The sequence below is a fragment of the Pyrus communis genome, chromosome 14, assembly GCF_041283825.1.
Source record: "Pyrus communis isolate YQ-2024b chromosome 14, ASM4128382v1, whole genome shotgun sequence".
In the NCBI taxonomy this organism is placed as follows: Eukaryota; Viridiplantae; Streptophyta; class Magnoliopsida; order Rosales; family Rosaceae; genus Pyrus; species Pyrus communis.
In genome coordinates, this window is record NC_142578.1 from 2,674,762 (window position 1) to 2,734,335 (window position 59,574).

Genomic DNA, 59,574 nt, shown 5'->3' on the forward strand with positions numbered 1-59,574 from the left:
TACAATTACAACTTGTAAGCTTTGCATCAATTGGACGAAAACAAATAGAAAACAACGTAAGATGAAAAACTAAAGCATGAGTGAAGGGCTCTGCAACCTCCATTATTGTTAAGGGGAACATGAAAGGGAACCAATGGCCCAAATCTGTCACTGCCATAGATAAAAAAGGGGTCTATCTGGTTTTCCTCCACTCAAACCCTTCAAGTCACACTCATTGTCAGAGCTAGTCTATTATTCAAGATAAATTTGCGTCCGTAACAATATTTTAAGTTAATCATGCATTATTATGTGTTTTGACTTTTTCAAATACAGTGCATGATTGGTCACTTACACCCACACCTAACGGGCACTAATAAGATCGCATTCCGCATGAGAAACTGCTGAGCATTGTTAACAGCTTAATTTGAAGAAAGTACAATTCATAACGTACAATTGTTTAAGCTAGTTAGAGAAATGTACCTGCATCTTTTTGTCTCTATAACAATATTTCAAGCCAAATACGTATTGTTGTACGTTAAACTCATCACATAAAAGTGATTGACTTAAGATATTATCACCATGATATTCTTGTCGCATGAAAGTTTTTCTTCTATGTGTGGTCGTTAACAGTGCACATCAGGTGCGAGGCTTATCAATCAACACTCACACCCTCGCTTTGCTCAACACCAAAATAGTCCTTATTACAAACACCGTTCTGTTACTTAATAATTAGTACTAGCACTCGTTTAAAAGTATCTTTAAAATGATTAAAAATATTTTTGATAAAAGTATTTTTAGAACCAAACCCTTAATAAAAATGCAAGTGAATTCTCGAAAAATACTCGAAGCGCTGATGCTTATTTCAGGAAACACTTCAAGTACTTTTAGAATCTAAAAATATTTTCTCTAAAATCGTTTTCAAACAAATCCCTAATCAGTACCATCGAATTAATTAAAGTAAGTGGTTATCAAAAATAGTTATTGAAGCAATTGGGATTACTGTTACCATAATAATTACCTTAAGACAAACACATGATGGTGAAGGTTTTAGAAGGTGAGGTCTCGCTTTCACGAATCATCTCCCCAATTGATAAATATTCTCTCAGAATATGCTAGGGTGCACATGGCACGCACGGAGTGGCTGTAATCATTTCGTGGGGCCCTTTTAAGATGATCACAGTAATCTCACCGTTCATGCTTCTGACGTTTTGACAAAATAACCAGATTGTCTGCTCTCATGTTTAGTGTCCTTTTCATTCATTTCTATTTTACGTGGTCATAGTTAAGTTATGTCAATATTTTATATTAATTATTTTTATAGAAATAATAAAACAAAAAGTAATAAGAATATAAAATATTGATGTGACTTAATCGTGACCGTACAAATAAAAAGGGATAAGAAGGGTACCCATACAGGGCAGACAATCTACCTCCTTTGATAAATCAGTTGCATTGCATGTACGCCACGTGGATCTGGATCTGGATCTCATTGCCTTAGTGGTCCTAGCTTTTCACCCCAACATGTGCCTCTGATTTCTGTAATGACAATGTTTCTTTGGTTACAAGGAAATTTAAAGTGATTAACATACTAATTAACAACTTAAGTAAATAATGTGGTCAAAAATCCCAAACAAAACTAAGAAACAACATCCGAACAAACAAAACAAGCCTTGGAGATCCCTAAGCAATCATCCATCAACACCAGTCAATGATTTGTGGTAAAAAATCACAAATCAAAATAACGTGCGAGCTTCATCTTGCCCAGCAAGAGAAATTGTTTCTCTTGCGCATATAAATTGGAGAGTAGGCTACTAACAACCAGTCAATGATTTTGATTTAATTTTTTATGACATGATGTGTCTTAGATTATTACTATATAACAAAAGTTGCTTGACCACCACCCTATATTTCATTGTCACCGTCCATTGGTTGAATTGGATGAAAGTAAAAGATTGGACGGCGGTGATTGGACCGCGAATGAAAACAAATTAGACGGTCCAAACGAATACACGTGAGAGAGCAATCACGTGGTGGTTCCGGCTCCAAGTGCTAAACGACATCCCTCGGGACTCAACAGCTGTCGTACAGTCGATAACGAGCAAAAGGCATTTCGGGAAACGGAAACGTACAATTAGAAGAAGGAAAAAGAAGGACCCAGCTACTCTGCTCTTTCATTTTTCATACATTTTTATTTTCTTTTATTTGTACGATCACAGATCACAGTTAAATTATGTTAATATTTTATATTAATATTATTTTTTATCTTATTATCTTTATAAAAAAATCAATATAAAATATTAACGTGGCTTAACCATAACCACACAAAATAATAAGAAAAGATGAGAGCGTATGGGAAGTGGAAGGAGAGAGAAGCCGGAGAGCAGAGAGAGTCAGCGCACTGCGCGCGCATGGGGATTGGCTAATCGACGACATGACGTTTTTTTGGCACGTTATGCGGTGTGATTGTATAATTTCTTTACTCCACTATCCTCAAAAGATGAACATTTGAGACTTAAGACTTTTGAAAATAATTATGTACCAGAATTTAGAAATTTCATAGTAAATCGTCCCATTCTGAAAATAACTTCGTAGTTGGAATACATAAAAAAATAAAAAAAATAAAAACTCGGATCGCACAAATTAATTATGTAATTCTTGATTTATCTTTAGAATGATTGTTTTGAAATAAACTTGAGTCATTGCTTTGCAGCACTTTTAAGTTTCCGACACAACTAATCCAGTCGATCTTTATGAGGATTCCGAGAATTTGTTAATCTTGTTAGTTCATCATATATTGTAAGGTCAGAAATTATTTTTAATCTTTTTATTTAAAATTAAAAATAAACAATCTTGACAAAAATTGATCACATAATATATGATAAACGAACACAATTCACGAATTTTTAAGATCTTCACGATTCGAAAAGGATCATGTTGGCACAAAGAAAGTCACCCAGATAGCGGAGAGAGTCAGCGCACTGCGCGCACATAGGGATTGGCTATTCGACGACATGACCTTTTTTTGGAACGTTATGTGGTATGATTATATAATTTCTTTACTCCACTATCCTCAAAAGATGAACATTTGGGACTTAAGACTTTGGAAAATTCTTGGATGGTAAATCAAAGCAAATTAAAATAATTATGTACCTTAGAAATTTCGAAGTAAATCGTCCCACTCTGAAACAACTTCAGAGTTGGAATACATAAAAGAAGACAAAACTCGAATCACGCAAATCAAATATGTGATTCTTAATTTATCTTGAGAATGATTGTTTCGAAATAATCTTGAGTCGTTGCTTTGCAACACTTTTAAGTTTCCGACCCAACAAATCTGTTGCAATAAAAGGAGAAAAATTTTAAGCAGATTCTTTAAAAAATAAATTTTCATAGACACTTTGTTATCTCATATTTTCAGCACATTATTTTATAAGATTGCTAGAAAAATTAATATTAAATTGTAAGATAACAGAGAGTCTATAAAGAATTCAAAACTTTAGGAGAGTCTCTTTGACATTTCTCTTAAAAGGAAGTAAACTTTCTCAATGCTTGTCAATCATGAATAATTTCTATGTTTATTTATTTATTGAACAAATGATATTATTTACATTAAGAGGGAGTGGGTGAACTTAACCTCACAATGGCTAGCAATAATATGGTTTAAACTTGCCTTTAGTAAGAATCGAACATAATACCTCTCACTTATAAGTGAAAATGAATATCATTAGATCGTAGTGCTACATGACGAATAATAATTTCTATGTTGAAAGCATAAGTTTGACTAAACCGTAAATACCAAAAAAAAAAAAAAAAAAGGTTTAACCTTAGACCTAAGAAACGGAAATTTGATCTAACAGCTACAAACATGGATCCTTTTAAAAGTTATAATAATTTTAACCGTTTGATCAAATTTTAAAGATCCGAATTAAGTAATTAAGTGGATTTGATGAATTTGATGAAAGAGATCCGAAGAAAATCTTTTTCCGACGCAAAGTAATCTTTTCCCTTTTCAGACAGTGACAGTGGTCTTAATTATCTCATAACGAATTTTATTCATCAATTAATTAATTTACCACTATCGTATTTGGCACAGCTGCCGGCCGATCCCTCCGCCGCGCTGCCCCACCCGAAAGACGGAAAAACAAAAAAAGAAGAAAATTAAATTAAACAAAAAATAAAAAAAGAAAGCGAGAGTTGCAGAAGACACACAGAGGTGCCCCCACGGAGACAAGGAGAAGAAGACGGGTCGGGTCTTGTAGCTGCTTTCTCCTTCTCAGTCCACTTATCTTCTCTCTCTCTTCTTTCTCTCTCTAGAATTCCCTTTGCTTTCCCTTCCCAAAACCCCCACTCCCTCACTTCGTCTCGGGAATTCAATTCCCCCCTTTGATTTTTTCTCAATTGGCGATTTTTTTCGGGATTTTCTTTTCGCCGGAAGGGTTTGGCTCGTTCGGGTCGGGTTTTGGACCGTTGAAGAATCGGCGAGATCTGGCTGCGTATATTGCTAGGGATCGGAATTGTGATCCAATTGGAGCTGGTTTCGATTACCGTTTTGGATCCGATCGGGGGAGAAACAGCGCCATCAGATGGCGCTGTTCAGACGATTCTTCTATCGGAAGCCGCCGGATCGGCTTCTTGAGATCTCTGAGCGGGTGTACGGTACGTCGCCGTTTCGTCTTTCTTGAGAATTTTGCCAAATTCTGGTCTTTTTGTGCTCAACCTGTTGATGTTTGGGCCAATGCGGTTGAATTTGATGGAAATTCAGAGTCTTTTTTTGGGGTTCTTGTTGAAATGCGATTGAATTTGCTTAGAATTCGATCAAATTTTGTTTTTTCGCGCATTATATATGTTTGTGGATTGCTTTAGCTCAAAATTGTGAACCTTTTAGTGTAATGTGGATTGATTTTAACTAGTTTTGGCTCCGAATTTTGCAGTTTTCGACTGCTGCTTCTCGACCGATGTGTTGGAAGAAGATGAGTACAAAGTATACTTGGGTGGCATTGTAGCACAGCTGCAAGACTACTTCCCAGATGCTTCTTTCATGGTGTTTAACTTCAGAGAAGGGGATAAGCGGAGCCAAATTTCCGACGTGCTTACGCAGTATGACATGACAGTAATGGATTACCCTCGGCAATATGAGGGGTGCCCGCTGTTGCCACTAGAGATGATTCATCACTTCCTTCGTTCGAGTGAGAGTTGGTTGTCATTGGAGGGGCAACAGAATGTGTTGTTGATGCACTGCGAAAGAGGAGGATGGCCTGTTCTCGCGTTTATGCTTGCGGGTCTTCTGTTGTACCGTAAACAATACAGTGGGGAGCAGAAGACTCTTGAAATGGTTTACAAGCAGGCTCCTAGGGAACTTCTCAATATTTTATCTCCTTTAAACCCACAGCCTTCGCAGATGAGATATCTTCAGTACATTTCGCGACGAAATTTGGGTTCTGAATGGCCTCCATCAGATACACCTCTACTTTTGGATTGTCTGATACTTCGAAACCTACCGCTTTTTGATGACGGAAAAGGTTGCAGGCCTTTTATACGTGTTTTTGGTCAAGATCCTTCTACACCAGCTAACAGGAGCTCTAAGCTTCTCTTTCCAACTTTAAGGAATGAAAAGAATACCCACCTCTATGTACAGGTAATGTCTACTTCATGCAACAAAATCTGATGAATAAGATGATATATTTTTTAGCGTTCTTATGAATCCTAATCACAGGCAGAGTGTGTGCTGGTGAAAATTGATATTCGTTGCCGTGTTCGAGGGGATGTGGTTCTTGAATGCATCCACCTAGATGAAGATCTGGTTCGCGAGGAGATGATGCTCCGGGTTATGTTCCACACAGCATTTGTACGATCAAATATACTGATGCTGGGTCGTGATGATATTGATATTCTTTGGGATGCCAAGGATCAGTTTCCAAAGGACTTTAGAGCAGAGGTATGTCATTGTTTATTCTTATATGGGTGTCCTTTTCTGAAGCTATAGGAGTTAAATGCATACTCAAATCTGTATCAGGTACTTTTTCTGGACGCTGATGCTGTTGTGCCTAATATCACCACAGTTGTGGCAAGTGAAGAAAGTGAGGCAGGGAATGCATCACCCGAGGAATTTTTTGAGGTGGAAGAGATATTTAGCAATGCATTGGATTCACACGAAGTGAAGGCGGATTTAGACACTTCCATGGTTCACGACAATACTCCTAAAGATATAGATCAGAAAAAAATCTGGAAGGAGGATTTAGATCGTCAGGCATTTGTAGACTGTACTTCAGATGATGGGAAGCACAGAAAGGACAGAAAGGCAAATTCTAATATTGATGCGGTGAAGGACATTGCTGTTGACGATGTGAAGTACAAGCTCAATGAGGTGGATTCCAATGTCGATGCAGTGAAAGACATTGCTGTGGATGATGGAGATATGAAGTCAAATTTCATCCCTGTTGCTGCTGATGTGCGGAGTCATACTGGATCTAAGGAAGTGGTAGAAGAGGGGTGTCTGAAATTGGAAGAGATGGAAGATATAATTAATGAAGAAGACTGCTGTCCACGGAAGAGGTTAGAGACCAAGGTTGCACAATCAAAACCGAGTGCTGAGGTCTCTAGACTGAAATCTGAGAGATTGCAGCCACCTGCTTATAAGAGACAGCCTTCATTTAATGCAAAAGTAGGTGCAGAAACTACGGTAGCAAAACAGAAGACTAAACAACAAGAAACTCAGGGCACTCCAGCAAAAATAGCAAAACCAAATGCGGTATCTAGGTGGATTCCCCCTAACAAAGGCTCTTATACTAATTCAATGCATGTTTACTATCCACCATCAAGATATAATAGTGCACCAGCTGGTCTTGCCAGTACTGCTTCTTCAAAAGATACAAATGCAAATGCTAGATTGAAAGCTTCTTCTGGAACTGTGGTTTCAAAGGATGTGGAAACTGAACTGAAACATAGTAAGGTGGACCCTTTGAAGCATTCAAAGTCTGCACCAGAGACACTTACAGAGGCATCCACATCCTGCCTGCCATCGACACTACCACCAATCCAAGAGACACAGCCTTCCTCTATTAAAACAGAACATATTGATGCACCAGTAGTGGCCCCTCCGCCTCCACCTCCACCTCCACCTCCACCTCCACCTCCACCTCCTCCTCCTCCCCCTCCCCCGCCCCCTCCACCACCTATGTCTCAAATATCTTCATTGTACACTTCTCCTATGCTTTTGTCACCAGCTTCCCCATTGTCACAGGTAGCTGTACCTCCTCCACCACCACCACTGCCACCTCTGCTAGGTGCTAACTCTGTCTTCTCAAAGCCCTCTTCAGCCTCGTCCTTATTCCCGTCTCCTCCCCTGCCACCACCACCACCTCCACCTCCACCTCCACCTCCTTATGCCTCATCATCTAGCACGCAGAATATTGGTATAGCTTTGGTCCCTGCACCTCCCTCTCCCCCTTCGCGACAATCTGGTGGGCAGAATAGTGGCACCATAATGCCTCCACAGCCTTCTTCATCTCTTTGGAAGGTTGGGTACTCTTCAGCTGCTTGTGTTACGGTGGCAAGTTCTCAAACTTCACCACCGCCACCTCCCCCTCCACCTCCACCTCCTTTTGCTGCAAGTGCATCCAAGCCTTTTGGAGTTGGAGTACCTACTCCTCTGCCACCACCTACTTGTGGTGCACCACCCCCACCCCCACCCCCACCACCACCTCCAATGCAAGGAACTCCACGTCCACCAACCCCACCTCCATTACATGGAGCTTTACCGCCACCCCCGCCCCCACCACCTCCAATGCAAGGAGCTCCACCTCCACCACCGGCACCACCATTACGTGGAACTCCACCTCCACCACCCCCACCACCATTTTCAGTGCAAGGAGCACCTCCACCACCACCACCACCTCCAATGCAGGGGCCCCCCCCTCCGCCGCCACCTCCTATGTATGGTGCCCCACCTCCGCCACCACCTCCTATGTATGGTGCCCCACCTCCACCGCCCCCTCCAATGCATGGGGGGCCACCTCCACCACCTTCAGGACATGGTGCACCACCTCCTCCTCCACCTCCTAGTGGGGGTCGCGCTCCCTCACTGCCTGGAGCACCACCTCCACCACCACCTCCAGGAGGTCGTGTTCCTGGGCCTCCTGCTCCACCTGGACTTCCTGGTGGTGCTCCTCCACCGCCACCCACATTAGGTGCCAGAGGAGCTACTGCTGGTAGAGGGCGCGGACGTGGGATACCTGCCACAGCGCCCCGACGGTCCTCTTGTAAACCACTACATTGGAGCAAGGTGACAAGGGCGTTGCATGGAAGCCTGTGGGAGGAACTGCAAAGACATGGAGAGACTCAAAAGTATTCCATCTTATTTTTCAACTTATCATTCCATTAGCAGCATGTTTTCTGCCATAAAGTTATGTTGTTGATTTGATGGATCTTACATGTTTAACACATGCAACCTTGTATTTTGTTTCAGATTGTTCATTTCAAATCACTAATGTGCTTCTCTTTTAATCTAGTGAGCCAGAATTTGATGTGTCAGAGATAGAGAGCCTTTTCTCTGCTATAGTTCCAAAACCTGCAAACTCAGATAAATCTGGAGGGCGCCGCAAGTCTGCTGGTTCTAAACCTGAGAAAGTCCAACTGGTAATTTTGTACAATTGGTTATTTTACAGTAAAATCATATCTTCTTAAAGTTATGCTTGTTAAAGGGGATTCTTTTCCTGTTATACTTTCTGGGTCTTCCTACCAGTTATGGGATTTGATTATTCTGTTAGAATGTAACCATCTATCATCCATCCCTCCATGTCGCCAGAGTTTTTGTTGCATAGTTGCACTTATATTAATAAGTTGGGTGTGCACGATGCTGCATGTTGGCTATATTCGTTAAAGCAGAGATTTGTTCTGATGAATATTTTTTTTCTTCATTTTTCAATATAATGTCAGATGCTATTACTTCTCTACTTTCTTACTGTGATTCTCTTTGTACCACATTGTAGATTGACCTGAGAAGGGCAAACAACACAGAAATTATGCTCACAAAAGTTAAGATGCCACTTCCTGATATGATGGTAAGCTGATCCAGTTGAATTTCTTCTTACTCGTGGTTCGTGAATATAGATAATTTGCTTATCCGATGAGTCTTCTCAATTGGCTTTTACTTCCCTAATGTTTTTAATGCTGATGTTGTAAATGAATACTTTTCATACTTAGCTAATTATGTATTTATATGCACATTCTCAGGCTGCCGTTTTAGCAATGGATGATTCAGTATTAGATGTTGATCAGGTGGAAAATTTAATTAAATTTTGTCCTACTAAAGAAGAGATGGAACTTCTTAAGGTGTGGCCTTTATTCGTTTTTACAATTTGTGTTTTTTTTTTTTTTTTTTTTTTTTTTCGATTTTGTTGGTTATTTTTATAGTCCTTTTGCACAGTTATAGTCCCTTTTTACAATCTGAAATGACTTCATCTCCTCATCAATTATATATTTTCTTTCTTGTGATTTCTGTTGTTTAGAACTACACTGGTGACAAGGAGACCCTGGGGAAGTGTGAAAAGGTATAACCAGATCATAGTATATTCTCGAAGTATTTGTCTTAGTAGATTAATGACTATAAGAGCATCTCCAATGGTAAGATGGATATTTTGCATCTCCATTGGAGCTTTCCAGCCAACCAAAAATGTATATTACACATTCAAGGGATTGTGCATCTCCCATTGGAGATGCTCTAAGTCGCTGGCCTTTTCTGTGCCATATAAAAAAGCTTTGACCAGATTTTGAATGTTATAAATTATGATTTAAATCTTATTGTGTCCCCATGATCTTGTGCTTTATTAATTTATAATATTAAGGAGACAGAGATTAGTCCATTCACCACTTATTCAGTTTAATTTAAAAATATTCCTCCAATATTATTACACTTGTAAATGTGGCGGCAATGGAAGACTTGAAGATGGCTGATAATCGGTAAACATCAATAAATGATTTCCCGTGACTGTTGAAAAATAAAAGATTTTGAGATGGACCAAATTCTTTTTGCGTACAATATATGGAATTTTTCCATCTAATACCAAGAATTGATATGTTTTGCAATGTTTTAAGGGATATAATTTGCTTGTCCTTGTTTAAGATGCTAAATTACACTTCTATTGGTTTAATCGGTGTCTTAATTAGATATAGGAAAACCACAAATAAAATTAGCGAGGCACTACATAAACTTTATTGAATGGTCAGGTGGAATCATTTCAGATTAGTTTCTTGGAGATATTCCCAACTTTTGTGATAGTAGTGCTCTGCATTACATAAACTTAAGTTTTTGAATATTGTTATGTTTTATGTTGCTCGGAGAATTTCAATAATAGCAGTTATGTTTCAGATGTTTTGAGTGCTTATTGGATTGTAATTTCCCTTACATATTTACAGCTATAACTAATTGTCAGATATTTAAAGTCTCTGTATATTTGTAATGTTTCAGTATTTTTTGGAGTTGATGAAAGTGCCTCGGGTGGAGTCAAAGATGAGAGTTTTTTCTTTCAAGATTCAGTTCGGCACTCAGGTTTGGTAGTATGTGCTATTTTGTTCCTGATGTTAGTAAATGTGACCTCATGTTTTTCTCTTTGCATCATTATCTAATTTTTGACCTCTTTTGCAGGTCTCAGAATTTAAAAGAAGTTTGAACACAGTAAACTCTGCATGTGAGGAGGTATGTCAGTACTAATAATGAATCGCTTCCTGCAGTATATAGATACCGATATTAACTCAGCTACTCTTTTACTGATAAATTAGGTTCGGAACTCTGCTAAGTTGAAGGAGATTATGAAGAAGATTCTTTTTTTGGGGAACACATTGAACCAAGGAACTGCAAGGGGTATGTTATATTGGAATTTGTTATGTTTGTTGACTTTAGAGCACGTAGGAAGGTTGTTTTATGTGTTGCTTAAAGTAAGAACTTTAAGATAACGTATTATTGTAGACAGGGAAGTATTAAGATAAATTATGTGAAACATGCTGGAGAATTAAGAGTTACCGGCAGAAGCATCCTTTATTTGAAACCAGCTATTTCGTATTCCATTTTAAATTCCCATCTGCGCTTAGCTTTATTTTTTTGTAGCCCTTGTGAAATGATATGAGTTGTTAAATTATTTGTACAGGTGCTGCTGTTGGGTTTAAGTTAGACAGTCTACTGAAGCTCTATGATACACGTGCGTCTACTAGTAAGATGACACTCATGCATTATCTTTGTAAGGTATGTTTCATTTTTTTTTTTTTTTTTTTGGGTTATGAGTGAATATATTGACACTCATGCGTTATTGTCTGATGAGAACTAACAAATAAGAGATGATTGCGTGCAAAATTTCTTGTTCTTGCCAAATGTTTTTGGATACAAGTTTTCTCTCAGATGGATATGTTGTCTGTGTCTTTTGTGTAAGCGGAACTTACCATCAAATTTTGATTCTAAGGTTTGGCTTTCTTGTGTCTTAGATCCTTGCATCTAAATCACCGGGACTTCTTGATTTTCACCAGGACCTTGTCAGCCTGGAACCTGCAACAAAGGTGCCCATTTGTTTCCTTGCTGTTAATTTAATTGTAAGCATTGTAGTTAAATTTTGCATGTGACGAATCTTGTTTCCATGCAGATACAATTGAAGTCTTTAGCAGAAGAAATGCAAGCCATAATCAAGGGGTTGGAAAAGCTCAATCAGGAGCTGACGGCATCAGAAAATGATGGCCCTGTGTCAGAGGTTTTCCGTAAGGTATTAAATCTTTCCCTTTTAATGCTAAAAGGCCAGTCTTTTTCTTCTTCTGGTTTCTTTATGGGTTCCCTAACAATTTTTTTGGTATTTGTTTTTATTGTTGAATTTCTAGACATTGAAAGAGTTCATTACTGTTGCTGAGACCGAAGTGGTATCTGTGACGAACCTATATTCTGTGGTGGTAATACGCTAATTATCAACTGTGTCCTTGTGGCCGGTCTTATTTTGTATTTTATGATCTCAGCATTGTCATTTGCTTTTGGTGGACAGGGTAGAAATGCAGATGCACTTGCATTGTATTTTGGTGAGGATCCCGCCCGCTGTCCATTTGAGCAAGGTTAGTGGTGGATGGGGGTGAGGGTTTTTTAAGTTTTTAGATTTTGGATTTGGTAAGAGAGTTTATGTTTTCGGTGGAACCTTTATGTTTTTTATGGGACGGGGGTTTTTCTGGATGCGCACAATCTGTAATTAACTCTTTTCATGTAGACATTCTGAAACTAACTATCATCATATTAAAAACCCATTTTTGATGACTGCAGTTACTGTGACTCTCTTAAATTTCGTTAAGTTGTTTCGGAAAGCACACGAAGAGAATGTCAAACAGGCTGAATTGGAGAAGAAGAAAGTCGAAAAGGAAGCTGAAATGGAAAAGGCCAAGGGCATCAACCTCACAAAAAAACCACCAAAATAGGTGAAGATTATAGTCACTATATTGCTACATGGAAAGTTGAGCTCTCCTGCCATACTTGCTTTTAGGACCCAGTGTTCGGTCGCAGTGTTCCTAACTAGTTGCAAGGAGCATATTTGCTTTTAGGATCCTGGTTGGAATCCCTTTCTCAGAGCTTGTGCAACGGAAAGCCCTTCGAGATTTATTTGGGTGAGGGCAGAAAGGGCAACTGGTCGAGTCCTGCAGCATTCGAAGTTGTGAACTATGCATGAATCTTAACTATACATGCTTGACAAGATGTTCAATCGGATGATCACGGCCAACTGATCAATCATGCGGGATATCATACAAAGAGACCGGACCTTGGCTTTCACTCGACAGTTCTATCCATTAATTGAGAAGCAAGGGTTCCCCGAGGCAATCTGGTTTCGGCTGCCGTCATGATGTCGGATCTGGCCCCTCTGGCATCCTTGTGAGAGCAAAGTTCAGTCTCGGTTCAGCCTAGGCGATCAGGTTTCGGCTTTCACCATTCGTTTGGCATAAAATGTACAGCACACACCAAGGAAGATGCCATTGGGATCTGTAAAGCACCGGCATTCCTGCTGTACCGTTAAATACTGTACAAATCACGCTAACCCCTCTCTCTGTAGTTTAGAATTCAATTCATGTTCGTGTAACATATAATTTAGTTCCTCGTTACGTTGAAATTTTGGATAGGAGACCCCGTCGTGATAGGCGTTGTATAGGTGATCAGGTTCAGAAAGAAACTAGACGAACGACGGGGAATTTCTTTAATTTTTTAGGGTAATTGTAAAATAAGTATAGGCTGGTTTTAGAAACTGACTGTTGTTTCCTTATGGTTGTTAGTCGAAAAGTGTACTTCATTCATGAAATGTATTTTTTTGGTTAAATAAAGGGGCTAATAGCCCGAGAAAAGAGAAATTACAAAATAATGGTGCGAGGTCGAGAGACACCAGAAATTATAAAATATCAAACAATGATAAATGCTTACAAATTATGTTTTCGAATGATTTTTGTAGTTTTCGCAAAATCAATATGAAAAATCCTTGCGCTACATTTTTTGGAAAAATGCCATAAAAAATGCGATCGCGAGTTTTCACAAGATCTTTTGCAGACACAATTAGAGAACAATTTACGCAGGCCGAAACATCTATGAATTTTCATGCATGAATTGTAAGAATTTATAAACGGTTGCAAAATGTAAATTTCATATTGCTCAATCACTCCGGTACATTTACATTGGAATATGACCGATATTGTTCGTTTAATTCTAAGCCAACACAAAACTAATCAAGATTTATAAGCATCTGTCACCAGCTGGTCCACAATTTAAAAGAAAATATGACTTGAATAACAAAAAAGGAAAAAGAAACAAAGAGACCTAAATGTATCATCCACACTGCTAAAGTTGACAATCTAACTTAACAAAGCAACTAAATTAAATTGGAATAAAATAATAATAAGCTTTTTTTTTTTTTTTTTTTTTTTTTTGCAATGCCTTTTTTATATTCTTTCCTCTATAAACAAAGAAAGAACTAAAAATGGATTGGTTTGAACTTTGAAGTTTGAAGGGTCCTTTGAATTTCTGAACCAAAATTCATGGAAACACTTTCATGGAAGCACTTTTGACAGCCTTCAAATCTCCACGACTTTCTTCGTCGTCTCTGTGTTCGATCCGCCGAGAACTCGGCTTGCAGCTTTGCAAGAACATAAAGCTCACAGTAGTATCAAGAACAACAAGAATTGAGTACAAATAAGCAATGAAAACACCCTCCATAGCCATGGAAGATCCGAGCTTTCCTGCGAAATGATAAGCTCGTACGACTCGGTATTGGAACAATGCTTCAACTGCAGCTAGGGTTAAGCTGACAGGCAGAGCAAGACAGAGAGCCGTTGAAGTTCTTCCTCTGATCAAAAGACAAGCCTTGAGAAGTGCCAAGTAACCACCACTCTTTTGTGCACCTGATAGAACCAATGCAAGATTGCATATTATGAGTCCATTGGCAAGAACAATGGAGTACAGAACTGCCCCAGATACCGATAAGAAGAGGAGGGTGTTCGGAGAAGAGAAACCGAGTCCTTCGAGGACATTGAAGGCGATGAACAAGAGAGAAAACATTGTTGCATTGGCAGAGAGGATCAAAAACGAGTTGTAGACATGAGTGTGGAGGAGTGGGGTGTAGAGAGAAATTGTGGAAAGAAACGATGGGTGTGACGAGGTATTCGGTTTTTGGTGGTGGCTGAGAGATTGGATTACAAAAGCCTTGGTTATGAGGAGGAAGGTGAGGGAGAATGGGAATGTGAAGATTGAGGAGGTGATGGTTTGAGAGAGCTTGTTGTTGAGAATGGTGAAGAATTCCAAGGAGGGAGGGAAGCCGGCGGCGTCAAAAAGGCTGTGCAGGCGGTTGTAGACGGCGGGCAAGAGGGCGGAGCTATACGGAAGAAGTGCTTGTGAGATGAGAACTGAGGCTGAGAAGGGTAAGGCAATGACTGCTGCAATTGAGGTGAAGTATTGGTAGTTTAGAAGGAATGTGTGGACTGATTTTCTGATAATCCTGCCTGCCTTTTCCATTGCAAGAACTTTTTGAGCCTTCTTGCACTCCAAGGGAGAGGAAATTGGTATGAAACTGGGTGTGTGAATCACAGATTTGGGTGTGTATTAGAAGAGAAATGTCGGTTCTCTTCTGTTCCCAAATTTTTTATTTGGGTCTCTCTCTCTCTCTTTCTCTCTCTCGGTTGGTGTCTTGGATGCAAGGACTGGCCAACAACTAAAACTAACAAATTTGCAGAGGTGGAGTTGTTTGGGAAGGCTATTGTTTTCATCAAAGAAATATTTGGAGCCTTTTATGACTTTGTAATCTCCAAATTCCCAATAATGTAATTGGACAAAGGAGGATGTTGTGGCAATTTCTTGAGTAAAATTTTGAGTAGAAAGAAACCTTTGTTTTGGATTGCTTCAAGTATACTTTTTTTTGTTTTTTTTGTTTTTGTTTTTTTGTTTCATGATGATAGCATCATTTTTTTTTCCTTGACTTAACTTCAAAGAACTGTTTTTTGATTTGGATATAAAATCATATGAAAATGTAAACCCTACATATTTTTCTGGAAATTCTTATTGGGGAGGGATATGTGGCACCACTTTTTTACACTAATTTTTACGCACGTTTTTGTGGGGCCTACTTTGTAATATATTTCAACGATACTAAATGTCTATGTTTTAGGTCTGTCCTCAAATATCATATCTACCAAAAACTACCTAAATCTGAACCTATATAACTGTTGGAGTAAGGGTTTAGGGTTTCTTTGTAAAGCCGTATTCATCCATTTTCTTCGCTACAAATGAATGTCTTAATGGTTTTGGACTTATCTAATGTTTTGTAAGGATAATTCATTGATGATGTTCTAAAACATAAACAGTTTCGATTATTAAAACACATTATAAAGTAGGTTCCACAAAAATGTGAGTCAATAGTTATACAAAAAGTGGTGGCACAAATCCGCCCCATGTTTAATGGTATTTGAAAAAGTTATTCTGCATTCTTCCAGAATAAAAAGTAAAAGAAGAAAGAGGGTAGGATGACTATTAGAATACTAAATACTAATAACAATCTCCTAATTTATGAATTATCATATATATGAAAATTTGAGTTCAACTCTAAGAAGACAAAGGTAGATCTTGTTGTTTGCCAAACATATCTATACATGCATGAATTTTGTAAAAGATAAAAGGTAGAATACTTCTCTTTTTTTTTTTTTTAATTCAAAAGGGACCAGCTAGTCGCAAGTTATGACAATTAAACTTCTATAGGAAAAAAAATTATAAATATAGAGAATATTAAATAATTAGTTAATTAATAATTTATTAATTTATCAATTAACTAATACCTTATTAATTTTCAACTAATTAATAACTTATTAATTTATTAAGGTATTCTTTATTTTCTAAAATATTTTATATTGTAATCCATGTATTTTTTTTAACCAAGTAAAATTCATGAATTTACTTTCTTTTTTTTTCAAAAATAGATTGTGCATTGTTGAATATACTACATTATTTTATTTTATGAACATTTAAACAAACAAAAACTCTGTTTAAACAAACAAAACAGAAAATTTTGAATTTTGTCATAACCATTAAACAAAGTTATATGAGTAATTTTTTTGTTAAGGTTTAAATATTTGGGGCTTTTATCGTTAACTTTATTATTCTTGAAAGTAAATTCTAAGATAAATAGACAAACAGTTGACCTTCACGCGACCTGTAAAGTAGTCCTTAGTTTGTAATGTTTCACGTGGGAATAGTATAATTCTTAGCTTGCAATATAATTATAATAATAGCTACGTACGAAATAAAAAGGAAAATGAAATGTCGAAATAAATTAAATACAAATTGGTTTAGAATAAGATGTGTTACCTTCTTGTTCTGTCAACAATTATTTATGATAATAACAGGACCCTATCATTTTTTAACATAAATCCTCACCGTCGATTTTCATATTAAATCAGATCCACTGATAGATGCCTCCACCTCTTGAATTTCTGCGTAAATGCACATCATCCATTTTTTGGCCCATTATTTATTAAATTGAAGGTATTTTTTTTTTCATTTTGATCTTTATTTAACATAGATTTTCATGGAATGACAAAATGATTGATGTTGGACAAACGCATGGACCACTTCTATTGATTTCAAATCTCAATGACCAAATTGAGGAGTTAGGTCAATCTCAGCGACCATTTTGGCTAAAATGCCATTTTTTTCTCTAAGGCAGTTAGAGGGATAGAGCTAAGGGAGCGAAAAGGGTTTTCCATGAGATGAGAAATGAAAACTATTAGCCCCACATAGGGTTTGTGAATAAGTGATTGTTTGATAATGAGCAAGGAATATGTCTTTCTGCTAAACATGATGTATCGAACTCATAATTCATTAGATACTTTTTATGAATGTCAACTAAGTATCGTAAATAAATTACGCCCGGTTGTTCAATCATTTGATAACTATTATGTCGCATATGTTATTGATATTGTCAATAACTTGATTTTACAGTCCTATACGTGTTATAAGTATGTTGAACTTTTAAGAAAAGTGTTGTTAATGGAGAAATTGTGTTAGTATGAGAGGAAATGGTTTTTAAATTTTATTGACTTAAATAATTAAATGAAATAATATTAGTGAAATTCTGCTGAGTTAATCAACATCACTAGGTATGTTTAGGTGAGGAGACCTATTCCGATGGCCCAATATGTACAAAGATGATGAGGGATTATCGTCTTCATCATGCGGTTGAGCTTGGTGCGCAGACTTTTGACTTGGTTGGGTGCTTACTTCCCTGCTTTGGTGAAGTGTCTGTGTTTGTGGTGACCTTCTAACTTACACATAATTAAAACCAAAATGTGTTGTATAAGGATTATGAGTTCACCTCGCTACATTCCATGTCAACTTCACATAAATAAATAACAAAAATACTACTTTTATCATATTTTTCGTACCATATTTTTAATAGAGATGGAATCATGTGTATTGGTGTATTCTACCTCAATTAGAGAGGTTTTAACGAGACATCTATTATGGGTTGGTCATATCCTTGTATGCATTCTACTTGTATCTTGAAGACGTTTAGTTTTGACTTAATGCAGCGTCTGACCTTCTCCTTAGACTATGAGTTTTATTCTAGCTTGTGCATAACTAGGTTTTGTGAGTTTTACTACTTGTGCATTCTTCCATTTATTTTTTAGACTTGCATTCGCTCATTGTGACGACTTCATCATCTACAGCATCACATGAAGACATGATGTGCATTTACTTGAGTATTTACACACTCAAAGAGTCTTGCAATCCTAATCTCATTAAAAGTGTGATTATTTAAATCTTAGTAGATTAAGAGTGGGATTGCTCAATAAGCTTAATTACAGAGTTTATGCTAATATTCCAATCATTAGTTTTAGTTTCTATGGGATATAAAATGAGCTGGTTGCTTTGGTCAAGTGTCTGTGTTTGTGGTGACCTTCTAACTTAAAGATAATTTAAACAAAAATGTGTTGTACAAGGATTACGAGTTCACCCAGCTACATTCCATGTGAACTTCACATAAATAAACAACAAAAATGATACTTTTATTTCATTTTTCGTATAAATTTTTTTAATAGAGATGGAACCTACATGTATTAGTGGGCCCCCTCTCGATTAGAGAGGTTTTAATGAGATATCTATTATGGGTTGGCCATACCCTTGTGTGCGTTCTACTTGCGTCCTAAAAACGTTTAGTTTTGATTTAATGCAACTTCTCACTATTATCCATAGATTGTGAGATTTATCCTACCTTCTGTTTTACCATAGTCAGGTTTTGTGAGTTTTACTACTTATGTATTCTTTCGTTATTTATTAGGCTCGCATTCACTCATTGTGCCGACTTGACAAGACTACTTCATCAACTATTTCTACATCATCACATGAAAACCTAATGTGTAATTTACTTGAGTATTTACACACTCAAGGGGGTGTTGCAATCCAAATATCGTTAAAAGTGTGATTGTTTAAATCCTAGTAAATTATATGTAGGATTTTGCATTATCTTTTAGATAGTTTTCTTGTACAACATGTATTACTTAGAGAACAAATTTATTTCTTCCTTATTAGTATAAATAAAAGCATATAAATAAAGATATAATGCATGATGAATAACACTCACGAATCTCTCGAGCCCTTCTCTCTCTTCTCCTTGCTATTAACCTAAGAAACTATGATAAACTCAAAGCATAGAACAATAGTAGAAAGAATAACGAAGAAGAAGAAGAGAAAGCTCTGCATATTTCAAAGAGTATATGAAGTACAATACAATCTCAATGATTGCTATATCAGCTATTTATAGTGACTAAAAGTATCTTCAAAGGAGATGTCAAAATGTCCAAATCAGCAATAATGGTAACAAAAGACAATATTAATGTTTTCCAATCGAGAAACCAAATCTGATGTGGCATGACATGGATTGGCATCTCTCCCCCTTGCTATCAAATTTGACAGCACCTTCAAATTTTTTTAATTAATTATTAAATGCTTTTTATTAATTTTTTATTGGTTTAAACCATTACCTTTTTGTTTCTTTTCATTCCCAATGCAAAGAAAATACATATGAATTATTATTTTATGTTTAAAATTTGACATATTGGTTGGAGATCAAAAGTTCAAAAGATGTCAAAGTGTCATGTAAGCTTTCAAATTTAAATTTTAGGTTTAAAATTTGACATCTCCTTTAAAGATGGTCTAATATCTTATTACAAAATGACTCAATTACCCTCTCTAACAACTTCGTCTTAACTAACTCAATCCAATTGATTAACCAATGAATCAGTATTGCTATATGGTTATTACTTGCCGCTAGTTCTCCCCATTGCTTTTCCCTCAGTAAAATAGGGGTACAACAGAATTAGCTTTGTTGAATAAACTTTTTTATTTAATACAAATGACCAAATATAATAAATACACCCTAATTGCGATTAACGACCTTTTCCAACAAGTGAGATATATACATCTTTGCATAAAGTTGACAATAAATTAATCAAGAATACACATCAAGTGACTGTTTTTAATTATTTTGATTTTGAACTTTATTTGCCAAGAGTTGTTCGATCTACCAAATTAATTATTGGATCAATTGCTTTTTCATTTTCTTATTGTGAAAAATTAAAGACACACATGGGTTGTAATCTGTGTATAAACAGCAAGACAACCCCTATTATTCATATTTGGTTCTTCAATAATACAATGTATTAGTTTCATCATCTAATGATTATATATATATACAAGAGAAAAATGATTAAATAACAAAAGTTGCACACACCAAAAAAAAAAAAAAAGACGAAAAAATGCATACACTAAAAGATAAGAAGAAATTCGACTGGTAGGACCCTACATATTTGATACCCTCGCCTACGAAAAAAAAACCCGCAATACCGATTTCATTCGTATTTCCATCAATTACTAGCTCAGTCTATGAAAAAACTATCTAATTTTAAACTCAACTTGGGGACATTCTTGTGTGAGGGTTTCGATGTCATGTCATCTGTTCACCAAAGCCACACACACAAAAAGCAAGAATCTCTCCACATTTTGAGTGGAAACTTACCAAAACATCCATTGCTTTCTTGCCTGAAGTTATACTGCTACCATGAAATCAGGTTAGCAGGAAGATTATTTTGACTTAATCCTATTGTCTTTTGTTGTAACATTAATCCACCAAGAAACTGCACCACCTTTACTAATTATTTTTGCAGTTGATTACGTACGTTATTGTTTGGATCCCATCCACATACCTTGCCAAATCTCTCATAAGTGCCTAAAAATATTTGAAGAGGGTTTATTTATCTAAATAAACTTGGTGGTTAAGGCATGCTAATCTATATATTAGATCGAACTTATGTGTCAATGGATTAAGTCAACTGACTTATAGCACTCCGATGTGTGAGAATGTGAGAATGTGAGAATGAAGTCGCACATGACAGTGAGTGACCAAACTATGTAAGAGTTTATAATGAGTTGGGCTATTCCTTATTTTGCGAAGTGATTTGTTGTCAAGTGATTTTATGGTGGAACTCTAACTTTTTGCATGGTATCAAAGCAAATTGTCCCACATGTGAAGCCCAACGGTCACACGTGCTTCTCGTCACACAATTTGTGTTCTCCACGCTTATAAGGAGTTGTGTTGCTTCCTTTATTACCAAGTGGTTGACGTCTTTTACTTGAGATACACTTGAGTGTAGCCGGATATATGTTCAATGTTTTATATAAGAAACTCTCTTCATAATTTTAGCATGATATATATCGATCTATCTTTGACGAAACATTAGGATTACAGATCCAAATTAATTTGTCTTCACTTTTTTGTTGGCTTATTATATTAACACTCTACATATTGTTGAATAAAATTCACATATTTAATACACTCTACATTTGCCATTACAATTGAAATTTCATAATACACTCAACATACTTCTCCATGATACCCTCACATCCCACATTCTCAACGTACATCTTACATTTTCTATATACACCCACATTTTTCAAATCTTATAACACTCATTTTAATTTTCAGAGACTGAATCTAAATATGTGAACGTTTAGTTTGCCGAATGATTTCAAATTGAGTGATTTGAAAAAAAAAATATTTAGATTCATTTGAACGTGTTTTTAATAATAATAACAACGATTTCAAACTACCCTAAAAGATGAATAAGAACGGAGAAGCTTAAATGATTTGAGACTTCATTTGAATGTTCTTCATGTATTCCCTAAAAGATGAATAAGAGTGAAGAAGCTTAAATAACACAGCAAAAGCTAGATTTAATAATTATAGATGTCTCTGAAATCACTAAAACAATGAAAAATAAGAAGTCTCACCTCATGTGAAGCTTTCGCAACATCGATTTCATGTTCCATTCGTCAAAAATAATTTTTCCCAATCAACGTTTTTGTAGTTTCATTGGTTAGAATTTTGTTCAACAATGGAAAGTGGGATGAGTTTTGATAATTGAAGAAGATAAAAAATACGTTAAAAGTGATTTGGAGTGTATTTTGAAAATTTAATTTTTTTCAAAACCTATAAAGGCCAAAATTGTCATTGCATAATAGGGTACATGAGTCATATAATATTAAATTCTAATGTAGGGTATATTCAACATTACGTGGAGTGCTAATATAAAATCCCTTTTTGTTTTAATTATTTGTCCTATATTTTGCCCTTTTGGGTTTATTGATAAGTGCAAGAAGCTCTTAGGCCTTAAGTTGGAGTTGGAAAAAGAAATGGTGGATGATGATTTCAAGGCCTCTAGCTGAGGATTGGGCTGATAATGATAGGCCCAGGCTAGTTTTTGGGTTAGGCCCGAACTACTTTGTATTTGCATGGGAGACGGACGTGTCTTTATGGCATCCATGCATCCATGCATATTCCTCCTCTATATCACTTCACGTTGCGAAAGATGTATCCACACATTTTTAATTCCACACACTCTTGTTAATTTTTTATCATCGATCTTCTTTAATTCATTCTATTTTACAACAAAAAATTAAGAGAAATATGTGAGAATTAAAAATGAGTGTTTGAATATCACTATTCTTACATTATTTCAATTTCGATCTTGTATTTCAATTCGTTTTCGTGTGAGCGCCTCTCCTGGTGGATGAGAAATTTTTCAATGTATTTAGAATGCAAGACGATATAAAAATGTCATAGATAAGTAGAATATTAAGAAATAATGAAATATATTTTAAAAGTGGAACGTATTAACACTGTCATATTAGACCGACATATTAAACGAAGAGTAAAACTAAAATAAAATCATATTAGACCAAATGATGACCTACAATAACACAACCTTACAACATGTGAGACCACACAAAGACTTGCAACAAGTGAGACCAAATAAAGAGGTATCTCGTGCTATTTCAATACGGATCGACTGTATTAATTGTACATTTTAGATCTCGTTTAACAGCTCGGACCGTACTGATTATTTCAGTCGGATAAGATAAATAGTCATTGAATAGTTCAGACTAAATTAGTCGGTTGTTTGGTGTAACATCAGACTAATTACCGTATTATTTATATAATGTTTGGCACTGTAATGATAAGAGTAAGAAGAAGAAAAAACCCAGGTCATCGTCTTCCTCTCTCCATCATCTTTCCCTGATGAAATTGCCCAGATGAAACCTTTCATAATTTTGAAATCTTATTATCGATTCTCATCAAATCTCAATATCAATTCCCAGCAAAACCTATCATCTTTCCCAATTTGAAATATTTCCTAGAAAAATCTAATTTTAAATCTATCATCAATTCATCACCACCTTCAATTTCCTTCAAAAGCCCAGATGAAATCTTTCACATTTTGAGTTTAATTACCTCATAACAAAAAATCAATTACTATTTAATCCAAAAACCTAGATGAAATCTCTCCTTCTGCATTCACAATTTTTCTGGATTTTTCGGAAATTCGGAATCTGAAATTGCAAAATTGAGTTGTGAGAGAGAGAGAGAGAGAGGGACATGATCCCTAGCAATGTTGAGTGACGGCGACGACCTGGACGAGGACGAGCTCTTCTATATCTCAAGGAAGAAGCCCAGCGCGACGTCCAACAACTCCCGCTTTACCCCGTCGCCAATTACGTGCAGCAGTCCCACCAGCAACTGCCGCAGAAAATTGCAAGAAAAATAGGAGGGGAGAACAGAGAGGCAAGAAGAAGAACCTGAGATTCTCGAGCAAGCGATGCGAGAGGGACGAGAGAGAGCGACGAGATGGACGGAGAGAGCAAGCAAGCAAGAGTGTTTTCTACCCGACTAAATAATACAGTGGTTTTAAAGTGTATAACTAAGCGGGTGTACACCGTATAAAATAGATAGAGCCGGATTATTTAATCATGTGCCTATTTAACACATATGGACGCCAACCACCCGACTCCATATTATTAGTCATTTTCGATGCCTAAGAGCATTTCCGGCGTTGGCTTTTGCTCGGGGGACAGGCTGCCCGAGAGCCTGGCCTATTGACTTCAGCGTGTGGGAGCCCGAGGGACAGGGCATGCTCGAGCACCAAGCTTGTCACGAATTATCAGCCCGCGAGCCCGAAGGCTAGCTAACGCAAGGTTGACATCAGCCAGGCATTAGCCTTGTTTTTTATTTTTTTATGTCAGGCACGTGCACTACACCCGAGTGTGGGGACGCGTCACCAGACATGTTTTCAGCTAATGGGGCCCGCGGTGTAGTTTCAAATTGTTATTGTTGGGAAGCCACGTAGCTTCCCATGGTCCGTTGGATCTCAACGGCAAGAAAATGTAGATCGTCAGATTTGCAACGGTAAAAAAATAAAAAAATCTTATTTAATATCAATCGTTGGATCTAAGATCAACAGTTGATATTATTCTCCTTTATAAAAAAAATAGTTTGAAATTCATAAATGTTACCGTTGTGCCACGTGACACAATCTGGAGTGTTGGAATTCAATTTTTTAAATCCAACGGCATAGATTAATTAGTTGAATAAAAAATTGTAAAAAATGAATAAAAATCTGAAAAAAAATTTGAAAAATTAAAAAAAAAAATTGTTTTTACTTTTCTATAAATATCTTCTCATTATCATCTACCTTATACCACAATTTCATATTTTCTCAACTACTTTCAACCACATTCCTATCTTCCTCTCAAAGTTTCAATCCAATTTTTTTCAACAAAATGACTACTGATGTATGTACGAATTGGATGCTTCTTGAAGATGTTGCGTTGTGTACTAGCTGGGTTGAAGTTACTCATAGTTCGCTTACGGGTAATGAGATGCAGTTGCAAGAAATGTGAGTCTTATTCATACCAATTATCTTGAGAAAATGAGTGGGAAAAGAACCAAAGAATCAATGTCCAGTCATTGAAAATTACTTAGCCAATCGTTTAGTATGTGGAGAGACGCATTGGCACAAGTTAGTACTAATCTTTGAAGTAGGGAAAATTACGCGGATCAGGTAACAATATATTATTTATTTGTTTGTACTATACCCAAATTTACATTATAATTATTTGTTACCTACTTTCATTATAATTATTTGTTTGTATTATTTATTTGTTACCTACTTTCATTATAATTATTTATTTGTATTATTTATTTGTTACCTACTTTCATTATAATTATTTCTTATCCCGCATTGTGTAGCAACTTCAAGCATAAGCTTGGTATGGTGCCAAAACCAAAAGCAAAAATAAATCATTCAACCGGTGGGAATGTTGGAATATTGTGAAAGATTGTCCTAACTTCAAAGTTGTGTCTGTCGGTTCATAAGTTTTCATGAACAACACCCCTCTACACTCTACACCCGATCATGCCTCGCATGTTCATGAAGATGAAGCAGAAGAAGTGCCTGAAACGCCCCCCACCCGCGAACAAGCGTTGGGATCGACCCGTTATCCAATTAGGCCTTAAGGTAAGAAGACTTCAAAGTGAAAAGGGAGTGCTTCCAAGAATGATTATGCAAAGTATATGGAAGAACTTGCTCGCCAAGGTAAATTGACTTTGGCGCTGGAAATGCCGAAATTTGAGGCTGAAAAAGCTAGAGAGGAGGCAAAAGCTGTAGCTGTTGAGAGAACATTTTAAGCTAATGAGAGAGAAAGAGAGCTACTTAGGCAATAAATGGAACATGTTAGAGAAGAAAGAATGGCTCAATGAGATCGTGACATTATGAACATGTCTTTAGAAGGGAAGTCTCCAAATTCTAAATATTTTTGGAAGTCAGAGAAAGCGGAAGTGGTGCGAAGGAGGCGTGCAAGAGGAGATGATCCTAGCACGACAAGAGAAGATCATTCTAGCACCACAAATTGGTTAAGTAATGATGAATATAGTACTTTTTGTAATTAGAGCCCATAATTTTCCAATCAATTTGGGTTGTAATTTCTTATTTATTGAATATAGTACTTTATGTTGTTTTCCAATTTATTGATTTTAGTACTTTATTTAAACTAAGAGTATATTTATTTAATTTGGTAATTTATTTATAATAAGAGAATCTTTATTCAAAAGACATTTAAACACACCAAATAAAATTACATAAACATACCAAATAATTAAAAACTCACTAAATGAACTAAAAAAAAAAACATACCAAATAAAATTAAATAAACACACAAAAAAAAACAAAAAAACAAACACACTAAATGAACTTAAGTATCTTGAGTTTGTTTCAATTTCTACTGGTGCTTTATCAAATAAATTTGCGGGGCATTGTGCATATATGACATTTAAAGTGCAGTATATTGTTGAATGATCAAATCATTGTAACGTCCATCCCTTTCTAATGCTCATGTTGCACGGGTTTTGCGGTGGCGTCATGAGCATAATATATACGTGTTCTTTAATTGTCTGGCTCATATTCATCAATGGCATCATAGTCGTACTCATATTCCAAAATCATGTTGTGAAGAATGATGGACGTTATCATGATGGATTAAAGCGACTCTACATCAAACAATCTGGCGGCACCCCTGACGATCGCCCATCGAGCTTGGAGGATACCAAAACAACGCTCCACATCCTTTATGCTCCTTTCTTGATAACTTCCAAAGTGTTTTTCCTTTGCACTTCGTGGACGTGGCATTGTTTTGACAAAATGTTGACCACCTTGGGTAAATGCCATCTGCTAGGTAGTATGGCCCATCGTACATATGTTCGTTGATGCAGTACGTGACTTTTGGTGCCTTTCCTTGCAGGACATCGTTGAACAATGGGGATTGGGCAAGGACGTTGAGGTCATTTTAAGCTCTCAGAACCCTGAAAAATGTGTGCCAAATCCATGTATCAAAAGATGTCACCGCCTCCAAAATGATACTTTTTGCTTATTTTATGTTCCTATAAGCGCCTTACCATGCACTTTGACACTTTTTCCACGTCCAGTGCATACAATCAATGCTTCCAATTATCCCAGGAAAACCTCGCATCTCGCTGTTCTTCAGAAGCCTTTGCAACTTCATGTCAGTAGGTTTCTGGAGGTACTATGCGGTGTAGATAGATTCCATTGCTCAGCAAAACTTCAGCAGGGACTCAAGAATGGTTGATTTCCCCATCCTCGTTATCGCATCCACTTGGTCTGTGGATGTTCCATATGTAAGCATCCGCAAGGCATTAGTAATTTTTTCCTGAGGAAGGAGACCCATAGCACCAAAAGCATCATTCTTTTGCACAAAGTAAGATTCATGGTTGCAAACAACAATCATGATTTTGTTGAACAAATGTCATTCCATTCTAAAACGACGTCTAAAGTACGTATCAAGGAATGCATTATTATGGACAAAATAATCATCCAAGAGTTCCGTACCTCGTTATTGCCTGCTTCTATCAAGGTTTCCGGAATGGCTGGCCCTGCAGATTTGACCCACAGCTTGGATGACTCGATGGGAATGTGAGGCTCTGCCCATTCTTGCTTTGTCATCTATCCTTCTATGCTCCTCATCCTCTTCCCTCTCATTTTAGGCCACTTGGAGATTGAACATTCCTTCTGATTGGTTAAACAATTATTCCTCTTGCTGATCAATTTCCCACATCATCCTTGAAGAAGAAGACATTGTAAAAATGAAGCAAAAAGTATGAATAATGATAGAGATTTTGGTGAAGAATGAAGTAGAAACTATGAATAATGATAGAGATCTTGAGAAAATTGGTGTGAGATTTGTGAGGTTGGATGGTGGATTATATGGAGGATTCAGAAAGGATTAGGTTGTAGATAATGTCACGTGGCATACTGTCATTCATTAAAAATCTAATGGAAATTTATCCTCAAATATTGTAAACAAATTATGACACGTGACCCGACGTGATTGGTTAATAATCTTATCGGAAATCCATCACCAATAATTGTATTTTCGGATAATGACACGTGACGCAACAAGTACAATTAAAAATCTTATCATAAATCTATCACCAATAATTGTCTTTTCGGATTTTATGACATGTGGCGCAATGAGAACGATTAAAAATCTTATCTGAAATTACAAATAAAATTATTTTGTATTATTTTATAACTTTTCAGATAATGACACGTGGCGCAATGAAAGCGATTAAAAATCTTATCCGAAATTACAAATAAAATTATTTTGTATTATTTTATAAATAAAAAATATATTAATATTTTATTGCCTATTGTCAGGATTATTGAAGTGCAACGATGGAGATGCAAAAGATAATTACTATTCATTAAGGGTAATTACTGTTCACTGAATGGATAACATAATGTATTACCTGAGGGTTCTCACGTTGAAAGTGCTCTAATATAGCGTACCAAACGAAGCTTCATTGTAAGAGTATTATTTGTACTTTGAAAAAAGTCATTGGAAAGTGCGATTAGACAAATGACTAAAAGAGGACAGTTTGAAGTGGGCAAATGAAAAGTCAAACTCGTTTTCACAAGCTACATAGACAATTGACTACTTCTATATGTGTAGGCAAAACTCGACCTCACACATCTGTTTATAATAAAATGAGTTTGTTTAGAAGTGTTTTTAAAATAACTGAAAACGTTTATAGTGAAATTGATTTTGAGTTCCAAAAATGTTTTAAGTGTTTTTTTAGAAGAACCACCAAATATGTGCCTTTTGTAGAAAATATTTCAAGTATTTTTTTCAAGATTTTACTAAGGATTGATTTCAAAAACATTTTTATCAAAATAGTTTTCAGTCATTTTAATAACATGTCGCAATGAGCCTGTATTCTATATGATGAGGGGACAAAGTAAAAAATAAAAGATAAAAATAAATATCAAAGGTGAAAAAAAATATATAATTTTTTAAAATTTGTTTTTGCCTATTCACCTATTTCATTGGAGTGATACATTTTTTCATTAGATAATTGTTTTTTGAAAATAAGGTGGATCACAAATTCACAAACAGACAGTTTATAAGGCCATCATTTATGCCTGATGAGAAGAAGACATTTGGGGTAGACCAAGTTTCATTGATTCCAAATTCATAGCGACAATACAATACAAGACAATATTTGAATCTTGCTCGTTTGTTTTATGCATTTAAGTTTGCATTTTTATTATAGTTTGAAATGCTGTGAATTAATCGAAGTGGTGGTAAACCGTTTAGCGTTTAATGAAGCTTAGACAGTGTTAAGCGAAATTTTTTAGAACAACGACCATTAGACCAAATGATCACGTTGAACAGCAAACCGGATTTTGATACGAAACTTGCCACATAATTTATCCAAATACCATTTCAACCATAACTACTTAGCAAAAAAACTTAAAAACTCTTTTACTATCTAAAAACGCTTATAAACAGCAGTACTTTCTACAATGACAGTTTTAACTTTCAAACCAATTAAGTCTTCTTTTTGAGTGGGAAAGCAGGCCAGAATTAAGACAAAGACAGATGCTTAGTTGCTTATCAATTTAACAATAGAATAATAACAATAATAAAACCAAAAGGACAGAAAAAAATAATGTGGATATAACCAGGTCAACGTGGCCTTATCTCAATCAAACACCACCCTAAAAATCCCTAGTCCACATAATCCCAACTCACTCCTACCCAAATCTGCCCTAACCTGTATTATTCGAGAAATTTTTTAGTGTACCGAGAATACACAATAGAATACTAAGTGTTATAGATTAAATTTTTTTTTTTTTAAGTTTTAAATCAATTATAGTGTTTCAGATTATGTCATCGAGACATTAAAAATTCCCCGTACTCCTCATTCTTCTTGGGCTTTCTTTAAATATTTTTTTTTTCATTTTGACCCACATTTTTTATTGAGTTGTAAATTCTTGGTCTTCATTCCAACTCACATGGATTCACTAATATAATTATTAAGAATTAAGATTGGGGTTAATGGATAACTTAAACACGAGTTTTGTCTTATGGTATTTGTAAGACGGTTGCCGTTTCAACCAGCAAACGGTAATCTAAGACCAAGACGGCTTTTATACTCTGTATCCAACTTATTCATGTTCCTCCAAACGTTTGAAACATAACTACTCACAATGCTCTAGTCACATTCATAAATATTTAATAATTACTGTCGCTTAGTACTACGGTTTAGTTATTCATCACTGCTTGTTATTAACCCTTATATAAGTATATTGTTGCATTCATAAGAAAATAATAACTAATTATTTGTGGCGTTCGACTTTTAATTATGACTTGCACGATTGTAGTGATATAGCTTATTATACAATCAGAAAAAGTTTTATTTTCAAATGTCTTTCCAATTCTATATAATATGTCGTGTTCTGCCTGCCCCCGTATATCGAATGCACTAAAAACTCTCTCGTCCTCGTGGCTACATTGTTAGTGAAATTTTTTTTTTATTAAGTGCTTCCCGGGAGATAAAATCCGTGGAAATTATATCAGCCAATGAAGGTATGACACGCGTACCGGACTAGTGACAACTCGTCTCCCTACTTATATGGAGCTGGACAGAACGGGAGGCGATCGCGAGCTCGGATAGAACGGGCCACAGAGGATCCGGAAACAAGAAGCTAAAAAACAGCTAGTTAAAAAAGCGCTTCGAGCGAAAAGCCGCTGAGACGACGTCGTGGAATGTGGTCCGCGAGTGAAATGAAGGGGCACAGAAACGAACACGAAGCGTGCAGAAGCAGCACTCGCACTCACACCCGTTTCGCTTCTCTATAAGCGCTTCCCCCGAGCTTTCAAATCCTCGTTCTTCACCCTCTCTCTCTCTCAAAGCTTCGAACTTTCAAGATTTTTTCTGCGGATTGGATTGGATTCGGCTTCCTCCATGTCCGGTGAGGCTGAGCCATCTTCGTCCGCGTTCGGCACCGACGTGCCTGCCGACGTCGAGGACTACATTTCGGTGAGTGTGCGTTTTTTTCTGTTAAATTTTTTTTGGGCCTGTTTGGCTGCTGAGAAAATGTGGGAAAATGAGGAGAATTTGTAGCTGGATTATATTTATTTTTCCGATGGAAACGTGATTTTCTTAGTTATTTGATCGATGGAAGAAGAACATGTGGGAGAAAAAATATATTTTTTAATTTAAACTCGATGTTTTTATTAATATTTTAAAGCTGTAGGAGTGGAGGAAACAAGAAAATTTTAGCTGCAATATGCTTGGTAGATGTAATTTGGGAACTTAGTTCGGTGGAGAGATTGAAGTTTCTTGTGTTTTCCCGGCATTTTCTTTTCCAGCGAATTCGAAGAACGGAGTTTTCATCATCGATTGGATTTGAGTTTTGTTTGTAGTGTTTGGCTGCTATGAAGATTTCATTGAAAAACAAATTGATTATTTTAGTTTGCTTGTTTTCTTTCCTTTGTATCCAGTTAAATAAAGTATCATGTCAAATTCACATTCTTTTTTTCATTGGTTTATATAGCTGCTGCAATTGATTGGTTGTTTATTTTTTCGAACTTTTGAGCTAAATTTGAACTGCGGAACATTCGGCATGTTAAAGTTTTTGTATATTGGAGTGTAAGTACTTAGAGCTAATGGAAGACATGGCTCAAAATCGAACGCGGTAGCGTTTTAGGATTCATACAGCCGACCCCACTTAGTGGGATAAGGCTTGTTGGTGGTGGTTGTTGTTGTTGTTGTTGTTGTGGAGTGTTAGAACTTGAACTGGAGCCCATGTATGTAACTTTATCTTGGCTTTTGGCTGCTTCAGTCAGTGCAATATTTGTAACAAAATAAAGAATAGAAGGCAATGTATTTTAAGCTTGAACGACATAATAAGGTTTTTTGATTTAGTTTGGTGGAGTTCCTAATTTTTGTAAGTCAAGTCCAGAGTATATGAATTTGAGTTTCGTTGTCATTGTTCTTACTAGTTTTTTTACTTCTATAAATTTTCCGAAACCAATGCAAGAGTTCAGTTTTTTTAAGTGAGAAAACATTTTTCCGTTGACACTTTTGGACAGTGCTTATGAATCTGATGGTATGGCGATGTCTGAAATGCAGGCTAAAGAAGGAGAGCCATCATTGCCCTGGGACATATTTGGTCACATTTTTGATCTTGTGAAGAATGGAAATCAAGCATTTCGAGAGAATCGCTTTGAGGAGGTGATATGTTAGCATCAATCACCTTCATTCTGAGTGTGTACATTATCTTTTTATGCGAGCTTCTAAATTTAAAATCCACACGATATGGTTTATTAGTGTTCTTAATTTGTTGCAACTATCCTAGGAAACCTTGTCTTTGGAGTTACCTACTAAGTGTTACCCAACTATATGAGTTGTGAGGACTGATATGAGGGATGACTATAATCTTCTTCCATTGTATTTGTGGATTTCCTTAGATGACCAAGGCTTATAGTAACCTTAGTTTTATTGGAAATGGTGATTGTGATCAGGTAGATGTCGTTGATATGAGATTCTTAGAGGAGTATACGGGAAGCAGAGAGTCAGTGTTTATTGAGTATATTCCTTAAGAGGTAATTATATGCTGTACTAGTTCTGACAAAAGAAGACATGATATTTCAACCAATGTCGTTCTTCCATCAACTGAAGGGACATGTAACTTTTGGTTTTTAAACCTTTTTGTTTTGGTGGTTTCCTTCTTGCTGTGTTTCGTGTTATGTTAAGGGGCACCAAGGGTTATCAATTTGGGTTTATTGTAGTACTGTTATTGTGGTTGTCGTTATTATCATTGGAGTATTCCTTGATACTGTGTTGCCACTATTGGGCATGCTTATTTCTTTAGGTAATAAAAAGTGTTACAATCAAATGATACATTTTTCTTGGTGACTGGAATGATTATTAGCACTTTATCATTCTGCTTAATATTTTGTGTAATTTCATGAGTTTTAAGTTTTAGACTGAAATTTTTTCGGTTGGCTTCTCTGAATTCTTGTTTGTCCATTGCTGATTAATCAAGTTCATTTCTTCAGGCAATTAATTGTTACTCCAGAGCCAATAACATTAGACCGTGTGATCCAATTATTCTTGCCAACCGAAGTGCTGCTTATATCAGGTTAATTTTATATATTATATTCGTTTACCTTAATTTTTATGCCATTCACTGTCTAGGCTATGCTTTTCTCAAGCATCTTCGAGATGAATTTTGACCTAATTTTGTACACCGTTTGAACAAGCAGGATCAGTAAATTCCTTAAACGCATACCAGCATCGGCTTCTGAATATAGAGCACGGACTGGATTGGATCCCACAACACATGCTGAAGTATGTCTTATTGGCTCACTGTTTATGCATTAGGAAACAAAAGTCTTTTTCAACCAGGTAGCCGTTGGTTACATTCTAAAGAGCTTAAAAAATCTTCAGCTTGCGTTAAAGGATGTGGAGAAGTTAGTCAACCTTCGAAGTAATTCAGAAAAGGCATACATATTAAAGGCCGAAACTCTCATTTTGGTGAGAATGTTTTGCTATTTATTTTACCTTTATACTTTTCTTAAGAGGAAGAGGCGCCCAGGGGTTAATTACTTGTAAATTGGTCACGCTGTGTGGCTCCTTTTCATAATTTTTGTCATATTGAATATGATGAGGTTACAACTATTTATTATTATTTTTCTCTGCAATGGTTAGTTTCACCCTTGCACCATTTTACTTGTGATTGATTAGTTTGCATTCATTTGCATTGGCAGTTGGAGAAATATGAAATGGCCCGTGATGTTATTCTTTCGGGTCTTCAGGTTAATCCTTTTAGGTAATATATAACGCTATTCATTTTTCTGATTACTAAATAAATGGATATAATTATATGTTATTCAAACCCACTGGCTGTACGAGATTCTGTTTGTGAATTTCTAATTTGTTTTTATGTGGTATTCTGTAGCAATTATCTCCAGGAATCTTTCCAGAATTTAGAGAGAATACAAGCTAATCTCACAGGGAGGAGAAGCCATAGAAAACCAGAACGCAGTGATGACTTTGATTGCACACTATGCTTAAAATTACTATATGAACCTGTCACAACTCCTTGTGGGCATTCCTTTTGTCGTTCATGCCTATTTCAGTCAATGGATCGAGGTGAGTGTTTTGCTGGTATTATTCTATTTAATTGAGCTTTTATATATCTTCCTTTCCCTTCTTCTTTCACTGACCTGTGTTAATTATCTTAGGTAACAAATGTCCTTTGTGCCGAACAGTTCTTTTCATTAGTCCTAGAACATGTGCAATCAGGTAAATTGCTAATTTATAACAATTAAATGAGATGGTTGTATCAATTGGCATCGTAATTATTGCTTTATGGTTTTTTCTACCCGTGCTTTCTTTTTTGGGTGAATGGGTGCATATCTGGGCAACGGTTCAGCATTTCACCTTGTATTTACTGAGTCTGGTGTGTTTCTAATACAGGGCATAACAATTAGTAAATTTATGGTTCCATAAATAAACAAAAAAAAAATAATAATAATTCAAGTACTATATTAATAATTTGTCAATCTGTATTTCCTAGGAAATCATTTTGTTGGAGCAGTTCAAATTGTTATCATCATCATGCAATGTTTTTATTTCATTTTTTCCAGTGTTACACTCAATGACATTATACAAAAGAACTTCCCAGAAGAATTTTCCGAAAGGAAGTTAGAGAATGACCAAATGACAAACTTTGGTGTTGATTTGATGCCACTCTTTGTAATGGATGTTGTCCTCCCATTCCAGAAGATTTCACTGCACATTTTTGAACCGCGGTATAGACTTATGGTAAGTTTGTTAGCAATTTATAGTTTTTACATATGACATTCATGAAATATTGAGACATAGAGGTACATTTTATGCAAAAGACCTATGTTGACAAACTTATCTGGCAAAGTTTTTGTTTATCGACTTGGTACGTTTCTATGGTCCATGTGTTTGTATAGAATAATTATAGATTTTGTTTTTAACTTGTTACTTAAACAACAGGTAAGGAGGATAATGGAAGGCAATCGTCGGATGGGAATGGTAGATTATTGTCACTGGTCCTTTTATTTCCTTTTCAACATTTTGTACCTATATGAAGTTTGATACAAAGTATAACTTTCACCGACTCTGGCTTTCTTGTATTTTATAGGTTATCATTGATTCTTCAACAGGTTCAATAGCTGATTTTGCTTGCGAAGTGGAAATTACCGAGTATGTCTTTCGTCATCCTTCTTTCCTTCTTAAGTTCATATTATGCAGAATGTCATTTGTAAACTCCGCTGTGAATGTTGCCTCTTAATATTTCTATTTTTTGGATATTTTTTCTTGTAACTATTTTACTAATTACTATCTATGTAGGTGTGAGCCACTTCCAGATGGGCGTTTTTATTTAGAGGTTAGATACTAGTGCCGTTTTACTTAAACTGAATGCCTAAAACCGACCTACTATCCTTTATGTTTCATGGCATACTGTATTTTGTGATTTTCTTTTTCATAGAGCCAGTCATATATTTATAACAATAAAATTTCAAGCAGATTGAAAGTCGGCGAAGGTTTCGCATAATTCGATCTTGGGACCAAGATGGGTGAGCTGTCTAGCTATTCATTCAGTCTCCAGTAACTGTTCTTGGCACCTTGCTAAATATATTTGTCATTTTAATGTGCTTCTCAGGTACCGTGTTGCAGAGATTGAATGGGTACAAGACATTCTACCAGAAGGGTCTGAAGCGAGAGAAGAAGTAAGTTTATGATAATTTGGTTTCTCGAAATGGGAAGAAGGACGATAATGTCGTTCCTTGTTTTCCTGTCGTTTTGGTTGTGCATAGTGGTTTAACTTCTATATCTGTACAGTTGCAGGAATTGGCAAGAAATGCAGCAGAATATGCTCGATCATGGATAGCGCGGGGTAAAAGAGCAGCACGTCAAGGTAAAATGCTCAGGGATGACGTCTAGTCTTTTTCAAGAGTATAAATGTGAAGTCAGTGCACATGAGAATGGTTTCTGCCCCTATTTTTATGTTGGTATCCCATGATGTATGACCGTCTCTTTGCAGATCGAAGACGACTGGAGAAACTTCTCTGTGTGGAAGCGATGATGCCTTCACTACAAGATCCTGAACGCTTCAGCTTTTGGGTAACCTTATAATTGTTCAGCTTTTGGGTAACCTTATAATTGTCTGTTCATTTACAGTTAGTATCGAGGGTGCAATCATGTTATTAACGGCATTAATGTATGATTGGATGCAGCTTGCCTCCTTATCAAACCGGCGTCCTCATGAAAGGTTGGATCTTCTACGCTTGCGAGATACAAAAGAGGTATTTTACTCGTCTCCCGTCTTTGCATTAGTGATTTCATGGACACGTAAGGCCTACCGATGAATTATACTTCTCAACAAACACATGCTATTTGAGATCTCATTTAGAATAAGTTCATACGTCAACGCCATGGCGTATGAACTACAGAGCTGCGAAGCTCTGTTGTTTGTTTTGTCAGGCGGTTTCTTATCCATTTTTCGGTTTGCAGAGAATACACCGGGGACGGATGTATCTTCAAGCGGAAGGGCAGGGTTGTCAAGTGCAATGAGGGAAAGCTGTAATTGGGTTTAGTTCATATGAATGCACAGTTTAGAAGTTAAATTGTTATACAAGCAAAATTACATACTCTGAAAATTCAGCATTCTTTGATCCACAACATGTTGGTGGATCCCTTGTTTTTTGTTGTAACATTGGGTTTAACCCGTTTAATAATTACCATAAATAAAATCAAGTTTCTAAAATTTTGAATTTATAAATTTTTTTTTAATAGTCTGGATTACTTAACAGTGCGGAAATTAACAAACAACAATGAATTGACGACATACTACATTTCTTAACGTGCCAATCTAATAGATAAAAAATCGAGAGAAATGCTAAGGAGACTCAAAAGCAGGACTCATATGAACTCTCTGCTATCTAATAATTTAATGTCAATTATTGTGCCAATATTATAAAATATTGTATAAAAAACATGAGATACAGAGAATTCATAAAAATTCTCACTTTTGAGAGAATCTCTTTAACATTTTTCGAAAAGCAGATCAACCTTTTTTTATTGTACAAAGTTGAAGAGTTGACTCTTAATTAGATCCCAAGCAAAGTTGGCCTGCATTTTAATATGTTTATTTGCTGACTTCTTCGAAGCCGTCCATCTCTGTCGTCAAACTATTGGTTTGTTCCTCTTAAACTTGATTTACTATTCATATAATCATGGACATGGGAAACACTCATGCATGGTTTGGTTAACTTGCAATCTCTCGTGTGCATGCACCAATTCTCGAGTAACTAAAACGCTTTCTGGCAATAAAAAACATTTCGACAAAAGAAAGTTAGAAGTGATTTTTTTGATATTGGAAGCACTTTCTAGATAAGCGTATGTTAAAATGCTTCTTCTTAAGTACTTTCATGTGCTTTTTTATGAAGTACTTGGGCTTTTAATAAAAATTTCAATTTTTTTTTTAATGAAAGAATTTATAACGTAAGTGTTTATGAGCAAAAGTGCTTCTTATGTGAACAATTTCAAATGAGTCTTAAGTAGTTATTTTTTATTGTATTTATATCACAATTTGACATGTATGCATAACTAGTTACTTTGTATAAAAAGTTGCGCCTTGCATGCAAGGGAGCCGAACAATGTTCGATATGTTTGAAACGATGTCGCAGCGTCATAATTTTGTGTTAAGGACAAGATTTGGATTAGTAAGGTAGTTAGTGATAAGATAACAAATGCGTATATATTTATAGAGGTTTGAGGGCTCAACGCATAGCTCGCTGTCCCTCTCTATTTCTTTTACCAAGTCTCTCTCATCCATCACACAAACTCAAACAAACAAAAACAGCAACAGAAACAAACATCTCTGCACGTTTTCTTCCGCCAACAACTTCATCATCTCTTCTGATCTAATCTTTTATCTTCTCTTTTCTGTTTCCTCCAACTGTTTAACCATTTTTATACATTCAAAAACCGCCCAAAAACCACCTATACCTCTTCCCTCACCACCCCCATTGTTCTTGAGTTAACATTGCTGCATTTTGATACTGTGTCCGATCCAATCCAATCCCAATAGTATGATCAACACCTCCATTGCCACCACCGCCACCATTGCCCCATCGTTGCTGCGTCCTCCTTAAGTAAACCCTGCCAGAAAACATTGACGATGGGTAGAATGATCAATGGGGCATCATCACCAATGCCTCGGCCTTTCTTCTCCCTATCCCTTCCTTTCCTTCTCCTATTCATGTCGGCCTTCAACCTCGCCAACTTTGTTTCGGCCAAAGGTCACGAATCTTCTCCTTCTTCTCCTCCTCCTCCTAGTGCCACATTCTCTCCCTCCGATAGCTTTCTCATCGATTGTGGCTCGTCCCAACATACCAAGCTTGACGATGGCAGGACATTCAAATCAGACCGCGACACGTCTAGTCTTTTGTCCACAACCGAAGATGTCCAAACTTCAGTTGATTCAATCACTGCCAATGCCTCTTCCTCTATACCACCTTCCTCTCAACCTTTGTATCGCACTGCGCGAATCTTCTCTGAAAAATCCACCTACTCTTTCTACATTAACAAACCGGGGCAGCATTGGATCAGGCTTTACTTCTATCCACTTCCACACAACACGTATAATCTGACGAGCGCGGTTTTTTCAGTGAACACGAATAAGTATGTTCTCTTGCATGACTTCTCCGTGACAGACAATACGACGTTGGTGTTTAAAGAGTACATTCTCAATGTCACGGAAAACAGATTTTCACTACATTTCGATCCCAAGAAGAAATCGTGTGCGTTTGTTAACGCTATTGAGGTTGTCTCTGCCCCTGACACTATGTTCAACAATTCAGCTACATCCGTTTCTCCGGTTGGAGACTTCAACAGCTTGTCTAATTACGCTTTTCAAGTTCGTTACCGCATAAACATTGGAGGGCAGTTGATATCTCCAGGAAACGACACATTGTCAAGGACTTGGGAGCCTGATAGTGCATACAATGCATTTCCACAAGGAGCTAAAAACGTGTCTGTGGCTACGAAAGCCATCAAGTATCCACAGAGTGGCGCTTCTCCATTGATTGCCCCGAATTGGGTTTACTCAACCGCTCAACACATGCGAGACTCTGCTACGAGCCAGCAGAATTTCAACCTCACTTGGAAGTTGAATGTCGAAGAAGAATTTTCGTATTTGATTAGGTTGCATTTTGCTGACATTGTGAGTAAAACCCTTAACGATTTGTACTTCAATGTCTACATCAACGGGATAATGGCCGCGTCCAACCTTGACCTTTCCTCACTCACCGGCGCGCTCTCCACTGCGTATTACAAAGATTTCGTGCTCAATGCCACCGCGGTCTCAAGCGAAAATAGTACCATCAGAATTCAGGTTGGTCCCGGAACTACTGGGTCAGGCTCTCTGGATGCACTTCTTAATGGATTGGAGATACTAAAGATGACCAACGTTGCGGATAGCCTGGATGGTCTTTTCGGGGTTGATGGATCATACAAGGGGCCGGGAAGAGTAAGCACCGTGAAGAAGATAGTTGCCGGCGTTGGTTTGGCAATGGGAGTGACAGCAATGTTGTTAGTTGTTGTAGTTGTTGTCCGGTGGCGGAAAAGACCTCAAGGCTGGGAAAAGCGAAACAGCTTTTCGTCGTGGTTGCTTCCTCTCCATTCGAGCCAATCTAGCTTCTTCTCCAGCAAGAACAGCTCTCGCAAATCAAGCGTCTTTGGGTCGCGCAAGAGCAAAAGCGGTTACTCAGGCTACTTCTCATCCTATGGAAGGTCCTTCACCTTCGCTCAGTTACAAAATGCAACACAAAACTTTGATGACAAGGTAGTGATCGGCGTTGGTGGGTTTGGAAAAGTGTACCTTGGGGAGTTGGAAGAAGGCACAAAGCTCGCGATCAAACGAGGGAATCCAAATTCGGAGCAAGGCATTAACGAATTCAGAACGGAAATGGACATGCTCTCCAAGCTGCGCCATCGCCACCTTGTTTCGCTGATCGGATTTTGTGATGAGAATAATGAAATGATCCTTGTGTATGAGTACATGGCGAATGGACCGCTTCGCGACCACCTCTATGGCTCGAACCAGCCTCCACTGTCATGGAAACAAAGGCTTGAGGTTTGCATTGGCGCTGCTCGCGGTTTACATTACCTGCACACTGGTGCCGCACAAGGTATCATACATCGCGATGTAAAGACAACAAACATTCTCCTCGATGAGAATTTCGTAGCAAAAGTTTCGGATTTTGGCTTGTCAAAAGCTGCGCCTACGCTGGAACAAACCCATGTCAGCACAGCCGTCAAGGGTAGTTTTGGTTATCTTGATCCGGAGTACTTCAGAAGGCAACAGCTTACTGAGAAATCCGATGTCTATTCTTTTGGTGTGGTGCTTTTCGAGGCGCTATGCGCAAGGCCTGTCATAAACCCGGCGCTGCCAAGAGAGCAGGTGAGCTTGGCTGAGTGGGCAATGCAGTGGCACAGGAAAGGCATGATCGAGAAGATAATTGACCCTCATATCGCTAGCTCAGTCGACTCTGGTTCGCTGAAGAAGTTTGTAGAAGCTGCAGAGAAATGCCTCGCTGAATACGGCGTAGATAGGCCTAACATGGGAGATGTGTTGTGGAACTTGGAGTATGCTTTGCAGCTTCAAGAGGCCGCCTCGCAGATTGATCTGCCGGAAGATAAAACTTCCAGTCTCATTTCTTTGGACAAAGCAAGCGAAAACGGATCAAAGGAAGGCTCTGCTGTTGGAGTGAGTGATGATTCTGGAGTGACAATTGGTTCTCCTGCGTTTCCTAAAAAAGGGAACATTCAGGGGAGGTGAAATTCGCCCTAGTTCCGATTTTCTGCTCGCACTTCTGGTTCCTTCGGGTTCGAGTTCCATGCTCCGCTTTAGCAGATGACGAGCATCGACACGATCAAAGTAAAAATGGCATCGATTGAACTGTTAGTTCACAGTTTGGGAAAAAGCTTCTTAGATAGGTCTCTCTTTCTTGGTTTTTAATAACTCAGTAAGATGTTAGTGATTGCCTGCTAAGTTGTCCAAACAGTTTGTTTTGAACCTTATCAATCTATAGAATTATCCATATGTTTTGAGCTTTAATATCATATCTGTGACTGCGAACTGTCAAGGACTCAAACGCAAACACCGTGATCTTTCCGGGAAAATTAAACTACATCGAACGAAAAATTAAACAAGGATGAACTCATGAGCTTAAACTTTTAATTAATACTAAAATTTGTCAATACATATGCACATAAAGAGCCCCAAACCAAATATACACAAGATATTTCAACTGGGTTCATAAACCATGAACTAAAATGCAAGCAAAACTAATAAGACTGTGTGACTTCCATGCATAAAGAATGTTGCGCATCAAAGTTTCTCCGCTATATCTTCGAAACTCCGAAGCTTGGGTACCAAGCTTGTTTTCTCCACTCAAAATCGTTTGCAGAGCTCAAACTTGTACCGGCATTTCCGTTATACGTGCTTCAACTTGAGATGTCTCCTCTCTCCTCAGCGATGACTGGAGCATCGGGGTGCCACTGCAAGTCTACCGCAATGTTTTGCAGCTCTGTTATTGCGAGGTCAATCCTAATTTCACGAATTCAGTAGCAACCTAGCAGCTAAAGATGTTATATTTCTCTATTCAATTAGCCAGTTTTGAAGCGAGAGCTTTATGCCGAGCTACCAGAACTTCGTTCATCTGCGCGATTTGGTGCAGCAGTTTATTGATTTTCTGCAGATTCATCAACTCAAACAATTCAGTACACAGACAAGGGCTACATTGACAGTAACAAACAAGATATCTGCTTCAAGCAATCATACAAACCAACAAGAAATAAAAGGAAGCTTGACAATCGGCTCCGGCATAAAGTTTTCAGCACCCAAATTGGCATTCCATCGAACACATAAAAGGCAATCAAATTTGGAGCAATGCATCAAACACCTGGTAGGCAACATCTAAATTCAAGCCATTGGACGATAAACTAACCTCGTCTTTCTCTTTGCGGCTCAATTTCAAATGATTCCGATACCGCCTTTGCCGAGCCCGCAAGAACACGGACCATAACACGAACACCACAGCCGCCATTCCCGCGCCAGAGGCAAAGCTCCAAACTTTATCGAACCCAGATGAGGAAGCCATAGCAGAAACCTTGGAACGCAGTAACCCAAAGCCAATTCCTACCCAGGTGGTGAATTGGCCAGGTTTTCGGACCAGGGTATCGAACGGAAGCGGCGAAAGCGGGCCCGATTCATCGGAATCGGACGGTGAGAATGACGACAGCGACGACGACGAAGAAGATGACAGCGACGGAGACGACGGCAGTGGCGATAACGGGTCCGGATGCTTTTGATCGGGTTGTGATGGATGGTGGAGATTTTCGTGATTGACTGGAGGGAAGACGGAGGAGTCAGTATTGGGTGAGGGAGTGTCTCTGATGGCGACCATGGACCATTCTTTGTGTTGGGTTTTGGGGATGCGTTTGAATTCGAATCCCGCTGAATCGAAGTGCTCGCCCGCCATTTTAAAGCCGGCTAAAAAGCTCGAGAAAACTCCATGGAAGCCCTCTGTATCGCCGCCGTGTCTTCCAATGGTGGTGATATCAGCTAATCCAAGGAAAACCAACGATAGCGGCCTCAATAACTAACTTTTAACCAAAAGTACTCATAAATTTATCTAATGATTACGACAAAATTCAAACAAAAATCAGCCCAATAAAGCTGAAAATCAGCTCAATAAAGCTGGCCCAACGTTGAAAATTAAGTGAAAATAAAAACCTTGAAATGTTAAAAAAATATTGTGTGCTCCCAAGTATTTTGTATTATTATTTTGTTGTTCATTTGATTGAGGGCCGACAAGGCCGTGTAGCAACTCCGATGATTTGGTCAAGTTCTTCTTGGACGATGGCGGGAAAATCATCCCGCTAGCCGTGACATCTCGTGGAACCAGTGGCGTAGTCAGCATGGGCCATGGGTTGTCCTAGATCCCATTAACTTCAAAAAATCCATGTATATTTGTTTGTATGTTGTATTTGATCCCGATAAATAGTTTAGACAAACTAAATTACAACCTCCCACTCCTACTTCTTCTATTTTCTTCTCACATATTTGTCTTCATTTTCTCTCTTCTTATGTGAAATACTTTAGTTGAAAAACCTTCCCAGTCTTTAGCATTACTCCAGTGTCTTGCATCCACCCTAAACAAACATCTACAAATAATAGTAGTTGCCGACATATGTTGGCATAAACTGCAGCATGTGTTGAAAGAAATTGGCAGCTGCTTACCAAGTGCTCGACGAAATGGCCCAATAAAGCTTTTTTGTTGATACTATAACCCCATTATTTGAAAATCCTAGCTACGCCATTACGTGGAAGCAGCCGTTTTTGGCAAGGAGCATCAAACTCTCGCTGTGGTCGACTGAGCTTGTCTTTGAATTTTCGCAACATATTTTGGACCTTCAATTTTCTTTGCAGGGTGTTAATGTCTGCATTAAGTTTATGTGGATTATTAATTAGTTTTGAATTATCACATAACTATGGTTTCTTGAGTGTATGGAAACATATTTACAGGCCGTAATCCGCCTGCGATTGGTACGATTTCGAGTCTGCAAGCTTTGTTGTTGTTACCCAACTTTCACTGCCATTCAATTTGAAAACAAGTTATAGTTTTAGAAAATGATGAACGTAACTAAATTACTTGGTACTTATTCGTTGATCATCTGAAAGCCCGAGTATAAATTTCTCTAGACCTTAAACATTCAGAAACAAAGTACAAGCAATGCCAGATAATCCATGGTTGATGCTCGGGTAGAAATCTCAGAAACTTGAACAAGAGAATCTAAACAATCACGTAGAGCTCGTCGAATCCTTTCCAAATTACTTCGGAGCAGAGCATCGCGTCCTAGAGTTGAGGACATCCGAACGCGATGCTCAATGCAACAACTAAAACTTGAAGTGGCACAACATATCACAACAAGACCTCAAGAATTCAACAACTGTTGCTTCCAAGTTAACTTCCAAGTCCTGACTACTAACCTAAGTTGACAAACCCTAGACCGAAAATATGGTTATGATGGATGCACTTACAAGGAGAACATATGCCGGAACTTCTATTGTCCTGTACACCGGATCAAACTAGAAAATCTCGAACAAATAGTATTCAAAATAACATGGGACAACAAGAACATGGGAAAGTATACCACGGTCGATAAATAAAATTCCTTCTTTAAGGCTTACTAGAACACAGTACAAAATGATATCAAGATTGTAAAAGAATTCTATTCTACCGTTCTTGAAAGTTGGAAACAAGTAGAAAGACAACTGAACAGACGAAATACAAAGTAACCGTGAACTGTAATCGAGTTTAAAATCTTCTTCTGTAACTGATGTATTACATCATTACCTACCAAATAATCAAACATTCGAGGTGACGAGGATGTTTTACTCACTAGCTGTGTGATCCGCTGCCCCCTTGCACTGGATGCCGCCGAATATCAAACTGATCAACAAACTCTAGAGGGGCTGCCGTCTCATTCCTGATCCTCTTGATCTTAGGGCTCAATAGCCCCCTGTGCCTAAACCCATACAGCTTAAGCACCTGGTTATCCGCAAAATTAAACGCCCTCTCCATGCTGCTCAAGCACCTCTCCACCGGGTAATCCCCGTAACTTCCACAGGGCTTGCAACCCACGAAATGGGTCACAAACGGCCACCTCTCATCACCCAAACCCGGATGATACTTCTCGATCATCTCCTCATACCGATCCACCAACCCAGCCCAGTAACCGTGCAAATAGTACGAATTCTCAACATACACCTTCTCCATCCACTGATCCTTCTGCGAAAGCAACAAGTATATCAACGCAGACTGATCATCCGCCTCAAACGCGGGTCTCCCCTTCAAATTAGCCGTCAAAATCTTCCCGGCCTCCTCCCTTATCGGACCCTTAGGACCCATCGGCGCCCAAACATCAAGCAAATCCAAAGACCACTGGCAATTCCTAAACAGAAAACTCCCGGTGTTCAGCGCAATCCACGACTTCTGATCAAACAACAAATCGGGGTACCCATGAATCACAAGATTATGACTATCATACTTGGACAGCGGAATCTCAAACACCATGTCAGTAAACAATGCATCACTATCCATCCACCAAATCCACTCAACCTCCGGATGCGAAAGCATCAGCCTCCGAATCAAAGGCAATTTCGCCCAATACCCGGCGAGTTCCTTATCCAAATGAGCTAAATTATACACAATTTCAATCCCATGAAGTCTACAGTAATCAATTTTGTTCTTAATTACCTTCAACAAGTAATGATCCCCAATTGGGTTATCACAAGGCTTAGGGGGAGACCCAGTAACGAGAAGAACACGGGGCTTACCGTTGACCAAGCTCGGAAAATCCGGATTCAACCGGAGCCAATCCTTCCGCTCCTTGTCCCAATTCGCGATCTTGGGTCCGAGCGTGTACGTGATGTTGGGGTTCATCTCGGTCTCGGTCAGCTCGTCCGGATCGTTGGGGTCGGAATCGGACCGGATCTCGGCGAGGATCCGGTTCGTCTCTTCGATCAAATTCTGGTTGACGGCGTCGGCCTCGGAGCTTCCGAGGTTGCCGACGCCGATCGTGCCGCGGAGGACGAGGATGGTGACGAAGCCGCAGAGGATGGTGATTTTGATGTTGTTGAATGTCTTCTGGATCTGCCGTCCACGTGGCAGGGCTCCGTAAGCGCGGCCCGCACGGCCGTTGGCCGAGGTTCCAGTGGTGGTGGTCGGAAGCCCGCCCGAGCTGGTACGCTTCTGAGCTGCGAAAGGACTATCTTGCCCCATATCCAATCGCCTTGTGGGTCGAGTGTGTTTGGTGTTTTATGGGGGTGTATTTGTAAATTTGTATGGGGAGGTTACAGGGGAGTGAGGAGGTGTAAAACCCTAGAGGGAGCGAACGAGGGGGGCATGGCGGAGGAAGGCTTGGAGATTATTGGAAAAATGGGGGAAATGTCAGGACATGTGTCCAACATCGATTGTCGTGGGGCTTGATGTCTTTTAAATTTTATTGTCTGATCTGGATTTCGAAGTTTCTTTTCAAATGTTTTTTTATTTTTTTTATTTTTAACTAACGATATTTTTTATATTAAATTTTTTTTTATAATGCATACACAATTTTGAGATCTGTGTCCTTCGAACACAGCATACCAAGTAATCTTAGCTGTTTAATTTTAATTCTACGGTCTGAAATTTTTCTTTCCCTTCCTCTTTGCCTCGTGTAGATTCCTTTCATCTTCCTCTTGGAAATCGAAGATGGAGAAGAACTTTTGGATCTCGCACACTGGAAATTAATCGACACCTTTGATGACGACTCAGAGGAAAACTATCACCATCGCTCAGACTTCGATCAAATGGATAAAGACAGATTTGCTGGTGGCCAATTCAAGCCACGCTCACCATTAATGTCAGTGATAACGAGAGGAAGACAGGCCTGCTGGTCACAAGGGCAAGCATTTTTAGGTCCGCGCTGACTGCGAGCAAACAGGATCTTTACCCGAGGGTCTCGAAAATTAAGAGTAAATTGATCTGGAGAGAATCTTTATTCCTTAATCTCCCCAAACTTTTGAAGTAGAATTCTCTTCCCTCCTATTCTTATCTTATTCATTCCCCTCCTCTCACACTTTATTTTTATCTTATTGTTTCTATAAAAAAAAATTATTGTAAAATATTGACGTAACTTAACCGTAACTGTTCAAGTATGAGATGAGAGAATGAGAAAGAAATTAGGAGGAGATAATCCTCCTCCCAAACATTTTACTTAATTTTTTAAGTAGTGTCCCACAAGATCCCACCTCAGCAGTCATGTCAGCGTCTTCATCCTCATGGACCATGTGCCATGTTTCAACCTACTGATCTTAGCAGCCTTTTAGGAGTTGCACAAATTGTCCTTCTGTTGAAAAAAATCCTAATCACGGATTTGAATTTCATCTGGATTCAAATTGTGAAGATCTTAGAAATCTTCACATTTTAACTATTAATCATGTATTATACAATCAGAAATTATTTGACTTTTTAAATTTAAAATTAAACATAAATAGTACCTAACGAAAACTGATCGCACGATGTACGATAAATAATTAGGATGTGGGGCTCCTAAGATGATTCGAAAATGATCCTTTTCCCCTAATCACACCATTGTGGATATCAGTTTAAATCCAACTGTTCATTTGAATTTAATTCACAAGGTTTACGTTGAGAGATTCTTTTATGCAACTAAATTTTAGTCACGGTAATGTTACTATCAAATAATGTCATATGTTAAAAAAGTAAACTACTTGTAAAATGGATGCTTGTCCTATAGTAAATTAAGTACATAAAAGAATCTATCGTGCGTGCAACGATACAAGGTGCAAAGGGTAGAAAGGTTACCTTAAGCCATAGAAGCTCGTTTGACTCTTAAGCAAGGTTTGGAATGACCCTTTTGGCACTTAAAGTGATGCACACATTTGGTCGAAGTTGAAGTGAATCGGATGGAAACTTTGATTTGGACTGAGATTGGCAGCGAGCTTAACCACAAGGGTACATAAACCGACACCACATACGACTTTGTGCAATTTAGCCTTTTGATTTAAATTTTATTAGAGCCGCCCCAAGTAATCTAATAAAACCAGCAGGATTCTCTCCGGATCCTTTTGGTGAGGATCTTGAGAATCAATAAATCGTGTCCGTTTATTGCACATTGTGCAATCAGTTTTTGTCGAGTACTATTTGTGTTTAATTTTAAATAAAAATATTTAAAATGATTTATAACCATACGATGTACGATGAATGGACACGATTCACATATCTTCATGATCCTCACAAAGAGGATCCGATGAAGATCCAGATTCCTAATAAAAGTGCAATCTTGCAGAAGTACTCTGAGTTAGGTAGAAAGATGTGGAATTTGGATTCAACCAACTAAATAAAGGGTTAATAATTAATTCAACCAAATCAATCTTAATGCGGCGAGTTATCAGAGTTTACAAACGTGACAAAAATGTGAAGATAGTGAAAGAAAGCAAACTTTGATTCACATCCCTCTCAAGTCTCCTAAATTTCTCTTAGGTTTCACCATAAGTTTTGGCCACTGAAAACTATATGGTTCACCAACCTCGTCAAATTCAACTGACCAGCTATTAGTCTAGTGATACTTCTTTATTCGATGTTGGAAGATGTCCAAAGTTCGAATTCCCGCTTCCCAAGTCAGATTCAATCCATTTGGCCAAGGGTTCGAACAAGTATACAAGGCAACAAAACATCCAAGGAGAAAACTAAAACAACAGTTGCACAAGTTACAGGCATATCAATTAAGTCGCGGCGGATTTCTTTTTCTTCTTCAGCATTCCCCTTAAAATCTTTCTCTTCTTCTTCGTCTGCTTTGTCTTCCCGGTCCTCCTTCTAACTTTCACCTCAGCCTTTGCATTGGTGCATTCGATAAGGCGGAGTTTTTCCTCATTCCTTGCTGGCTTGAAAACCTCAGTGATCGAAGGGTCCAACAAATCGCTCGAGCAGCTAAGAGAAATACGGCTTCATCCCAAAGCTCTCTACCCTTTTCAAGGTCCCCTCCCCTACAAAACTTGGGAATCAACACATCATAAACCGGACAATATACGCCTAATGCGCTTGCCTTCATCCTTTGAAGAAGCTCCAGAGCATAATGTGGTCTCTCCTTGCCTACGAGTACATCAATCAAAACATAGTAGAACTTACGATTCAGTTGTAGGCCCTGTTCAAGCATCTCATCCACCATCTTATTTCCTTTACCAAATCTGCCGGACAAATACAACACTCTTGCAACAAGGTAATAACTAATGCAATCCGGAGAGCAACCCGTTCTTCATAGTCTTAAGAATGTTACAAGATTCCTTGATTCTTGTTCTTCCCAAAAAAGAATGGAATTTGGAGAAATGCTATAAGACCTCATCTCAATCATAACATTTAGCGCTTCGGGAACAAGTCCAGACGAATTGCGCTTAAAGTTCTCACGCAAAGGCCCCCGAAGGAATGTGTTGTAGCAAAACAAGTCTGGCATAATCCTGATCGACTTCATTTCTTTGATGATTCTTCTTGCTTCCTTCACATTCTCCTGCACAGGCCATCCATGCAAAAGACTTTTATAAATGCAAGGCTATATACCGGCAATCTTATCCCTGTGGTTCAAAACAACCCCTTCTGCTCTTTTAACGTGCCCTCAAGCGCAAAGCGCATTGACACTGGCAGTGACTGTAACACCGTCTCGAGGTCACTTGTACTTGTCCAAGTTCTTAAACATACCCAATGCCTCATCTTCCTTCCCCAACTTCACCAATGCCTCAGCAACAAGACCAAAAGTTTAAGCTGCCATTGCGCAGCCCGCCTTCACAATATCAGAGAGTACAATGTTCATTGCCGTGTGGTCCTCAAACCCGAATGCCAAAATTGTAGTCCTTCTCTTACAAACCATAACCCAAATTCTTATGACACCAGGAAAAAAACCTTAGCAATCTTCTAGTGGGCGCTTCGTTTTTGCAAGAATCGATTACTTGGGTCACAAGTGATGATGTTAAGGAAGCAGTAAGTTTATTTAGGCTCGATTCCAAATCATCCAGACCGCCAATTGCACTCGAAACAATGCTACACAGCTCTTGCAGCTCGGGCGGCGACTACACAGGGAACTCTGTCGAGGAGTAAAAACACGAAAAAGCGTTGAGATTCCGACTACTGACTGCATTCTGCAGCAAAAAGCCGCTGCCATTTCGATATCAATACAGGAAATCCTTCTAACACTTGCAGTGCATTATAAAAAGCTCAGCCTGAACATCGCCTGCTAGCTGACACCAAACTTACTCTCTACACCCATATTATTTTTAAAAATACTAATATCTCTTTAAACCCAAGTTTACTACCTAATATACCCTCACAAACTCAATTCAACATGTAAATTTTTCTTTACACCCATTTAGAAAATAAAATTCCAATTGAGTAATTTTTATTAAAGAACTAATATCTCTTTAATCCCAAATTGCATAAGCATAAAGTCGTATGGCTTGCTTTCGTTAATGCAATACAGTATTAGGTCGTAATTGATGTAGTACAACATTATTATATGTAGAAATTAATAGAAATTCTTAAGATGATGTGCCCCATTGCTGGAGCTGCTGCGTACATCACTACGGCTCCCATGGCTATTGTTGCTAGCTAATTTGTTTGTATTTTAGTGTCTCTTTGTTGTGGTAACTGCTGCCTCCTAATGAACCAATCTTCAATTATTCCATGATCTAAGGTAAGTGGTAGCAAACATCATGCTCATTTACCTTCGTAAGTGGTAGCAAACCCTTATTTCTTTACGTTAGCCCTAGATTTTCAACCTTGCTAATGGAGTGGATTCGAGGAAACCAAATGGCTTCGCCACCATTTACAACTCATCTTTTCAACTTTCAGCGTTGATAGTTGTGAATTGAAACTTAAAAACTCATCTTCTCAACTTCAAAAAAAATTGAAATGAAACGACAAAAATTGCATAAATCAATTCATACCTTAGTTGGAGGATTTAAAACTTCAAAATCACTATCTATTGATAAATAAAATAAATAAACAAAAATAAATAAATAAGTTTGTTTTCTCTATATGAACTCTTAGGGTTTTGGCCGGAATGAACGTAGGATAAACATTGTGTGAAACTAGGGTTTAATTATTGCATGTGAGTTTATTGATAAATTTTAGTTTTATTGTTAATCTTATTGTGTACTTGATGGTAATTATACAATAGGATAAGAAAGACAATTCACATTGAAAGTTTAAGTTGGGTGTAGAAAGAGATTATATGAGTTCAAATAAAAAATTTCAATAGAATAATATGGGGGATTTTAGAGATAAGGGCTTGTCAAAGATGATTTTTAGAATATAACTCGGAAGGTTTTCAATATAAAAAAAAGATCATTCATTTTAATGCACCATGATGTCACTTATAATAAAACCACAAGTTTTACTACTATTTACAAGAATGCCATCATTTTTGTCTACAATTATTTACAAGAATGCACAATTTATGTCCGATAGTTTCGGTACGGTCAATTAGGTACATTATATAGTTTAGGTTCAATAGATATGGTACGATCAATTTGTTATGATTTGTATTTTTTATGTTTTAGTTCATTAGGTCTGATAAATTAGGTACGTTATATATTTTAGGCCCGATCAATTCGATACGGTCAATTAGGTTGTGATTTCACATTCTATTTTCTCTACATACAAAATTGTTCTTTTCACTTATCTTAGGATTCATTTTTAATTTATTGAATCCAAAACTATAAAAACAAAAACGAATGCATCGAGAATATAGGTACACTATATTGTTCTACATACAAAATTGATCATTTAGATATTGTCAATTAGGTCCTATCTATTCGGTACGGTCAGCTAGGTACTATATAGTGTAGGCCCGATTAATTCGGTACGATCAATTAGGTTGTGATTTCACATTCCATTTTCTCTATTTGTATTGTTTCTTTGGATTCACCGTCAATTTGGCATCCAAAAGTCCCTTTTTCCTTCTTTCTTCCGAATACAACGTGATTTTTTGTTTTTGAGTTTTCTGGCTTTTTTTCTTTCATCATGGTTTTTGAGTTTTTTGGTGTCTTTAATTGGAATAACACATGGAGGATTATGGTAATGTTATTGTTATTGCGATCATGTTAATTATGGATCTAGTTACTTAAGCATTCTTGGAAAGTTAATTATACATTTGTTTCTCTAATTGGTTTTAAGAGAGAAATAAGGGTAAATAGGGAAACTAAAAATTCCATAAATTTATAAATAAAAAAATTATTAAATGTGATATGAAATATTATAATCTCACATGGTGGACTATTTTTAGTTTTTAATTTTACATACGGTATTATTGAAAAAATAATCTTACTTGGGGATTAAAATGAAATTTTATTATTGTATATCCATGTATGCAACGACACGTCAATACCCGTCCTTTGTACGTAATCCAACGCAACAACCAAGGGCATGATGGGAACATTCGCAAACTCCCAGCCATGCAAAAGCTCAAATTCGATCAGTTTGTCTTATATTGAAAACTGGTTCAATTTTCAGAGCTTGATTAACGGAAAGTTGATAAATTTAGGCACTAATCGGATCCAGGAGAATTGGGTAGGCGGTGGAATCGAGATCGAGAAGGATGAGTGAGGTGTTTGAGGGGTACGAGCGCCAATACTGCGAGCTCTCAGCTAATCTCTCAAGCAAGTGCACGGCTGCCACCGCCGTGGATGGAGGAGGTGGTAAAATCTCTGAATAATGAAATGCAATTTTTATTTTTATTTTTTATAATTCTCCTTTTCTTTTGTTTTTAGAGGAGTATTGATAGTTGTGTACAATGCATGATAACTAGATTTTTAGACGTGAATTATGTCAGTTAATCAGAGCAGTAATTTTAAACTTGTTTTACCATGTCAGATACTTGTTCCTGGTAAACAAGAATAGTTGGCTGGAGCAGTATATATCTAAATAAAAGATGCATTTTAATTTTTTTTTCACTTTTCTTTTGAGTTTGATAAGAATATGATGCATGACACATGCATTCGGGTCCGTCAGCGGTCAACTGCTAATGTCGGGTGCAATAAAAAAATATTGAATTGTAATTCAAGCATAGAGTGTTGGTTGGATTCATCATGCATTTGTTTGTTGCTTTTATTTTTTGGTTCAATTTGAAAATTTGCAACATAAAACGATCAACGATAGACTTTAGAATTACATAAAAGGTGGTGCTTTTGAGAGACTTTAGAATGCAGATGGTGCTTATGTGAATTCTTGCTTTGCAGAGAAAAAAAAGCAGATAATTGCAGAGGTAAAAGCTGGATTAGAGGATGCAGATACTTTGGTATGGCACTAACTCCAGTCAAAATCCATGGTTTAGATGTTTCATGTTTGTTGTGTTTACGTAGAAAAACTTTAGTACGGTTGTCTGATTAGGGCAGCCTGATTAGGGCAGCTCTCACATCATATGGGACCAACGTAGGTTCTGGGGAAACCAAAACACAGAGGGTCTCGTGCTTTTTGTGAGAGGTGCTCTACGGATTTCGTGGTCTAGCAACCGTACCCAAGTTTTCTTCTGTTTATGATATTAGATTGATGATTTATGCCATGTTGGAGAACTTATCCAGCTGAGGAAAATGGACCTTGAGGCGAGGAGTTTGCAGCCAAGTGTGAAGGCTGCTCTTCTTGCCAAGCTAAGAGAATACAAGGTTGATTTGAACAATTTGAAGAGCCAACTGAAGAGAATCGCATCACCTGTCGTGAATTTTGCAGCTCGGGACGAGCTGTTGGAGCCCGGAATGGCAGATTCCTTGACGGTAATGCATCATCTCTATACCTTACCTCTCTCAATGCGTGTTAGCTTGTCAAGGGGTCTTGTTCATAGGATGTTTTGGTTATGTGGCAGACATCTAACGATCAACGAGGAAGATTGTTGATGACGACTGACATGTTAAATCAGTCGACGGACAGAATCAAGGAGAGTAGAAGAGCAATGCTGGAAACCGAGGAGCTTGGGGTCTCAATCCTCCAAGATTTGCACCAACAACGCCAGTCACTTCTACATGCTCACAATACAGTATGTCTGTTAATCCTGTACCTCCTCCTTTTGCTTTGTGTCATTTCCCCTGGAAAGCAGATGCTTGTTGCTTACGTGACGAGAGATATAGGACGAGGGGGATATATCCATGGTTACATTAGATAATCTCCGATGAATTAGGCTAACGAGAAAATGAGATTGTCGAGGTGGTAACCCTAATTTCGTTTCGTTGTGTTGGCAGCTCCACGGGGCGGATGAAAGTATCAGCAAGAGCAAGAAGGTGCTGACCGCCATGACGAGGAGTATGAACAGGAATAAATGGATTGTCGGCTCCATCATCGGAGTCTTCGCCGTTGCAATCTTGTTTATCCTTTATCTTAAGATTACGCGCTAGCTAATATTGGTCTGGAATTTCACTCTGATATTGGTGTGTATGTTATTGGATATTGTTTCTGGTTGATTCGGGCAAAGGGCAAACAGAGCTGTCTTTTCGTTATATCTTTGCAAAATTTGGTGTTAGAATGAAAGAAAGCAGCCATGGATTCGTTTGAGACGAACAGAGTGGCCGGGGTTGGCCGGAGAAAACAGGGTAGACCGTGTATCAGGGGAGCACAGAGGCCGCCTTTCGGGAAGTCACAAATGTGTCTTCTGTTCTGCAAACTATACTTTTTACGTCAAAGAAGGAAAGAGGCACAAGAAATCTTCAAAACTTTCACAAAAATTACCATAAAATTCCATATGATAATAAGAAGAGAAAACACCGTTCTCCTGTTTAAGTCATTGTTTAAATCTAAAACTTCTTGACAGAAAAATTCTGAAGATGAGCTCATTTCCGGTTTGGATTTCGGACATGGATGAATCAAGGATGAAAGGTTCCCGACCTCAAGAGCTCTTCACCGAGTGTCTGTTGGGCTATTCTGTAATTCAAGAAGATGGACGGCGCGATACTTTACGATGATCAGATCTTTGATTACTGAAATAGAACCAGTAGTTTGAACCCTTGATCAATGTCCAACCAATACGACGATGCACCCAGTATACTTCAATGGAACCATGCAACACCAATCCCCACTCATCCATATAGGTAACATTAAGGGATGCAGGAACGTCCGTAATGAAAAGGGATTCAACTCTTATGATTCTCCCACGTAACCAAATACAATCACTTCCTATCAAGAAGCACCATCTTCCGGGGAGGAATCCCTTGGCGCAAGCTCCTCGTCATCCTTTTCATCCTCCTCCTCATCATCTTCAACAGAAGCAGGCTCGCCGTTAAGATCCACATTTACACCATTTAACTTCCCCACAAATTGTCCCCGCACACGAGGTCTGCTTTCGGCAAGTTTCTTTCTATTTACATACCTGATCTTTTTATCAAAACACCGCTCCTTTCTTTTTTGCCTAAATTTAATCAATGCTGCCTCCCTTCTGTCAACCTTATTTAGATTCACTTCAGTGGATGCTGAACTTCCAAATGATGGCCATGGCTGAGCATTCGGCATTTGTTGACCAGGTTGCAAGCATACACCATAATAGGGGAACGAAGCCATCCCATTTGGGTGTGGAGGGCAGTGTGGAAAATGATTGTATTGTGGCATCACAGCATGATTTTGCATGTCATGCAGATTCTTTTGATAAACTTCAGGTGACGATGACATCATAACTTGATTGACAGCCCCCGACATATAATATTGATAGGCGGCTTGGGTGGGTAGGCCAGAAAAATCATGTTGAGGTTCATTTCTTGGATGTGCAGGCACCAGAGAGGATCTGTCTTCCTCAAAACTCCTCTGATTTTGAAGTTCCATTGATCCAGACGGGGTACTAGACCTCTCCAAAGAAAGAGAATCTGGGATACTGTTACTGCTTGGCAAGTCATCTCCCTGTGAGTTGCTTTCCCACGCCTCTCCATTTCCGTGTACTTGGGGATCATCAACCACTTGGTGAACACATTCTTCATGTTTCTCTTCTATCCTCAAATTTTCAGGGGCAATGTCTTCAATATGTGCAACCACCTGAGGATTGATTTTTAGTTCGCTTGATTTCACATACGTAAAGAAGGCAGATGACTTGCCAACGCCAATCTTCAGTTCGCTCTTCTTTGGGGCAGATAAAAACTTTCCTAAGAATATAATCAGAGAAAATGGAAAAAGTTATTTGTGTAAAAGATGAAAAATGTCATACTGAAAAACTATTCTTCTTAAAGATAGGTTTTTGCCTTACTCCAATAAGTGAAGTCGAATGAACGACACAATAGTATTAGCCATACATGATGGTGTTTCAAGTGAACACGTGTTCAAGACATATGATACAACAAAATTTCTCAATGTCACAAGTGGCTCACCAGTTTGCCGGTCACTTATTCCTGGAACATCGGGCCGAAATTCTGATATATTCTCGACCGGAAGCTCCATAACAGGAGTAGACTAAAAAATAAAATTAATTAATTAACGATCATGCTTTAACTCTATATATAATAAATATTAAGTTAATATTATAACCCCAAAAAAAAAAACTCATCTTCAAAAAGTAATTTATAAATAGTAAACGGTCACCTTATCTTCCGCAGGAGCTGGGGTTCCAGTCTCTGGATTGCCCAATTTATCATCTGTATCATCCGAGAATAAAGTAGTACTGTTCGTATTAGATCGGCTAGGGTCTGATATCACCAGATCAACATAATTTATAAGGTTCTTCTCTGCTAGCCCAAGCTGCCAAATACATAAAATAAAAATGTTTTAGTTACTAATTTGAGAGGATATAGTAGTATCCTAGTGCACATGCATCAGTTAGGGATGAGGAACTTGAAAAAAAGAGGTATTACATACACAAGAGTACATTCAACTAAAAGAGTACGAACTTTAGCTTTAGAAGTGAGAAGGCTGAGAAGTGAGAAGCCAAGTAATTTGATTGCATGCTTTGTTCTGAACTATCCAAGATAGTAAATCCACCTAAATGGGTCATATAAAGATACTAACAGCCCAAACGAAACATCAACTCCTACATGATGGTCACTTCTAAGCTGCTAGCTTGCTAGGCATCCCTATTGTGTTTATTTCTATCGACAAAGATTTTGATAAAGCAAGGGGTAATTCGAAGAACAGCTCAGAAACAAAAGCATTAAAGTCGTGCAAACAAACCATGCGCCTTCTTCTCCACATGTGTGTCCACAAGTTCAGAAGCTCATTAGTGCGTAAAGGCTTTACAAGATAGTCAGCTGCTCCAAGCTTCAAGCACTTAACAACAGTAGAGACCTCATCTTGTGCCGACATCACTGACCCAAAAAAAAAAAGAATCAGCAGTGAGGTTAACACAATAATTTTCCTTAACATGAAACATTTATCATTGAAAGAAAATGGAAACAATAGGATAAGACATGCTTACTGATTACAGGAATGCGCCTTAACTCTCTATCCCGTGTGATGTACTTCAACATTTTCATGCCTTTGCGCATAGGAAGGTCAACTTCGGCAAGTATGAGATCGATATCAGGCCCCTCTGCATTCAATGCATCAATCACTTGTCGAGGAGACTTCACGGAAATAACTGTAAAGCAATGAAATCGAGAGTCAGAATTGAGCACACAAATCATCTTCAATTGCATTGGTTTTTCTAAACCTTACTGTTCAAAATTCTTATTTCAACCGGTCGCATGTTTAGCATTACTTTTCACAAACATTTACTCATTTGAATATATTCACACCATATTTCACCTAAACTCTAAAGGATTCGTTTGGAAACTCGAGAAAGTTAGAAACGATCAAACATCCGCAACGACAAACAATTCACGTTATCACATACCGTAATTGGGATTAATTCAGTGCACTTTATCTTTGTAGATTGAAAACAAAAAACAGCACAAAGCAACAGAAAATGCAACTCCAACTTGTTTTTTTTTTCTCAGATCATCAAAAAGTTAAAAATTTGGCCTTTCTTTCGCAATTCTCACTCCATTTTCTTAGCAACCAAACAAATGATAAGCTCTAACAATTTCCAAACTTCAAATAGGAAGATACGATCAAAGTAATGAACTTTTACAAAAATAAAATACGTTCATACCCTGGTAAGAGCATTTCACAAGAAGCGTGAAAACCTCTTCCGAACTGTACTCGTTGTTATCGCAGAGTAAAATCCTCACCCTGCTCCTGTCGATGAACCCATCAGCACCACCACCGACGCCACAAACGCCGCCGCCGCCACTGCCATCAGCTTCAGACTCTCTGTTCAAATTCAGCTCCATAGCAAAACCCACCAAAAACCCCCGGCAAACTCTCCGATCCTACAAAACCTCCATAAATCCAACCAAAATACTCACCGCTCCATCTCCAGGGCTCCAATCAGAATCCCAAATCAGGGTTTTGCTGGTCTCCAATCCCCAATCCCAAGCGCTGACACCATTTCTTAGTCAAAACCCCAAACCCCAAACCCCAAACCCGTCCGTACAATCGCGGCTCCGAGCAAGCTTATCGGACGGTTGGGAATTCGAGTTGACCCCGGGAGAGAAGCCGATAGAATTGTTACTTAAAAAGAGTTCCAAGTTCGGAATCTGGGATCATCGGCCACCAGCGGCGCACGATAGCACCAGCCGAGGAGTTGGAAAAAAACAAAAAAGAAATGTTAGCAGGAAAAAAACAGTGAAATTTTAAATAAATCTCACTAAAATCTGCATAAATATTACGTGTAAGGTTCGCAAACGTGCGCGTGGGGGAGTATTAGGCGTAGGATAGAGAGGAGGAGACGTGGAAGGTTGGGGGACGGAAAACAAAAGTGCAAAAAGGTAAGGAAAAAGGGATTCTCTGGATCCATTTCTCCTGTTCCATCAAATCAGGGATCCGATTTATTAAAATTTGATTCAACGGCTGAAGTTATTATAACCTTTAAAGTAAATCCGATTTATAATCGTTGGATCAAAATTCAATAGTATAGATTCTCTAATTTAATGGATTAAAAAGAAGAGATCCGGAAAGAATCCCTTTCCACTGGTAAGGGTGTTTCAACCTTTCAGGTTAGAGACAGTCAGAACTCACTTTTAATTTATTTATTTATATTGAAAATAATAATCTATTTATTCCTTGGATATTATTTTGAGAAATACTTTTTCAAAGTGAGGATTCTCTGTCATCTCTCTGCTTAACGTTAATTTTCATGGTAACATTATAAAATATTATATAAAAAAACATGAGGTGACAGAGATTCTTCTTAGTATTTTTCTATTATTTTTTGGGTTTTGCTAGTGAAGACTATATGTTAAAGAAGAGCGTAAATCTCAATTTTTGATGGTAATGAGATTTCTCAACTATTGTTATGTTATTGTATGAAATCCATTAATATGTAATATTTTCTTACTTAGTTATGAATGAAAATAACCGAACCAAACTAAACTAAACTGCTACCTAAATGAATAATTTGGCATATTATACAACTAATTTTATGCATGAATGGAACCAATCCGAACTGTAATTTTACATTGATTTGCGTATTTCCCTTTTTTTCCCGTGCACTCCTCCTTGTTTTTCTCTTTGATTGAATAAGTTATAAAAAATTTAAGATTCACGGAAAATTGAGGAGTACATAAGGAGAGAATTGGAAGCGTGAAAATCACTACCCACCCATCCTAACCACAAAGCAAGAGCAACCCCCATAACTAAAGAAGAAGAACATTTAGGTGAGTCATAAGCAAAGTATGTATTACGCAGAACACGATAAGCCAAGTTAGCTAGAACAATGTGCTATATCCTTATGCACACAAATTTGAATCTCTCTTCTCGTAGTTAGACTAGTTTAATATGGACCGTCGCTCTAATCATAAAAAAACGTAAGCAGGATGCCTGCTTGTGTATTATGGGAGAGGATGTATCTGCTAGCCTATACTCTTCTTCTCCAAGATTTTTGCTCCACATGCTTTTTAACAAAATGATATCGCAAGCAGGTGGCTGTCACATCCTTTACCAAATCAAATTTCAAGCACATTAAGCACATGCATGGAATTGTTCAAAACAAGGCAAAATGTGATAAATTCAGAAATCGAAATAACATGAGGATTTGTACTGGTTTGGCAAAAGCGTACGTCTAGTTCGGAAACGGCGAGGAAATTCCATTGATATCAAACAGAAATTACAAAAGCCAAGTACACCCAACTCCCTCTTCACCAAATGGGTTTGCTGCTCGAACTTTCTATCTGTCGAACTGCTCTAGGTGCAAATACATGCAC

The 59,574-nt window shown here is 37.8% G+C and overlaps 8 protein-coding genes and 2 pseudogenes across 16 annotated transcripts; 5 read left to right on the plus strand and 5 right to left on the minus strand.

The window, feature by feature from the left end:
* The first annotated feature begins 4,144 nt into the window (after positions 1-4,144).
* LOC137712613 (formin-like protein 20) lies at positions 4,145-13,343 on the plus strand. 6 transcript variants are annotated; one of them, XM_068451719.2, is made up of 17 exons: positions 4,145-4,635; positions 4,911-5,614; positions 5,693-5,914; positions 5,993-8,322; positions 8,487-8,613; positions 8,967-9,038; positions 9,211-9,309; positions 9,486-9,527; positions 10,445-10,525; positions 10,622-10,672; positions 10,756-10,837; positions 11,121-11,215; positions 11,452-11,523; positions 11,607-11,723; positions 11,836-11,904; positions 11,994-12,060; positions 12,263-13,343. In XM_068451719.2, exons 1-17 carry the CDS (start codon positions 4,563-4,565, stop codon positions 12,412-12,414), a joined length of 4,455 nt encoding a protein of 1,484 aa, XP_068307820.2. In that variant the 5' UTR covers positions 4,145-4,562; the 3' UTR covers positions 12,415-13,343. The 6 variants fall into 6 exon arrangements, 2 of the variants coding, with proteins under 2 accessions (XP_068307820.2, XP_088540212.1); XR_015955687.1 differs by having other exon boundaries at positions 4,169-4,635; positions 10,445-10,533; XR_011065232.2 differs by having other exon boundaries at positions 4,169-4,635; positions 10,445-10,530.
* A 248-nt stretch (positions 13,344-13,591) lies between these two features.
* LOC137712395 (uncharacterized) lies at positions 13,592-15,310 on the minus strand. The gene has a single exon (XM_068451482.2). The coding sequence runs from the start codon at positions 14,981-14,983 to the stop codon at positions 14,009-14,011; it is 975 nt and encodes a 324-aa protein (XP_068307583.2). The 5' UTR covers positions 14,984-15,310; the 3' UTR covers positions 13,592-14,008.
* A 9,415-nt stretch (positions 15,311-24,725) lies between these two features.
* Positions 24,726-25,799, plus strand: LOC148691083 (uncharacterized; annotated as a pseudogene).
* Positions 25,800-30,365: 4,566 nt separating this feature from the next.
* Positions 30,366-36,519, plus strand: LOC137712394 (uncharacterized). Its single transcript, XM_088684431.1, has 18 exons — positions 30,366-30,749; positions 31,845-31,946; positions 32,774-32,856; positions 32,981-33,065; positions 33,165-33,251; positions 33,485-33,546; positions 33,676-33,869; positions 33,962-34,022; positions 34,367-34,544; positions 34,746-34,784; positions 34,894-34,955; positions 35,103-35,139; positions 35,280-35,329; positions 35,416-35,482; positions 35,595-35,670; positions 35,797-35,876; positions 35,990-36,058; positions 36,267-36,519. The coding sequence occupies exons 1-18, from the start codon at positions 30,675-30,677 to the stop codon at positions 36,324-36,326; spliced, it is 1,467 nt and encodes a 488-aa protein (XP_088540557.1). The 5' UTR covers positions 30,366-30,674; the 3' UTR covers positions 36,327-36,519.
* A 1,114-nt stretch (positions 36,520-37,633) lies between these two features.
* LOC148691084 (Protein kinase superfamily protein) lies at positions 37,634-40,875 on the plus strand. Its single transcript, XM_088684430.1, has one exon. It carries the CDS (start codon positions 37,936-37,938, stop codon positions 40,594-40,596), a length of 2,661 nt encoding a protein of 886 aa, XP_088540556.1. The 5' UTR covers positions 37,634-37,935; the 3' UTR covers positions 40,597-40,875.
* An 87-nt stretch (positions 40,876-40,962) lies between these two features.
* LOC137713949 (uncharacterized) lies at positions 40,963-42,449 on the minus strand. Its single transcript, XM_068453311.2, has 2 exons — positions 41,768-42,449; positions 40,963-41,512 (listed from the first exon to the last, which is right to left on the minus strand). The coding sequence occupies exons 1-2, from the start codon at positions 42,299-42,301 to the stop codon at positions 41,423-41,425; spliced, it is 624 nt and encodes a 207-aa protein (XP_068309412.2). The 5' UTR covers positions 42,302-42,449; the 3' UTR covers positions 40,963-41,422.
* Positions 42,450-43,963: 1,514 nt separating this feature from the next.
* LOC137712695 (putative xyloglucan 6-xylosyltransferase 5) lies at positions 43,964-45,868 on the minus strand. Its single transcript, XM_068451827.2, has one exon. The coding sequence runs from the start codon at positions 45,605-45,607 to the stop codon at positions 44,225-44,227; it is 1,383 nt and encodes a 460-aa protein (XP_068307928.1). The 5' UTR covers positions 45,608-45,868; the 3' UTR covers positions 43,964-44,224.
* Positions 45,869-48,111: 2,243 nt separating this feature from the next.
* On the minus strand, positions 48,112-49,966 carry LOC137712393 (pentatricopeptide repeat-containing protein At5g61370, mitochondrial pseudogene; annotated as a pseudogene).
* Positions 49,967-51,824: 1,858 nt separating this feature from the next.
* Positions 51,825-53,859, plus strand: LOC137712557 (vesicle transport v-SNARE 13-like). Of its 3 annotated transcripts, none has more exons than XM_088684188.1 (5): positions 51,825-52,071; positions 52,582-52,670; positions 52,954-53,142; positions 53,232-53,402; positions 53,605-53,859. In XM_088684188.1, exons 1-5 carry the CDS (start codon positions 51,972-51,974, stop codon positions 53,755-53,757), a joined length of 702 nt encoding a protein of 233 aa, XP_088540314.1. In that variant the 5' UTR covers positions 51,825-51,971; the 3' UTR covers positions 53,758-53,859. The 3 variants fall into 3 exon arrangements, with proteins under 3 accessions (XP_088540314.1, XP_068307740.1, XP_068307741.1); XM_068451639.2 differs by having other exon boundaries at positions 51,826-52,071; positions 52,612-52,670; XM_068451640.2 differs by having other exon boundaries at positions 51,827-52,068; positions 52,612-52,670.
* A 214-nt stretch (positions 53,860-54,073) lies between these two features.
* LOC137712556 (two-component response regulator-like APRR1) lies at positions 54,074-58,055 on the minus strand. 2 transcript variants are annotated; one of them, XM_068451636.2, is made up of 6 exons: positions 57,423-58,055; positions 56,748-56,909; positions 56,504-56,637; positions 55,919-56,074; positions 55,708-55,789; positions 54,074-55,485 (listed from the first exon to the last, which is right to left on the minus strand). In XM_068451636.2, the coding sequence occupies exons 1-6, from the start codon at positions 57,601-57,603 to the stop codon at positions 54,536-54,538; spliced, it is 1,665 nt and encodes a 554-aa protein (XP_068307737.2). In that variant the 5' UTR covers positions 57,604-58,055; the 3' UTR covers positions 54,074-54,535. The 2 variants fall into 2 exon arrangements, with proteins under 2 accessions (XP_068307737.2, XP_088540313.1); XM_088684187.1 differs by having other exon boundaries at positions 55,708-55,771; positions 57,423-57,996.
* Between the last annotated feature and the right edge of the window lie 1,519 nt (positions 58,056-59,574).

Excerpts from the sequence above, each read along its gene's own strand:
- LOC137712613 (XM_068451719.2), top strand. The coding sequence starts at position 4,563 with ATGGCGCTGTTCAGACGATTCTTCTATCGGAAGCCGCCGGATCGGCTT. Across the intron at positions 10,526-10,621 it reads AGATTCAGTTCGGCACTCAG|GTCTCAGAATTTAAAAGAAG; the intron begins GTTTGGTAGTAT and ends CCTCTTTTGCAG. Across the intron at positions 11,724-11,835 it reads TGTCAGAGGTTTTCCGTAAG|ACATTGAAAGAGTTCATTAC; the intron begins GTATTAAATCTT and ends TTGAATTTCTAG.
- LOC137712395 (XM_068451482.2), bottom strand. The coding sequence starts at position 14,983 with ATGGAAAAGGCAGGCAGGATTATCAGAAAATCAGTCCACACATTCCTT.
- LOC137712394 (XM_088684431.1), top strand. The coding sequence starts at position 30,675 with ATGTCCGGTGAGGCTGAGCCATCTTCGTCCGCGTTCGGCACCGACGTG. Across the intron at positions 33,252-33,484 it reads AGGCCGAAACTCTCATTTTG|TTGGAGAAATATGAAATGGC; the intron begins GTGAGAATGTTT and ends TTGCATTGGCAG. Across the intron at positions 36,059-36,266 it reads GCTTGCGAGATACAAAAGAG|AGAATACACCGGGGACGGAT; the intron begins GTATTTTACTCG and ends TTCGGTTTGCAG.
- LOC148691084 (XM_088684430.1), top strand. The coding sequence starts at position 37,936 with ATGGGTAGAATGATCAATGGGGCATCATCACCAATGCCTCGGCCTTTC.
- LOC137713949 (XM_068453311.2), bottom strand. The coding sequence starts at position 42,301 with ATGGCGGGCGAGCACTTCGATTCAGCGGGATTCGAATTCAAACGCATC. Across the intron at positions 41,513-41,767 it reads GCCGCAAAGAGAAAGACGAG|AAAATCAATAAACTGCTGCA; the intron begins GTTAGTTTATCG and ends ATGAATCTGCAG.
- LOC137712695 (XM_068451827.2), bottom strand. The coding sequence starts at position 45,607 with ATGGGGCAAGATAGTCCTTTCGCAGCTCAGAAGCGTACCAGCTCGGGC.
- LOC137712557 (XM_088684188.1), top strand. The coding sequence starts at position 51,972 with ATGAGTGAGGTGTTTGAGGGGTACGAGCGCCAATACTGCGAGCTCTCA. Across the intron at positions 53,143-53,231 it reads GAATGGCAGATTCCTTGACG|ACATCTAACGATCAACGAGG; the intron begins GTAATGCATCAT and ends GTTATGTGGCAG. Across the intron at positions 53,403-53,604 it reads TTCTACATGCTCACAATACA|CTCCACGGGGCGGATGAAAG; the intron begins GTATGTCTGTTA and ends TTGTGTTGGCAG.
- LOC137712556 (XM_068451636.2), bottom strand. The coding sequence starts at position 57,603 with ATGGAGCTGAATTTGAACAGAGAGTCTGAAGCTGATGGCAGTGGCGGC. Across the intron at positions 56,075-56,503 it reads TGTGGAGAAGAAGGCGCATG|CTTGGGCTAGCAGAGAAGAA; the intron begins GTTTGTTTGCAC and ends TGTATTTGGCAG. Across the intron at positions 55,790-55,918 it reads CAGCTCCTGCGGAAGATAAG|TCTACTCCTGTTATGGAGCT; the intron begins GTGACCGTTTAC and ends TTTATTTTTTAG.